At 47.8% G+C, this 61337-nt stretch overlaps 3 protein-coding genes across 6 annotated transcripts; 2 read left to right on the top strand and 1 right to left on the bottom strand.

Moving 5' to 3' along the window:
- Positions 1 to 962: 962 nt before the first annotated feature.
- On the top strand, positions 963 to 12115 carry CLIC3 (chloride intracellular channel 3). Of its 2 annotated transcripts, XM_063144481.1 has the most exons (8): positions 963 to 1021; positions 5091 to 5200; positions 6347 to 6472; positions 7531 to 7637; positions 8478 to 8653; positions 10293 to 10450; positions 11842 to 11975; positions 12031 to 12115. In XM_063144481.1, the coding sequence occupies exons 1-7, from the start codon at positions 983 to 985 to the stop codon at positions 11930 to 11932; spliced, it is 807 nt and encodes a 268-aa protein (XP_063000551.1). In that variant the 5' UTR covers positions 963 to 982; the 3' UTR covers positions 11933 to 11975; positions 12031 to 12115. The 2 variants fall into 2 exon arrangements, with proteins under 2 accessions (XP_063000551.1, XP_063000552.1); XM_063144482.1 differs by lacking the exons at positions 11842 to 11975; positions 12031 to 12115 and having other exon boundaries at positions 10293 to 10766.
- PAXX (PAXX non-homologous end joining factor) lies at positions 11930 to 21035 on the bottom strand. 2 transcript variants are annotated; one of them, XM_063144479.1, is made up of 7 exons: positions 20872 to 21025; positions 18542 to 18602; positions 17977 to 18026; positions 16959 to 17149; positions 14513 to 14587; positions 13032 to 13131; positions 11930 to 12309 (listed from the first exon to the last, which is right to left on the bottom strand). In XM_063144479.1, exons 1-7 carry the CDS (start codon positions 20979 to 20981, stop codon positions 12270 to 12272), a joined length of 627 nt encoding a protein of 208 aa, XP_063000549.1. In that variant the 5' UTR covers positions 20982 to 21025; the 3' UTR covers positions 11930 to 12269. The 2 variants fall into 2 exon arrangements, with proteins under 2 accessions (XP_063000549.1, XP_063000550.1); XM_063144480.1 differs by lacking the exon at positions 13032 to 13131 and having other exon boundaries at positions 20872 to 21035.
- Positions 21036 to 21702: 667 nt separating this feature from the next.
- TMEM141 (transmembrane protein 141) lies at positions 21703 to 26513 on the top strand. 2 transcript variants are annotated; one of them, XM_063144568.1, is made up of 5 exons: positions 21703 to 21793; positions 22825 to 22891; positions 24281 to 24361; positions 25455 to 25565; positions 25757 to 26513. In XM_063144568.1, exons 1-5 carry the CDS (start codon positions 21740 to 21742, stop codon positions 25828 to 25830), a joined length of 387 nt encoding a protein of 128 aa, XP_063000638.1. In that variant the 5' UTR covers positions 21703 to 21739; the 3' UTR covers positions 25831 to 26513. The 2 variants fall into 2 exon arrangements, with proteins under 2 accessions (XP_063000638.1, XP_063000639.1); XM_063144569.1 differs by lacking the exon at positions 24281 to 24361.
- The last annotated feature ends 34824 nt before the right edge of the window (positions 26514 to 61337 follow it).

Raw genomic sequence — 61337 nt, 5'->3', positions numbered from 1 at the left:
AGGGCCAAATGGTCAGAGGCAACGCTTCTCCTTCAAAATATGGAACCAGGGCAGGGCCCTTAGCAGAGAGGTGTGGCTTTCTGCTGGTTTCAGTTGCACCCTGCAGGCTCTCGAGTTAAGATTCTGAGTGCTCCACTTAACAAGCCCCGAATGACCCTAGCATCCCTTCCAGGCATGGCACCTGGATCAAAAAGACACCGCCCCCAGTGTTTATTTGGACAGATGTTTGATGGGTGAAGAAAGTTTTAAGACTGCCATCTCCAACCTGGTGCCCTCCAGATGTGTTGGATTACAAGTCCCACTCTCCCCATTGGCTGTGCTAGTCATTTACTCCATAATCCCCAGTGAACAGAGCGTAGGAGTAAATGTTACCCATTGTGTTCTAATAAAGAAGAAAGACCTGAGGGTTTGAAGATCACCAGAGTTCTTCCAATACCTTAAACATCCTTTTTTAAAATCCCTTTGCTCTTGTGTTTGAACATGTGCGTGTGCTTTCAGGAGCAAAATGATAAATATTTCAGCCCCTCCTTATCCTTGCAAAGTTCCCAACTCTCCCCAGTGGTCGTTCTTCTTGGTTTTCCTCCTGCATTGAGTCCAACGACAGCAGCATCCATTAAGCCAATGTTGCAGAACCAACCTTTCGCCCTTTGCAAGTTGGAATGTTTGTGCACACTCTGTGACATTGCGGATGCTCAGAGTCCTGCAGAGGAGGGCGAGTGAAAGGCAGCACAGATTTATACCTCTTCTTGGAACAAGAGGTATCTCTTGTCAGGGTTACACAGAGCTCTGCATCGGCCCGGCCGTTGCTGCCACAAGTGAGGGATTTCCTCTGGCTGGGTAGCTGCAGCAACAGGGCGTTGAGCAGAAAGCAGAGGAGGAATGCTGCTGGTGAAGCTCTGGAAAGGGTGTGTCTAATGTATAAAACAGATCGGAACTGAGGTGCCAGAGAACTGCTTGTTTTTCTGCCTGGACTGGAGGAAGGATGGCGGCGGAGAACTCCAAACTCCAGCTGTTCGTCAAGGTGAGATTTGATGGTGAGGCGGTGGGGCGGGGGCGGTCCTGGCATTGTAGGGTGCAGGGAGGGGCCAAGGTTGGCTGTGGCTGGTGGCTTTTTTCTTTTTCTTTTAAATGGAGTGTTTATTTTTATTTAATTGGCTGTCCCTTTTTATTGCAGTGTATTTCTAATCGTGCTTTCAAACTGATTTGTTCTTCCGATAGTTTTAACTATGTTTTCAGTTTAAACTATGTTTTCAGTTTATTGTCAGCTGCCTCGGGTGCCATTTTTGGGTGGAGAGGCATAATATAAATCAAACAAGCAAGCAAATCTGGTGGCAGAGAGTGTGTCATTGCGTTGAGAGTGGATTGTAAACATAGCCTAGGGTGACCATATTTGGGAGACCAAAAAAGAGGACACCTAGTGTGTGTGTGGGGAAGCAACTTTCTGAGTCCTGCAGAAAGTACGTTATTCCCCCGCCACCTTAAAGAACCCGATTGGAGTGGAGGAGGGGAAAGGATTTCATTCTGCACCACCACCATCCACTCCAATTGGGGCCTTTTCTATAATGTCCACGAATGACCCACTTTCCCCTTTAAGACCTCAATTGGAGCTCTGGGTGGGGGAATGATGTGCCTCAAGAAAGCATGTCACTCCCTCCTGCCATGCTAATGGCAGCCTTAAAGAGGAAGGTGTGTCATTCCAGGACGTTATTGAAAATTATAGAAAATCCCTCCTGACACCATGGAAAGAACAAAAACCAGGACAAATCCAGGGAAATCCTGACAGTTGGTCACCCTAACATAGCCTCCCCCAGCAAGGGTTTTAATAAGGTCCATCTATCCAGCCCAGCTCCCTGTCTCCGGCAGAGCCTAGGAAGCCTGCAAGCAGGGCATGCACAATTTAGAGTTTTTCTCTGCCCAGTTGCCTGTCTCCGGCATGTGGTATTTGGAGGCAGACTGACTATGAACAGGGAGGTTCCGTTTTGAGCTGCCATTGGCAACAGCTATCTTCCGAGTATTTGGTAGGCAGAATTAGAAAAGGAATTGAGAATAAAACTGCCAGTATCCTACTGCCTTTATAGAAATCTATGCTGCAGGACCACACTTAGAATACTGTGTATAGTTCTGGTCACCACACCTAAAAAAGGATATTATGGAGCTGGAAAAAGTGCAGAAAGGGGCAACTGAAATGATTAAGGGACTTGAGCATCTCCCCTAGGAGGGAAGGTTACAACAGCTGGGATTGTTCAGCTTGGAAATAAGGAGGCGAAGAGGAGACAGGATAGAGGTGTACAGAGCGATGCCTGATGTGGAGAATGTGGATAGGGAGACATTTTTCTCCTTCTCCCAAAATTGTAGAATTGCTCCCTTCCCTTTTTTAATCACGTAATTCATTGAAGAACTGGAGTAGCGTGGGGGCGAAGGGCATGAGCTACTAAGTGCCCTGTTCAAAAGCCACCGTCACCTAGTTTGGGTGCACCAGGTGCCCTACGCAAGTTCCATGTCCACAGACCCCAGTTTGTAATGCAGGGATAATAATGCATGACAATGATGCACTTTGGAATGATGGAGATGAAGTGTGCAAAGCACTTTGACCCACGAAGCACACAGTGTCATGGGGGTTGTTAGGTCTGGATCTATGGGGCCTGAGCCCTATATTTCCCAGGGGCCCTGGGAATCTAACCACAACTCCAGCAGGGATTGCAGCTGGGAAAAGAGGGTTAACTCTCTTTTCCCCACATGCTGCAAACCTAACCCCCCAAAAAATCTCCCCCTGCATAGCAAGCATAGCAAGGAGAGACTTTTCCTAATGGTTCAGGATGAACTAGATGAAGTTGCAAATTAATTGAAAATATATTTCCTTGGGACAATTAGGATGATAAATTTGTGGGTTTGGTTGTCCTCCTGCTAAATTTGAATAAATCCTTGTAATTATTTCTACATGTGCATACATAGATATAAATTAGCACATGCAAATTTCTGCCAATTTCTGCCTCAAATCTCTTAATACAAGAAAAACCCACAGTAAAATGTATTTTTAAGGGGAAGAGGGAAAGAGACCGAGAACTCACAGCAAAGGGGCCGTGGACATCTTAAAAGACAATGATATCTCCATGGTGTTGGCTTTTGTGGCCATCGCGGAAGCTGATGTCATGCTCAAACTGTCAGACTTTACAAGACCACAAAAAGCGCTGTGGTTGATGCTGCAACAGACCAAAACGGCGACTCTTCTGGAATTTCAGCCACCACAATGGATCCCTTCACAGCAACAACCCTGGGCAGTTTAATCACCACCACCACCACCACCACCACCATCATCATCAATGTTTTGGAGGAATGAACAGAGATCGAGATCAGGAAGAGGGAACAGACTTATAGGGAGGGTCCCTCATTGGCCAGGTCTGAGACAGATCCCCAGGTTGCTGTAAGGCTGCCCTGCACCAGAAATTGTACAATGATAACTTTGGGTTTGGGGTGTATGTCTACAATCCCACCACATGTTGTCCTGATGCCTCTGCGTTCGTTCATATGCCATCCATTCCTTCATGTCCCCTTCCCCCAAGCTGAAGCCCTCCAGATGTGTCGGGCTTCAGGGCTTGGTTGCTCAAACAAAGAAGTGCTGCGGCTAAACTGTCCTTGATTGGGAAGCACTTGCCAGGAAGTGGAAAGCACTTTGCGCGTGCCCCGAAGCAGCCTCGGATTCAGTGCCACGGGCTTGAAAACCAGGTGCTGGCACTGCTTTCCTGTTCTGGACGATGCACGCCCACCAGGACGTCGCTCCGTCACCTGCAGCACCCCAACGTGCAATTGCGTGCTGCACCAGAGGGGTCGTTGGCCAAGGGAATGTTTGGCCTGCGAGAGCCCAACCTCATAGCCAGCAACTGCCACCTGTCCACCTCAGGCTCTTCCTCTGCCCACCCCACCGCAGGCCTTTCTTGCTTCTTCTCGCTTTGTTTTCCTTCTCCTAAATACCCTTCCCTGCCTTAACCTGTACCGCCGATTTGCCATTTAGAGGATGCGCCTTGAGGAAGGTGTGTGCCTGTCTCTGTGTAACTTGCTTTCCCGCACTCTCATCTCCCGTTCTCCGTGCCCCCCTGCCTCCCTCCCCCATTTCCAACTCCCCCCCCCCCCCCCGATTTTGGTTGTGAGCCCTCAGACTCGGCTGGGGTGGGTTTTGTTTTCATTTGCTGAGAAGTGCTGAGTAAACTGTGCACGTTCTCTCCCTCCCTCTCCACGGGAATAGCCGTAATGATAACAATTCCCGCCACCCACAGTTTGAGCAGTGAACGTCTTCATCTTCCATTATGTGCAGCCACTTCTGTTTCAATTTGGAGCATGAGTTTTGCGTTCAGCCCAGGCCTCGGGCAAGCCTGCACTAAGACGAGAACAAGCACCTGTGTGCATGCTGAGCGGAGTGCACAAGCTCCTCTCCTCTCCCCCCACACCCCACCCTGCGCTACTCTCTGATGCACACGGAAAAAAGACCTCGCCCAAACTGGTTCTCCCCAGAGGAAGCCCCACCAGGCCTCCAAATGCAGCCAGCCTCTCTGGTAGAACAGGTATCTTTCATCCAGACGTGGAACATTGGGGTGCAATGCTCAGATTCAGCTTCTTCAGTTTTGCACGCATGCACACACACACACACACACAAAATCAAATGCATCTGTAGCGATGCAACTCTCAGGAACACCAATGGGAGGAGTTCAACGCAGTGCCAAATGGTGCCCAAATGGTGTGTTTGTGGCACAGGTGGACTGGCGCATTCCCAGCACACGGCGTCATCCATGTGGCTTAAAATGCACAGATCAGGAAATGAGTGCGAGTCTGAGGTGACAGTGGCGGGGGAGAAGAAAAATGATAACAAAAGTCTTCTGCTCCAAGGAAACACCCTGTGCTACACCCAAAGACGATACTGAATTAACTTACATACCAGGCGTGAAAACAGTTACCACTGAAACTTGGCTAAGACAAAATTCAGATCCGTCAGAGTTTTGATAGGCTGACGCAACATTTAAGACAAGGGTGGGCAAACCTTGTATTTCAGGACTGTTATTAGAAGTGAGCACCTTTGGCGAACCTCTTTGTCCCTGTAGGCGAGCGACGACGGGGAAACCATTGGGCACTGCCCGTTCTGCCAGCGACTGTTCATGACTCTGCTCCTGAAAGGCGTTCCCTTCACTCTGACTACAGTGGATACCAAGAGGTGAGACGCACTCTGAAGGAGGATGGTCGCTCCACCCAGGACATTCTGTGTATATTGAATTAATCTGTCTGGTTTTACCCTGATGTTCCCTACTTTTTACATGGTAGGTCTGTTTTCCTTTGAAATCAGACATCAGGGTGGAACCCCACATGAGTCTTCAGGATATGAAAGGATGCCAACAGTAGAGGCTGGTGTCTCTGATATTGGTGGGCTGGTGAATCCACTCCGGGTTTCAGTCAAGCTCCGCACCTTGGATAGCTCCTTAAGGGTGCTGACTGAAACGCAGAGCAGATTCACCACCCTACCGACACCGGCCTCTCCAGGATGGCCATGTTGCAAAGTAGCTGAGCTACTGTGACGACCCCGCTCACCTGGGAACTCCTTTTTACCTTTTCCTTAAAATGTTCCCCATGATGAACACGACCGGCTTACGGCTGCCCACTCTGTGGATTATCCCCCCCTCCCCAGTGTCCTTTTTCTGTTCCCACCTCTGGGCATCACCCTTTACCCTCGCTCACTGGCACTGTGGCCTCTGACCCGTTTTTGGTCCCACAGCAAACAGCTTGGTGCTTCGTACACAACCAGTGTCGCTTTTCCACCAGTGTCCCTGGATGCAGGGTCTCGCCTGAGCGCCTGGCTCTTGTGGAGCTGTGCTCCCCTGCTGCAACCACTGAAGCACCTTGGAATTCACCCTTCACTTCACCGCTGCCACCATACTACTCAGTACCTTCCCCCTAGTACTAACAAAGAATCCAATCCAGTGTGACACAAAATAACTTTTTATTAACAAGACGTTCACCCATTTTATCAAGCTTAAAGTTATGCTTAATTCAGTGATTGTTATCATAAAGGTGTCATAAATCTCTGCCCCCTAAAATCCTAATCCACCTCCTCCTGCTCCCTCTTATTCCCAAAACAATAAACTGCAGGCCCTACTCCCATCTTTCCTCTTCAGCACTGAATTAAATGTGTTGAATTAAAGGCATTACCTTGATTTTGGAATCTTTCCTAAATTGTCCTCGTCCCAATTCCTCCCAGACTTTGGAATTCCAGAGTTTGGAATGGATGAATTGTTCTGTTGCTGCTGTTTGTTTTCCACATTTTGTACCAAGCCCTGGACACCACTTGCCTCCTTGCCTGTTTCAGGTCCCTGGATGTGCTGAAAGATTTTGCCCCCGGAGCACAGCTGCCCGTGCTGCTATATGACGGAGAACCCAAGACGGACACGATCAAGATAGAAGAATTCCTGGAGGAGACCCTGGGGCCTCCAAAGTAAGGGCCGGGCCCACGAAACGCAAACTGCAGCTTGTGGTGCAATTTGTGAGGTGTGGGGAATGTGTCTGAAAAATGGGCACAACTGATGCACACATTTGGAAAATTTGCACGGATGTGTGTGAAAAAACAAAAACAAATTTGCAATCTTATTTGGACATGAATTGGAAACACTGTCAATACAGAATTCGGAGAAACTCAAGTCAATTGAGTCATGCTGATTCACATGCCACTCGTTTGAAGGGATCTGTCTGTGTACTGTAGTTGATTTTTTCCCGATTCCAGAAATGTTTGTTTTTGGGGGGGTGTGTGTTTTGGGTGCAATTGGGAGGGAATCAGTTATTTGCACAAATGAGATGCAGAGGGTTTCTTCATTTTTGGGGTCCGAAGATTTATGCAAATAGGATTTCCGCCCCCCTTTGGATCTTTAAATTTGCACAAATGGGATCGTAATTTTTTTTCCATTATATTTTTTAATCGGGGCGTCTTGCCCAAGTGAATACTTGCGCAAGTCCGCTTGTCTGTTACGTAGCCCCTCAGAGGCTTGTCACTTGCCCAGCCCACTTCACTCCAGAAGCAACCAAGGGGAGGGTGAAACTGGCACGTATTTTGGCAAGTAGGGAACAGGGCTCTGCTGGGCTAAAGCAGGTAGTGTGTGGAGAGGATGAAACGGACAAGAGGGGAACGTGGCTTCTGCCAGGCTACAGAGCAGCTGGACCTGCGGACTTGCGCAAGCCCCCCACCCCCAATATATATATATATTCTAAAAGTTACAAGCCCATTTGCACAACTTTAATGACACATGGGGGGGGGGGACACACACAATCCCCTTTGTAGAAATTGCTGCCGCCATTTAAAAAATCCAAAATCCATGTATTGGATCGACTTCCTACAGTTCAAGCAGACGCCAGTGGAGGGGGGAATGGAACAAAATCCGCAGGGACTGAACCAGTAAAATCTGTCTGATTTCAACCCCAAAGCGGAATTCTTTCTCACCTTTGGCTATTGGGCGGTATAAAAATGCAATAAATAGATACATAAATAACCTTTCCCCATAGTTTCCCGAGCCTGGTGCCCAGGTATAAAGAGTCTAGCTTAGCTGGAAACGACGTGTTCCACCGGTTCTCTGCCTACGTCAAGAATCCAGTCCCTGCTCAGGATGAAGGTGAGGTGTGGAAGTGGTGGGATGGGGGGGCAGAGGGAGGGGGCAGATGATTCATGTGGGTCCAGGCCAGGAAAATTGACACATTCTAGGACAATTTCCCCAAACTGCTGCCCTACAGCTGTGTTGGACTGCAGCTCCCATCATCCATGCAGGCTGGAGCTGATGGGAGTTGAAGTCCAAAGCATCTGCTCATACACCAAGTCAGGGAAGGCTGCTGCGAGGTCATCTGCTGAGGTTCTTCTTTGTCTACCTCTTCTGTCGGGTGAACGCCTGTTGTCCACAGAGGGCAGGGCCTTCTTCACGGTGCCCCCAACGTTCTGGGATGCCCTCTCCAAAGAGGTTTGCCTGGCACCAACATCGCTGCCCTTTTGGCTCCAGGCAACCACCTATTCATTTATCCAGGCATTTGAACAGATTTTAATCGGGCAAGTTCTAACCCTGGGGTGGGGTTTCCTGGTTTTGTACAGTTTTGTGTTTCTTAAATGTTGAAATCCCTCTCTTAAGGCTTAGTTACTGGCAACAGGTGCTTGAAGCCACAACGTGCCAGTATTATTGTTGTTGTTATTTGAATTTTTGGCCCCATCTTCTTTTTCCTTTGGAACCACCCACCACTGGAATTCTGGCCCCAAGAGCTTCTCTGAAATTGAATTCAGTCCTCTGGTTGGAAAAGCTTCCTCCTGTTCCAGTCTGTTCCTGTTACAACTCCGTTGGCTGTTTTTCTTGATGTTGTTTTGCTTTATTATGCTGTGCACCATCCTGGTTAGCAATCGCTGATGGAGCACCCCAATGGGGTCTCCTCCTCTGCATGGGGAGTGACGTCTTCCCGTATTTCTCTTCCAGTCCTGCAAAAGAACCTCCTCAAAGCTCTCCTGAAACTGGACCGCTACATGAACACTCCTCTGGAGTATGAGCTGGTGCGAGACCCCAAGCTGGCTGTCTCCCGGCGGCGGTTCCTGGACGGCGACCAGCTCACCCTCGCGGATTGCAGCCTCCTACCCAAGCTTAACATCATGAATGTGAGTAGTGTCTCCGATCGAGCACCAAGAATTAGAATCATAGGGTTTGAGATGTCCTCAGAGATCATCTAGTCCAACCCACTCCTCAATGCAGGCTCTTAAATCCCTCCAGAAAATTCTGCCATCCTCCACCTCTTCATGGTCTCTGTTCTTTCCCCCTATTTTCCCTCCCCCATCCCAAATCCTTCCACTTCCCTTCACACTCACAACTAGGGCTGTGCACCCCCCCCCAATCTGCCTCGGAGACCAATTCGGAGCCCCCGAAGCAGCCCCGATCCGCCTCGGGGGTGCCCGACCCGCCTCGGCGCCGAAGCCAAGGTAAGATTCGGGCCCTCCGAGGCGACTCAAGACTTTCCTGGGTGCTGGCTGTGCAGCTGGCACCCAGAAAAGTCTCCTCTTCCCCTCTAACCTGGTGCCTCCGCCGCCCTTGCAAGGAAGGGAGCGGCCTCAGACAGTGGTGGCAGGTATGCCTCCATCCCCCCATCCCCACTTTCCTGCTGCCGTCGCTGTCCACCACCACTGCCGTCCTTGCGTCGGGAGCTTCTACTGCCGCCGACACATAAGCCTGGAAATAGCGCAGCCTACTTCCGGGCTTATGCATTGGCAGCAGTAGAAGCTGCTGGATGCAAGGATGGCGGTGGCGACGGACATCAGCCGCAGGTAAGCCTCCTCTTCCCCCCCCTTCCCTGCTGCCTCCACCACAGCGGAGGCAGCAGTTAAGGGAACTGCCAAGGGCCAGCTCTGAAGTGCCGAGGCAGCCCGAAGCTTCAGAGCCAATTGGCTTCAGCTTCGGGCCACCTTGGCGTTCACCCAAACTGCCTTGGATCAGTGATTTGAAGGTCCGAATCACCCTGATCCACTTCGGAATCAGGGTTCGGATCCAAGGTGGTGCACAGCCCTACTCACAACCTGGATGCACTTCTGCACCAAAACGTATGTACAGACATTTTATTTATTGAAACGTTTTATGAGCCGCCTTTTGAGGGTCAGCCCTTCCAAGGAGGCGTGGAACGAAATGTTAAACTGCGAAAGACAATTTTAAAAAACTAACAATAAGTTCAGAAGGGACAGTTGAAACCAAAGAGCAACATATACACAACCCACCCACCTGCCCACCCAGAAGAGTCCATATTCCCTTACTGGCCAAACAGGTGAGAGGCTTTTGATCTCCTCGCCTCACCTGCATTAAGGTTATACACCATCCACAACTCAGAGTAAATGCAGAAATTTGGAATTTGTTCCAGAACCCAAAGAGCCTTTGCTTTCGTTCCCCCGTTTCCATTTTGCTTTGACATTCAAGTTTGACATTCAACTACAGTCTGTGGTCCAGATCCACAGCAGCCGGAGGGTGAGGTCCGAGCCAGCTGGGCCAATGGCTGGGGATGCAGGCTACAGTGTGAGCCCATCCGCACGTCAGGCAGAAGAATAAGTAGATGGAAATGCCGCTCTTCTCACTGGTAGCTGTTCTGGGGTCACAGACAGCTAGATGTCTACTCTATTATGTTCAGCCGGATCCTTTTAAATAGGGATTAATTCGGGGACCTTCTGCAGGTGCCCTAGACGGGGCCTCCAGCCTCTTTCATTCCTTGCAAGCTAAAGCCTTTGGTACGTGTGGGGGGATCTCCTCTCCTTCCTGCAGGTTGTGTGCCAACACTACCGGCCGTCAGGCATCCCCAAGGAACTGCGGGGTGTGTGGCGATACCTGGACAGCGCCGCTGAGGTGAAGGAGTTCAAGTACACCTGCCCCAACAGCGAGGAGATCATCCAGGCCTACCGCAGTGCGGTTCGGCCGCTCAAGTAGGCGCCCAGCCCTCAGCCTGCCCCACTCTCGGTCTCTCCTCACCCTCAAGCAGAGGAAAAGGACAGGCACAGGCTGAGATGGGAAGGGACTCCCATTTTAATCGGCTGAGAGCCCGGGGCCATTTTACCTCTTGGTAGCATCACGCCTCTGAACCTTCGGCATCTTCGGAACCGAACACTTCTGGCCGTGGAGCTCCAAGCCTGGCCGCTGCCTCTTGTGCCCGCAAACCTCCAGATGACCAAGTCAGGCTCATGGAAGACTTGGGTGATCTTAACCAGGCAAAGCGACGCAGATCCACCACCAGCCTATGCTTTCAGGCACACCCCCCCCCCCCGCAAAGTCGGGCAGAGTGGAGAATCTCACAGATTGCATCCCTTTCTCTGCCTGCTCGCAATGAGCGTGGGCCTCCGTAACAGCACGCTTTGACTATTCCGTTTAAGCAAGGTCACACAGCAAAGAGTTGAATCCAGCTTTCAGAATACCCCTGTTCTGGGGGTTCACAAAAGCCCGAGCCTGAGTTTACACGAGTAATCACACTCTTCTCTGGACTGGTTGGTCTTCAGCGGCCAGGGTACGTTCGGGTGGGTTGGGTTGTACTTTAAAACTTTCACAGTATTCTCCCTTAAGTAACATAATTATTCAAGCTGAACCCTCAGAGAGCAAGGAATGTTATGAATCCCTCCCCCGCAATAGTGTCAGGGGCTCACTCAACAGGAATTAAATTGACAAGGGCTAACAGCCTTCCCCAGCTGTAGGGCCCCAGATGTTTCTGGAGTACAACTTCCATTATCTCTTGTCACTGGATGATGGGAGTTGAACTCCCATCATATCTGCTAGGTTGGGAAGGCAGACTTAGACTAACAGGGACGGAAATGTTCCCTGCATCTCCTCCAGATCCTATTAACCCACTGTGGAATTTATTCCCGACCTGTTGAACAGGAGACACTACCTGTATTCCTATATATCCTTTCTCACAATAAAACATTTTTAAACATATGCTTGTGATGTGGGTGCTTGGAGCTAATTTTCCCCCAGCTGTAGTTTTAAACTGGTGGTCAACGCTGTGAACTGGGAAGCCTCTGGCTCCCATTGGATACAAAATCACTGGAGGGCCTTCAGCAAAAGAAATTTCTATCTCGCTCCTTTACACGTGGTTTTTTTCTTTTCCTTTTTATATGTTTCATTATGCAACCACTAGATGGTGATCCAGCATAACCGAATTGTGCAATCATAATGCCATTCGTGTGGGGGGGGGGGGGTGAGGGAGAGAAATACCACTTTCCTCATTGGGGGGGATCTTGATAATAGTTGCAAAGCCTAGGAATGGCCCTGGAAGATGGGTAAAGACAGGCAGCTCTTTCCTGCTTCCTCTTTCAGGGTAAGGTAGGGTGTGTGTCCGTAGAAACTCAAAACTGGCTGTGCCTCATTCTGAAGACAAGAAGAGCAGCCAAGAATCTGGCCCAGCAGCAGGCAGATGAAAGGGCAGAGAAAACCAACATTTTATTGTTACAGACGTATTTCCTTAAAAGGGATGATAAACAGAATTCCAGCATGGTCTGCGAGAGGCATGGAGCGCAGAAACTCCTCTGCGAGGGTGCAAAGGAAAAGCCGTCCCGTGGCGGCGTCCTCCTCCTCCACTTGCTCATCTTTGTGGACACGGGCAGAGGAGGCCTCCCTCCCTCCCTCCCTCCCTCTCTCTCTCCTACTCCTTCGAAACCATCCGTGGTTTTGTATTAAAACCTTTAAAACACTCACTTCAAAAGAGTTTGTTAAAGTATCCTCTTTGCCGCTTGCTTTGGAAAATGTCGGATGTATTCAGACATCTTCAAAATCTACCCCCGTCGGCGTCTTCTTACTAGAGCAGAAGGGGAGGGGATTGTTAGCAATGGGCGTCACACGTTCAGAGCCCTTCATCTAGAGCACTGCGGCACAACCCTGGAAGGTAGACCAGAACACAATGGGGATATATAGATTCTAAAATTTGGGAAGAGGGGGACAGGCTACCCACTATAGCAATCCCCAAACTAGGGCCTGCCAGATGTTGTGGACTTCAACCCCCATCAGCCCCAGCCTGCATGGCCAGGGGTGAGGAATTTTGGGAGCTGTAGTCCAAAATATTGGGGGTGGGGGGCAGTGTGAGGAACTGTATTTCCTTCATTCATGGATTAAACTCTGTCTCCCCGTAGAGACTCAAAGTTGGAAGTTTGCAAGCACAGGATCCTGCGAGTAGAATTCAAGAATCTCAGCTTTCAAATTTTTTAAAAAATAAAAATAAAAGTTTTATAGTCCTGAAGACTGTGATGAAAGGCTTGAACTTGTATCGGCTGTGGAGAAACTTCTGCAAGAGTAAAAAAAGTTTTCCCCGCACTGCTCAGCAGCCCATTTTATGATGAGCAAAAGTCATTTTTATAAAAATGAGATGCATCGGGTAATTTGCCAAATTCAGAATTTTAGGAATCTCCCCCCTCCCATCCCGTCCCAGCATAGTGTAGGATGGGGGATTCTGTGCCCCCAAAGTTAAGCAGACCAATGCCACAAAGTGAAGGGGACCCCGGAGGTTGGTTGGGATGTGTTTACCTTTTGAATCCAGGGTTAATGAGCGATTCCCCAGGTAGCCTTTTCTTGGTGGCCGCTTGGCCAGCGCCGCCTCCGCCCCTGTACTTTGAGGGACTTATTCCTGCCAGAAGGAGAACAGAAATAGAAGAAAATCATGATGTTCCTACAGCTGTAACTCAGCCCTCGTACATAGATTATGCTGGACCGGGCAGGTAGAGTGCGTGCGTGCGTGCGTGTGTGTGTGAGCGAGTAAGGGCTGCTGTTACTGCTTTTTTGGAACACAAATCCCAAAGCGGTTAATCATGGACATCACTTTTAGTCGTCATGGGCATGTAAAGTGTAAAAGGGAAAAGGAGGGAGTGGGGAGAAAGATGAACTAGGAAAAAAAAGTTGCTCCCTGAAAATGGAGGCATGTCAGAGGATGGAGCTGTCCCTGGTATACGGGCCTGGAAAACGTAATGGTTCTAGTTGAAACAGGGCAACTAGGAAAAAAACGTGATGTATGTCACTGGCGGGGAAACGTGGTCCTTGCTGGCTACATGAATCAGCCAATCAGGGATCCTGCATATTGTTGTCACAACCAATCAGATTTGTGGCCCCCATTTGCTGACATCACCAAGCCAAATCAGAGTGAAGCCACCACTTCCTGCCCCTCACTCTGAATGGGATTAGCATCTCCATCTTCTTTCTCAACCCAGTTTTCACTAATATGGAATCATTTGGCAGGAGACATCGTCCCACCCCTGGGCAACGTACAAGCCCTAAGCAACTTGGGACCAGGATACCTAGCAGGCTGCCTTCCCTGCCCTAGCAGACCCAGTTGACAGCTACGATATGCAGAGGAGGTCCTGCTCATCATTCCAAGACAAACAGACCTTGAGGGCAGGGCCTTCTCTGTAGCAGCACCCACCCTCTGGAAAACCTGCCCTCATGCGGTGCAGGAGGCAGAAAATGTAACAGCCTTCAAACGCCTCCTGAAAACATATCTTTTTAGGCAGTCTTTCCCTGGACTATAACTTGTTATTTGGTTTTAGATGATATTTTTTTAAAAAAAGTTTTGAATTTTGACTTGTATGTTATGTATGTTGTATGTTTGACTTGTATGTTATGTTATTATGACTTGTATGTTACTTGTATGTTGTATGTTATACTGCCTCAGCTATCGGGCAGTATAAAAACATAATAAATAAAATAAAAAATAATAATAAACCAGCTCCTTTGTGGCTTGGCCCTACTACATAACAAGGCAGACATTTAGCCTGACTACTGAACCTGGCTTTTCTTGACTGAGAACGTGAATGTCTTGAACGGGGTGGGTGGGGGTCCGGAGCCCCTCCAGCCCCAGCCTGCCTGTCTTGAAAGCCTCCCACATGCCAGCAGAGAGGAGTTGTGGCGGTGGTTTTGAAGTGGGAGGGGATGAAATTCCACACGAGTGCCAGCGGGAGCGCCCCCCTCGACCGCAGCGCCCAGAAATGCCGTCCTGGCCGGGTGCCACCTCTTACCTGAGGCAAAGAGACTCTGGCTCCGAAAGGGGCTCTTCTCCGGGCTGCCAAGAGGCAACGCAGCAGTGGCGCTCTCTGTCGGGATGGGAAGAAAGAGCTCAGCCTATTTCTGCCCACAAATTCCAACCTGAATTTGGGAACCAGACAGCAGCCACAAGGGAGTGCGTTGCGGCGTCAATAACATCTCCCTCTAGAGGAGACCCACAGATGGGACCTCGCCGCTCCCTTGCGTAATAACAAAACCGGTTTATCAGCCTTCCCCACTGCCACAGCGCTAAAGGAGCACTTCTTTAAAAAGCAGGTGCAACCAATAGGAATGGCTTCCAGGCCTGTGTTTCAGCGTGGCGTGGGTTCTTAACGAAGAAGTCAACACTATTCTGATTGTGTTTCAAACTGGGCTTCTGTGCAATGGAGGACTCTAAAGGAGCTCTCCAGGGTGCGGAGTTCTGACAGAAACCCAGAGCAGATTCACCGTGCCACAGACACCGGAGCCACCGGCCTCCACTGGATGAAACTGTGGTTTAGTCCGTGACGACCTCTGTAATCTCAGCAGTTATTCTGCCACAGCTTGAAAAGAGTTTGGGAAATTACCTATACTGCTGAGGCCACCCGAAAGAGAGGAAACAGCTACCAGGCACCCTCCCACGTGCATTCACCCCTCCCTCGTGTGACCCACTGCCACGGCTGAGGCCACGAGAGGGAAAGAAACCACCAACCCTTCCACTGTTTCCATCCATTTCCATGATCTGATGAACTTTGCAAGCAAGAACCTAGTGCCTGAGTTTGCTTTTTTCCTCCTTCCTCCCAATTCTTTTTCCTTTGGTGTCATGTGAAGCTGCCTGCAGGGCCTGGGCTGTCTTATTTCTTATCGTTGTAAATGCCTCTGGGACAATTTTTTGGCAGAAAGGTGAGATAAAATGCTAGAAAGAAATTCAGAGAACTCTTCCAATTTCCTTATTTGGGCATCATCCCCCTCCCCCCTTGATAGAGGTTCATGTTCTATGGGGAGTGAAAGATACTTATTATATTTATCCATTCGATTTATATCCAACCTTTCTGCCAAAAACAAAAAAATTGGTAAGATTTTGTATTAAATTTATGTGTAGGCTTTTTCCCATCACAGAATTGTCTTCCATCCCGGTAGCACAGTAGCTTCAGCAAGGGGCTGATTTCATGTGCCTCTAGAAGATACACACACAGCTGATGTACTGGCAGGGTCTTATGGGGAAGTTGACAAAAGTGTCAATGCCAAACAGATATTGATCGATATCTCACAGGAACGCAGAGCGGTCAAGATCGCCAGTGCCCAGGCTACAACCCTAATCTCACTTTCCCAAGAGAAAGTCCCATGGAACCCAAGGGGATGTACTTTTGCATAAGCAAGCATAGGATCAGGCCTTTCTTTCAGGCCACAAGATGGCTAATATGTGTATGTGGGCAAACAGGCTGGAAACTCTGTGTGGACTAGTGACTTCCTGGCAAGAATGGGAAGATATGCCTGAGTTAACCATCCTAAAATTCTATTATTTCTTGCAATTTAGAATTTGCATCTTGCCTTTCCATTTAAAATGAGGAACTAACAAGATTTTTAAAAAAACACAACACCCCCCCCCCCCCCAATGCTACAATTAGGGCTATGCTCCGCTCCGATTTGGATTGCGAATCTGGAGTGGAGCGACCCGATCCGCCTCTGCCAAAGGCGGATCAAAATCGGGTCGGGGGAGCTGCGGATCGAGGTGAAGCGTTCGCCTCCATCCGGAGCTCCGAATGCAGGTAAGTGGGAGGAAGGGGCGCTCATCTGGCAGCGGCGCAGTCCATGCGGCGACAACGGAGCCAGGTAAGGGGGGAGGGGAGCTTACCTGTGTCTGTCGCGGCCCATTGCAGGCTTCAACTGAGGCCCAGGCCTCAGTTGAAGCCTGCAATGGAATGCGACAGAGGCAGTTAATTGGGGGGGAGGGGGGCTTACATGGCTCCGCCGCCGCAGTCTGTGCGGTGATGGCGGTGGCGGAACCAGGTAAGGGGGCAGAGGGGCTTATTCGGCCCCCTTTTGCCCCCCTTTCCCCACTTACCTGCCTCCGCCGTCCGCCGTGGAGGCAAGTAAGTAGGGGGGGGGGGAGGAAATCTCGATCCACCCCTCCGGATCTCACTCCGCTCTGAAGCAGATCGGCCTGATCCGAAAGTTGCAGATCAGGCCACAAAGCGTTTCGGAGGGTCCGTGCACAGCCCTAGTCACAATATTTTCCTTAAAATCAGATTTCTGAAAGGGGGGTGGGAAAGAACAATCCAGGTTGCTTCTAAGATACTAAAATTCTGCAGGGAACTACAACGAAGCACCGCTCTTCTTAAAGAAGATATTTTGGACATATTTGCCGCTGGAAACTACAGAAGAGGTGAGGTCCATTTGTCCTGCAACCCAACCCACGGCAAATATATATAAAAACGGAACCTTCCAGGCGTTTCTCCAGCTGATGCACCTGTGCCACCAAGCCAAACGTCAGGTCCTGGAGTCGCATCCTGGCTTCGGAGAGAGGCACTTTGTGAAGGTCAAAGGTCACGCTCTGCCTGCCATCTTGGAACTCCAAGGTGGCCCTGCTGTCACAAACACTCAGGACAGGCGTCTGGCACCCCAGGAACTCCCTGTGGACAAGACACGGCAGTGAGGTGGAGGAAACCCAGCTTATAATGAAGGCTAGAACAAGGGCTTCAAAATTTGGGTCAGCCATCCTCAAGCGAGTTCCCTCAAGATGTGTTCATGTCCAACACACCTGGAAGGCATCTGCTTGAGCAACGCTGCTTTAGTTGGAATCAACCAACGCTTTTAAGTGAATGAACAGTACGGGATCTTAATCATCGCAACTGAGACTTAAGGACAGGTTTTCGAGGGTAGTTTTTGGTTCTGGGAAGTGAATGGTCCATGAAAAAATATTAACTGCAGCCTCTCCTTTCAGCAAGGAGGGGCGAACATCTATTTATTAAACCGTACGTTATCTCACAAATTCTGAGGTTTGGGCAACATATAAATTCATTTAATCCATCAACTGGTTAAAAGGCAAACCGTTATCTAGTAAATTATAGGATTTCAGTTGTTTTGCTTTTGCACTGTGGTACAGCATATGTTACATCTTTTGTGATCTGAGCTTAGCCGGATCTAGGTTTTTAAGAGGGAAACACCACACAGGCACCGTTAATAGCAGCGTGGAAGAGGGGATTTTGGCAGGTATCGCTTGCATGATCTCTGCTGAAATTCCCTCTTCTGCATCACTATTACAGGTGCAAGAGCCCTGGCCACTTTTGCATCTGGGCCACCTTAGGAAGACACTGTCTTATAAACAAAGAATGCTGAACGGACAGGTTAAACCAAACAGCCTTAGCCAAGAGATCTTTAATGATCAATAGACTGGATTTTAACCCATCTTAAGCCCTTGCCATAAGAAAGGGGAAAGAACTGAAATAGAAATGCCCACCTGAGTTTAGAGTTGCAGTCATCAGGGGAAGCCGACTCATTCAGAGACAACTGGTTGACGAGAGAGACAAAGTCAAAGCAAGCAAGCACAGCATGATTTCTCAGGACAGCTAGTCTTGAGTATGCTATATCATCTGGGTAAATGCCTAGGCTGAGAGAATATCCCTATTTTGCCTTTTCTGACATAGTTGATTTTTGAACTTGAAATGTAGAATGGTGCCCTGAATGTGAACACCAACTCTAATTTCTAGTGTCTCAGTGTCTCAAGGCAAGTATCAGACTATTTTGCATTTTCTTCCTGCCCTGCGAAAACAGGTGCAGGCATTGAGTTGGCATTCAGTCTTGAAATGTAGATTAATATCGTGAATGTGAGTCCCAAATTTCATCCCCATATCTTAATGTTCAACGGTGGTATCATGTTACTAATATGTTACAAGGAGAATCAAGCAGGTTAAGTTCAGACCCTCCTACATGCATGAACCTCTGTAGCTCGGGAAAGTCTTCCACCACTAGCGAAAGAGATGGATTTGGAGGGCAGCCCCAAATCAGAGAGCTCACATACTTACGCATCCGTCCAGCTTCTCCGAAGTGACTTCACAGCTCCAGAACTCAGACGCATTAGTGACACTGCAGGAAGAGAAAACAAGGGAGTTACAGGAATGTTGTGGCAGAGAGGGACACAACTATCCCAAATGCCCTTACGGGTGCCCTTAGATCATAGTTCCAGTGGAGGAGTTTGGCAGCTGTTGTCATGTAGGCTCAGGAGTGGCTGGATTCCTCCCCACTCCTGCTATACAATTCACGCTTTCTAGAGACATTCGGCCTGCAAGAACAGCTTGGATCTTTTCTGGAACCCACGAGTAAGTGCAGCAGAACCTATCATCCCTCACCTTTGCACAACACCAGTTTTAGCTTTAAAAAGTCTTTGAACTCAGTTCCTCTACCCTGGAGCATATAAAGAATGACAGAAAACAAGAGCCTCTGAGAACATACAGAGAGTTTTTCCTCTGCCATGGAATACCCACCACCAGGCCCCCAAAATTGCTGTTGCTAGGAGTTGTTTTCCAGCACATCTGAAGGGGCCTAAATTGAAAGAGACCACTCCGCTCAATCACCTCTCCCTGCCCCTGAGTTGCTGTTGATGCTGCAACAGGTTTAAACGATTTTTTCCTGTCCACTCCACCCTGTTTCTCTCTGGTTCCATGATAGTTTCCAACTTCACTGGCTGCCAGTCCAGGTCCGGGCCCAACTCAAAGTGCTGGTATTAACATTTGAAGCCTAAAACGGCTTGGGGCCAGGCTATCTGAAGGAACGCCTCCTCCCATAAGGACCCGAAGGTCATCCTCAAGAGTCCTTCTCTGTGAGCCCCTGCCAAAGGAAGTGAGGCAGGTGGCTACCAGGAGCAGGGCCTTCTCTGCTGTGGCACCCCGACTGTGGAATGAGCTCCCTAAGGAGGTTCACCTGGCACCTATACTATATTCTTTTAGAACCCAGGTAAAGACCTTTTTATTCTCCCAGTATTTTAACAGTCTATAAATTAATTTTAACTTTGCTGTTCTAAATTTGTATTTTAAATTTGTATTTTTGCATTGCTGCTGTTTTTATCTTGGTTGTGCTTTTATACTGTATTTTATATTATGGTTTTATACTGTTGTTTTATACTATGAATTGCCTTAATTTTGTAAACTGCCCAGAGAGCGGTATAGAAATGAAATAAATAAATAAATAAAATTGGGTATCCTTCAGTTGCAAGCCGTTTGGAACACTTTCAACAGGAAAGCAGCTCACAAATTCATACCTAAATAAATCTGCAGTCTTGCGGTTCAAACAGTTTTTAAAAAGTGTTTGCGTATTTTAATCCCTGTTGAGTCTTTTTCTGAGAAAGTTGTCTAATATATTGAAATAATATTTCTTTATCTAATTTACTAGATTTGTATACTGCCCAACTGGCAAACACCCTGGAGGCAGGTATACAATCATTTTAAAACAAACAATACAACAATAAAAATATCAAAGTTAAAAAAATTGTTAAAAAAATAAAGAGCCAGTAGTAAAATTAATAAAGCAACAGATGAAAGATGAAAGCGGTCTTATCCTGGCATCTAGATGTGCACATCATCATCATCATCATCATCATCATCATCCAAAAGTAAATCCCATCGAGATTGATTGTGCAGCCTCCTAGATGAGCAGTGGGTCGAGCATGGCTAAAACTCCCCCTTCCCAATAAAGAGTGATTCATTCCTATGTAACCCACAGAAATTTGAGCTCTTTAAAGAAATTAAGCTCTGTGAGCAGACCTTTCTTTAAAGGGGGTTTAAGGGTTCGATCTGGAATATGGGAAGGAAGCTGTAACAATTACTTGATCAGATTACATCTATTAAGTGCACAATTCCACATACCCCCCAAAAGTCCTACAGTTCCCAGCATGCTGGCTGGGGAATGCTGGGAGTTGTAGGACTCCCCCCCCCCCGTCTAAACATGCGTGGGCACAACCCCAAACCCATTGGGTGATTTTAACTCCTACCGCTGCTGTCAATATTCCCTTGATTTTTGATGTTTCAACGCGAGGGGTCGTTATTTTAAAAGTGTTTGATTCATAGCTGCTCGAGGAAACTTTTTCTAGGGTAGGATCTCCATGAACGAACATTATTACCTTTTATCGGCCCGGCCCGGTTTCTGTTAGCCCTCTGCACACGCTCAGAGGCGGTCTTTTGCGCACTGCTTTCTGCGGACCATCCCCGAAGCTTGCCCTTGAAAAGAGGTGCCGGGGCTCACGTTAGGCGCCTAAAACCGAACAGAAGGGCCAGGTGCGGAAGGGAAGAGTGGGCAGGCGGGGTGTTCAGTTCTTGCAAAGTCTAGCCTGGGGGTGAGGTGGGGGTCTCTTTGCACTCACTAGAGTCGCGGGAAGCTGCTGCTGCTGCTGCTGCTGCTGCCGCCGTCGCAAAAGCACAGGAACCGCTGCCCTTCGTGGCTCACGACTCGGAGGGCTCCGGGCAGCGCCATCTCCACGAAGGTGGGACTCGAACTCGGCGCCGGGGCTTCTGTGCGCAATACGGGCGGGGCTGCCTGGGCGGACCCGGCTCTTAAAGGAGACGACGCGCTCGGCCCTGGGGCACCTTTCCCTCCGATCGCCGTGGACTCCAGGCCCCACCATCCCCAGCCAGTTGATTGCGGAGGATAAAACTTGTAGTCCCAGACGTTTGAAAGGCACAAGATTGGGAAAAGCTGCCCGCTTTGGGTGCCGGTTTTCGGAGGAAGTGTCATGAAACTGACCGATTCGGCAGGTTTGGTTACTCACAAGTAAATCTCACTGCGTTCAAGGAAGTGTTTACTGATGGAAAGAAAGACTCTTGTGGCACCTTATCCTGGTTGTGCTTTTATATTGCATTTTATATCATGCTGTTTGTTTTATACTTTGAATGGTTTTAATTTCTGTGAACCGCCCAGAGAGCTTCGGCTATTGGGCGGTATAGAAATGCAATAAATAAATAAATACAGTCTATCAAAAGACTCACACATTAAAGGTGCAATCCTATGATGGTGACACAGGAGGGGGGGAAATCCTACAACTCCCAGCATGCTCCAGATAGCCATGCTGCATGCTGGGAGTTGTAGGACTTCGGTTGCTTACCTTTTGCATGCTGAGGTGCCCCCCTCCCGCCGGACCTCTAGACGGAGCTGTCGCCGCTTCAGCGTGACCGGGAAGGGGAGGCCGGGCGCTTGGAGAGGGCGGTGCGCGCGCGCGCGCTCGGAGACGTACCATGGTGAACTTGGGGCTGTCGCGCGTGGACGATGCGGTGGCGGCCAAGCACCCGGTGGGTCCCCCGCTTGCGGCCGAGCCAGGGACCGGGCGCCCCCTGCCACGCTGCCCTGCGCGCTTCCCAGGTCTGGAGGAGACTCCGGAGGACGCGCGCAACGGGCCGAGGGCGCACGGGAGTGGCTGGGCAGCGGCCCTTGGAGGCAGGAACTCTGGCGGGTGGGGTGGGGGGTCACCCCGTTAAGCCTTTCCCAAGAAGAGCTGCTGGGGCGGGAGCTTATGCTTGCCGTTGAGAGGGGTTGATCGTTATTATTTTTATAAGTTGAAAGGGGTAGAGAAAGTAGCACTCTATGGACAGCCAGTGTGGTATAGTGATTCGAGCGTTGGACTGGGACTCGGGAGACCTGGGTTCGAGTGCCCACTTGGCTATGAAACTCACCTTGGGTCAGTCCTTGACTCTCAGCCTGAGCTACCTCGCAAGGTTGTTGTGAGGATGAAATAGAGACCAGGAGGGCCATATAAAGTACCTTGGGTTCCTTGGAGGAAAGGTGAGATATGAAAGGAGCAAACCTATAAATAATAAAATGAAATATTAGGCAGGATGGGACCTCCGTGTCCAGAGGCAATGTAAGTTCAGTAGCCAAATGGCAGCTAAATAGAACACCTGACTCCCGGAAGGGTGACAGCATTCAGTGGCAGAGGGCAGCTAAGGGGCACCACCCCAGGCATGTCTAGGCATTAAAAAACTCCTACATCTCCCAGTATTCCCCAGTCAGAAATGATTTCTAAGTGTGTTTGTTGGAAAGGAAGAACGGCCTTTTCATTCCTCTACAGTAAGACAGCTGCTTGAAATTCTGCCCCCTCCTTAACAACAATTATCTAATTGTTACTGATTCTTTCTGATTTATGGAGTCAAACATTACAAACTCGTCTCTTGGTCCAAATGCAGATGCAATCATATCATTCCCGCTGAGATCTGGGACCAGTGTCATTGCATCAACATTTGGAAAACTCAGGCATGAAAAAGGACTAAGCCAACGCCACCATTCCAGGGGAAACCTAACTCTGTCACTGCATCTCCGTTTTCAGGGGCTGCAGGAGTATGCTGCCTGCCAGTCTTTCGCATTCATGAAGGGCATGGCTGCATTTATCACAGGTAAGCCTAGCGACAAATATAACGGGGTGTCTGTAAGAAATTACAGGTGAGTTTAGGAGCCCTCTGACTGAGACCTCGCTGACTATTACCTACACTGGGCAGGACCCAATGCTGCCCAAGTGCCAGCAGAACTCCTCCGCTAGCCCGCGTTAGTGCTCCGTACAGGGACTTGCAGAATCACTTGTTTCTGGAATGGCGCAAGTCAACAGAGCTCACATAAAGGAACTCCGCTGACCTATCCTGATCCGGAAACAAGCAACTCCACTTGTTTCCTGGGGTTCCTTTACTCCCCCTTGCACTAGCGGTGGGTCCTGCTTGAACGACAGAATTGGGAGGAGCGCCCCAGCCCTGTTGGGTACTGCTGACTGACTGGCAACGGCTTTCCAGAGTTTGGAACGGAGCAGGGCCCTTTGCACACGTAACTAGAGGTGCCGGGGATTGAACCTACGCCTTCTGTGTGCAAAACAGGTGCCTTTCACTGCTGCTGTTATTCAGTGGTGAATGAAAAGGCATTTTGCACATGCTCAGAGGCCTTCTTCCATTAAGCCTCGGATCGCCATTTATTCAGCGCACTTGGGGAAAACGCAGTGTTGTGGTTAATAAACCCAGGCACGTGAAGTTATTCTTTCTCTCTCCCTTTCAGCATCCACATGCCATTTTTTCTGCCACGTACGTACCTGGCACTTGAGAGAAATTGCAGCCCTTTAAGTTTATCTTTAAACCGACATAAATGGCAAAAAACAAAGAAACACGAGTGTCCGTAACAAACTGGCCAGTGTCTCCAGGCTGTTGTTAATCCCCACCATCTGGGGTGGTGCTACATGTCCCACCATCTGGAGTGGCCGTGGCTTTTAAAAATGTTACTGCAATTTAAAGAATAATACTAGAACATAATCTCCTTAGGAACTGTCATCGCATAACTACATCTGAGCACTTTACACAAACCCAATATGACGACTTGTGCTGCAGACCCATTAAAGCTGTCAGTTGATGATGTTACAACTCTGAATATTTTTCTGTAGTCTCTGCAATGGCTTTGATAAGCTCTCAGTTTTTTGAAACGAAGCACCTTCCACAGTGTTATTTTTATGTATAAACACACTTTTTATGTTGGTCTTGCTGAAGTCGTTCCAGATATAACGCACTTTCTTTCCTTTTGGGATTGGTCTGCGAAGTTGCTAACAGGTGTATTCTGCCCTCCCCCCAACACACAGAGTTCCCTCTTTCATCCCTGTGTACTGCCTGGGGACCCCAGGAGTTCAACCTCTCCTCTCCTGCCCCTGTCCCCTTAGCCTGCAAGAAGCTGCCTCCGCCTTGTCCCGGAGAGGGGCGTGTGGGTCTGGCGGCAACGGATGCTGGTGGTAATTTCAGGCCTCTCTATCCAAACAGGCTCGGGGGTGGCCTTCGCTCTTCAGAAACTCAACTGGAAGAAGCCCTACTCGTTCCAGTGGAAAATTCTACTCTCGCTAGGTTGGTAGTTAAAGAAATGCATTCTTGAGGAGATGTACTCTTCCACGCCCAGACCATGCCCACATGTTAGCCGACCTCATCTTACTACTTCAAATTTTCACCTTTTTAGCTAACACCAAAACGAGGCGGAGGAGAATATGTACAGCAGCACTGAAACGCTGCTGCATTTCAAAATCCTCTCCGCTCGGTGCCAGTGCGTGATGGCTCCATGTCAGATGGACACGCTGGACTCACTGTGGATCATTTCACCCACAGTGGGCCGCGCCGTGTGCTGGCCGCCATAAACAACCCTCGCGAAGGTCTGGGAGCATTGCTCAAGCCAAGCAGCTGTACGTCTGATCTGTCCCTTGGATGAGAAACAGCTGGATCCCTATGGAACAGCAGGCAAATAATAATTAAAATCTGATAAATGTTGACCGCTTTTCAACGTGTGGGCTTCAGATTTGATTTTTTGATTCGGACTAGGAATTCAGAACATGCCTATTTTGTGAAGACAGCATTCCAGTGGTGTAGGGGGAGCCAGGGTTTGCTGGATCAGGACCCTGGGATGTTTTGATGAGCGTCCTCTCCCCACCCTCACCGCCCTACTCAGAATTCCCTGCTCCCCTCTGAGTTTAGCTGCAATCCTCCCAGGAGCTGGCAGGAAATGGATTTTTTGAGCAAAAATATATTGTTGGGAGTTTTCTCTGTTGTTTACAAAGCAACTGCTCCTGATGGAGGTGACAATGGCCCTGTTAACATGGATCCACCCAAAGTAAAGGCGGCCTGGAAATACCTTTAGGGAGATGGGCAGCGTCTTCATCTGTGGGGACGGTCATGAAGAGCACCCCCCTTCCATATCTACCACGACCCCATTGCTGCATTCTCCCCTGCATGTGCATTTGAGGATAAACCATTTCCGACTCAGTGGGCTGAATTTCTAAGTAAACAGAGGGAGAGAATAGACTCGCAGAAATCAATTTTATTTCATTCCTTTTCTCTGTGTGTGTGTTCATCTTGGATGCTCACCCACCTTGCACTTCTGTATTTCTGAGGATACAGGTTTTTAAAACGTCTCAGTTCCAAATCTTTCCGTATTTGTCTGCATTTGCAGTTGTAGGTTCAGTCGCCAGCTATGCGGTGACCCGGCATGAGACACAGAAGTGTGCGGACTTGTGGATCTTTCTGGAGGACAGACAGCAGCCCCCGCAAAGTGTCGCCCTAGGTGAGCAGCCTGGCCAGAGCGTGTCGCTCCAAGGGCATCGTCCTGTTGACGACGAGACCGGGCGTGTTCATTTGGGGGAAATTAACAACTACAGGGATGCAGAATGGATTGCCGGATTGCCTGCGTGGGCTTTTGGGCTTTAGCACCCTCAGAATGTGTGTGACCTGTTTCTTTATTTCTTCCCTCTGCAGAGAAAGGGCTGGGTTCAGATCCCAAAGGGAAGGCGGCAGAGAAAAGAAACGAGTACGGAGACGTCGTGGAGTAGCCCGGAAATCCCATGGCAGAAACCTCCCCAGGGCCGTCTTCGTTGTGCCCGAACCTGCTTTGCCTTCTGGCATGAGGCTGAGCAAGTCGCTCCGTCTCGTTTAGGGCTTGGGGCGGTGGAGGGAACAAACTGCTGGCAGCTGCAAGACTCCTTGAGCCTGCAGAGACCGGGCAAGCAGGAAGTCACCTTAAGGGAACTGAGAGTTGCCGGAATGGGGAGATCTCCTAAGAACGTCAGAAGAGCCCCTGATGTTGGATCAGACCAAGGGCCTACCTTGTCCAGCGTTCTGTTCGCCCTCTGTTCCCCTCCTTTTGCGCCACCGCGTCCTGCTTTTCCCCACCCCAAGTGCGGCTGCAGCCAACTTTTTTGTGGGGTGCAACTCACAGTCCACATTTCTCTTACGGAATGGTAGGAGGGAGACCCCGGGGTGGGGGAAGTTGCCACTTTTTAATCACCCCCAAAGGCCGCGCCTCGTGTGGTCCTTAAACACACCTGGCTCGGCCGTCCGATTCCGTGACGCTCCAGATACCTCTCTCTTGAGTACCGATCTGGTTTTAACGGCCCCATCGCAGCCCTCTCATGCCTATGAGGGACCAATGAGCAGGGAGTTGGACTCGATGGCCTTAGAGCCCCCTTCCAACTCTACGATTCTATGATTCTAATAAAACGGCCCAGAGATTTGATGCCTGGCTGCATTTGGTCTTTTCTTCTTTGACTTTGGAAGGCTTGTTACCTCTGTGCCGGAAGGGGTACAGAGGCAATGGTGGGTCTGAAGGCCAGTTTGCACGCTTGTGCTTCTTTCCAGCTGTTTCCAGGAGTTTGCGCAGGTTGGGGAGCATATGGCATACAGAGGCTTCCAGGAAGAATCCTTGACACCTCCAGTCCTTTGGCTGAGAAAACACCATCTCTGCCCGAGGCCCTGAAGGGTAGTCAATAGTGAGCTAGATGGACCAGTGGTCTAGTCTCAGAGGTCATCTAGTCCACCCCACTCTTCAGTGCAGGCTCTGAAACTCAGGATGACCCATGGCTGCCCAGCCTCTGCTTCAGTCCCTCCCAGCAAAGGAGAGCCCATCTCCTCTGGAGGCAGAGTTTGCTCCACCGCTCCTAATGTTTAGCCAAAATCCGCCTCCCTGCAATTTCCACCTGTTGGTCCCAGTCCTGCCCTCCAGAGCAGCAGCAAATAAGTTTGCTCCATGATGGCCCATCAGATCTGTGAATGGCTGATTGTAGCTGCAATCTGGTACAGACTTGTTGGTTTCAGGGACCTAGTAAAAACACAATTCTGAGTAGATCCTACAGTTCTGGCCTGCCCACCCACCCCGGTCTAACACTCCCTCTGGAAGGGACGGAGACATAGAGGAGGACTGATGTGCACGTCTCTCCCCCTCTTGCATTCCTCCCCATGTTTAATTTTGAGCCTCTCAAGCTGGCCTGCACATTTCCGCCAATGAAAGATCTCATGGATCTTATCAGGGCCTCAAAAACCTCTGCCATCGCAAAATTTGTATTCTTTAGCGTGCCACCAGACACATTTTGTTTTTGCAAGCTGCAAGAATTGACAGTTTGTTTATGTATTTGTATAGCAGGCTGTTAACAATATCTACAAATCAAAAGCTTTTGACGCTTTGTGAGGAGAGAAGCGAATGCAAGGTGGGGGTACCTGTTGCTTTTGTAATGAGATCGTGATAGCTGGGGTAGGCAGGTAGAAATCATATGAGTCGTTGGGGGCTCCGATGTCAGCAGGCCAGGTTTCAGTGGGAACCAGTCAGAACTCTGAAAGAGCTCTTCAAAGTGCAGAGTGCCTTGGATAGCTCTTTAGAGTTCTGACTGAAACCCAGAGTGGAATCACTGCTCCACTGAGATGTGAGTCGCCAGCTTGCACTGAATGTGTGCTCTACACACACACACACACACACACACACACACACACACCATTTTTGCATTCAGGGGGCAATGAAAGCAACAGCCATTTCTGCCAGCCAAAGGCATCCCGGATGGAAGATGAGTCTCCGTTTGTATTTGTCTTTTGTGTTTTCCAGTGGCCAAGAACTGCTTGCCTGCTAGTTCAGGGTCCAAACCGATTTCACACCTTGTCTCCAGTTCTTTTTAAAGTGGGCATTTTGCTGCAGAGGAACAAAGAAAGAAAAAATGGGAGGGGTTATTACAGAAAGGTATTGACCCCACAGGGCCAATGGAAGCTGGAGCCCAGCAAGATCTGCGGGAGAATTCTCCAGCAGTTTACTTGAAAACATCTTTTAAAATTACCCTTTCCGTTCATGCCATTATTAACTTATGGAACTTACTGCCACTGGATTTCTTGCTAGATAAATAGCTTTTTAAAAATCCCTTCAGAGGTGTTTATAAGCCACAGTTCAGGTAACAGAACTCTCTGCTTGAATTCTGTCTTTTACATTGCATTTCACCACCCCCAGCTGGGACGCAGGCTGTAAATGGGGAGATGTCATGCAAGAGGCCAGATCTACACAACCTTAGATGTGGAGAGGAAAATCTGCTTCTTTAGGTTGTAGCCCATAACAACAGCAGGTGGGTACCCACGTGCATTAATGCTTCTCTAAGCAAAGAGAATTCCCTGCATTTAGGGAGCAGACCAGAAAGAAGGATAGGGGATTAGGTACCCTGAGTTGCTAACTTTCTACATGCAGGAAATGTCTTGGTTTGGAGGAACTTCAGTCACATGAAGCCCTTCTTTTGCAGTCTGAATCAGCCGTGCCCAGATATAGGTTTTCTTCTCATCTGCATGTTTTGCTGTTTATATCCCCCCAGGTGTCAAATAATTTAAAACAAGGTAATATGTAAGGCTACCAATAGAAATTAAAGCAATAAAACAGCATCATAAAACATTGGCAAATGAAAACCCATCATCTAAAGGGTTCTGAATAAAAAAGAATACACATTAGGATATGTTTTGAAACTGATTAAAAGCACAATCCGATGCAAGTTTACACAGAAAAAAAAAGGCCTACAATGTTGCAGGACTTTTTTCCTGTCTAAACCTGCATCAGATTTTGCCCTAAAAGGGGGCAAAACTGAGGCAGGGGCCTTGCATACAACTCCTTTGGGTGACTGTGCTCCATGATGGAGGCATCACAACCTCCATCTCAACCCTGGCAGGCCTCATCTTGCATCCCAGCAGGCTGTTAGGTATTTTGCAACACCCGCTGCCATGTAAGTGTTGACTCCATGGATGTACGCCAGTACACCCTGAACAAGACAGGAGATTTCCCCCGCCCCCAGTCAATGACGGCTGTGTCATAACATGCTCCATGTTTCAGAGCATTCGTTTGGCTTTTCTCTGCCTCTTAGGGGGTGGGGTGGGGGAGTCCAAGGAGTAATGAACCCACAGGACCAGCTGCCCTTACCATCGTTGTCTTGGAACGTGATGCTGTTTTCGGAGAATCCCAAAGACCTCACGTAACCCTTGAATTTTTCGGAGATGGTGTCCAGCACTTCTGCTCCCCTAGCTTTAGACAGAAACAAGGAGCGGAATAAAGCGGAATAGTGCTTTGTTTATGGAAAGGCTCAATTCTTTGTGATCCTCTACCCCCCCCTCCCGCCTGCCCCTAACCAGCCCCTTGGCTCAGAGCATACTCTTCTGGGCCTGCCATATTCCCCCCACCCCCCAGGAGCAGTCCCAAAATATTGCTCCCAGAGAAATTGTGGGGTGGTGGTTTTTTTGACCAAACTGAGCTCCAGAGCTGGGGTGTAGGAATGTATGAGAATTCAGTTCGGGGGTGGGTGCAAAATCGCAACAGATTTTTCCAGTCTGGCCCTGGCGGATTTTGTACCATTTCCCCCTGCTGGTGTCAACTCAATCGGTAGGGAGTCGATCCAACCACGGGTTCCATTTATTTTATATTATTTTATTGTGCAAATTGAATCTTTTTGTGGGGGATGTGGTGTATTTAAATTTGTCAAAGAACTTGCCAATTTCATCCTCCAAAGGGAAGGAAATCAATAAATTCTTCCACAACTAAGGAATATAGCTCTGCTGGAAGTCCTTTATGGAGAGGATGAAACTGACAAGGATATTTACAAGAGGGGGGAAATTCCTCTGCCCGGCTACATAGCAGACAGATGGAATTTCGTGGACACTTGTGCAAGTTTGTCCAGCGACCCCATTCTTTAAAATTTAAAGGCACCCTCCCCAAACTGCACCCACCCCCTTTTGCTGGCTCCAAACAGTAAAGCACCATGGGAGTTGAATGTTGTCTTGGCTGAACGAGTTCTGCCTCCCAGCAGAAGTTGGGATGGCCGCCATCTTGGATGGCTTTAAGAGGGGACTTGGGGGAATTCATGGATGAAAATGCCATCAGTAGCTTCTAGCCATGACAGGTATATTTTACCAGCAGTATAAGTTGGTGGGGACTGTGAGCAGGAGGGTGCTGTTGGGCTCATGTCCTGCTTGTGGGCTTTCCATCGGGGCATCTGGTTGGCCGCTGTGGGGACAGAATGTGGGACTAGAGAGGCCTGGGGTCCAATCCAGCATCAGGGCTCTTCTCATGTTTGGATCATCTAGCTCAGTTCTTTCCTCTTTGTGAGTGGGTCTCCCTGGGGTCTTCCCCAGACCCGCTGCCTGACTCAAGATGCCAAACGGAGGACAGTCTGCATGCCCACAACCCATATGCTTGATTACAGAGCTATGCTTTATCCCTCTCCACTGCTCCATCTCTAAGTCACGTACCAAAGAGATACACAGGCGTCACCTGCGTTCATAACATGCAAAATGAGGTGGCCACCATAATCTGTATCCATGAAATGTATGGTGCTTTGGCCTCCAGACCCATCTGTAACCACAAGGTAATGAGAATCTACCTGTAAATTGATTTAGAACGCAATCCTATGCATGTTTAGACAGAAAAGTCCTGCAATCCTATGCTTGTTTAGACAGAAAAAGTCCTGCAATCCTATGCATATTTAGACAGAAAAAGTCCTGCAATCCTATGCATATTTAGACAGAAAAGTCCTGCAATCCTATGCATGTTTAGGCAGAAAAGTCCTGCAATCCTATGCATGTTTAGACAGAAAAAGTCCTACATTGCTGCTTGGGGCTATCTGAGGTGCTGAACCCTACCCCCAAAATAGGTTCAGCACCTCAGATCGCTCCTTTAGAGTTCTGGCTGGTATGGGCTAAAACCTGGAATGGATGCACACCCCATCAAAATCGGAGCCACCAGCCTCCAATGGTTGAACTGCAACCAGGAGTTGCAGTCAGACCCATTTGGAGAGCACCAGGCTGGGGGCGGCTGCTCACCACTAGAAATATAAGCACGGCCTTGAAATTCCAGAGGTTGGGGCAGTTTTGGAGCTGGAGAAATGGGCGAGCACCGTAGGCTAGGCAGCCGCCGCGTACTTATACCAGGCCTGGCCAATCTGGAGCCTCTGTGCCACCTGCCAACTATAGGGGTTGACGTTGTAGACCCCCCTCTTTTTGTGCCTGAGGCCTGGGGTGTGATACGATCCCTGCCTCTGGCTGTAAGTTTCCCAGTTTAAGCCTCAGTGGGTATTTACGCTATAATATTCCTTCCGACGAAGAGATCCTCTCTCGGCAAGGGTGAAATTTTGATCTCGGATGCGAAGAAAGGCGGTTCCGCTCCGTGGACGGCCATCGCAATGCGCTTCCAGAGCCCTCCCACCTGGAAAGGAGGAATCTCGGTTACCGTTGATGGCGCTTTATAAATAAATAAATAAATACCATCCCAAAGAGACACAAAACCCTTGCATCCTGATCTAGGAGACTTTAAATCCCATCAGTCTACTCTAAGTAGGACTTGAATCTGGATCTGGCCCAAAGTGATCTGGCTCATTGTGCCATATACCTGCTATGGCACCTTTGAGCAATGCATCATGGGAATTTAGCTGGACTTTGGATCAGTCTAACATTTAGCATCCCTTTGGGGCATTTCACAGACTAGCTAGAGTTTACTTCTACAAAACAGCCTGTTTTCCCTGTTGTCTGTTGTTGACCTTTTGATTAATAAATTTAGGTCCCCAGAACAGGCCCTCGGCTTCCCATTTTGGCCTGTCCGCTCCTTTGAAGATCTCTTACCCTTTCATAGTCAAAGTCTGGCTGCAGAGGGATCCCACTGGTCCAGTGAAGTGTGCAGGCAAGGATCAGCGCAAAGGTCAGCATCGCAGCTTTCATCCTGGCGACGGCCCTCTCCTTCTCTTCTCGGCAGTAACCAGGTATCCAAAGGTATGGCTCAACCCTGCAACAACTGCTCTTATTTATTTATTTATTTATTTATTTCATTTATAATCCCACCTTTTTTCCTCCCTAAGGAACCCAAAGCAGGTTACATAATCCTCCTCCTCTCCATTTTAACCTCACAACAACAGCCTCAAAATTTCTTCTGTGTAAATCCACACAATTTTTGAAGAGGGGGAGAAAAAAAATCTCATACAGAGATGACATGACGATCTCTTGTATGTAGGAGAAAAGGTAGATCTACATGGCGCTTACTTCAGGGACAAGATGTTCCAAGAGGGGGAGGAAACCCCATGGTTCTTGCAGCCATCGTACACCTCCACTTTCAGAATAACATGGGATAAGCAGGAAATATAGAGAACGGCAGGAAGTTAAAGCAACAAGTCCACAACAAGCTGGAGTGGTTCACTGATGAAATATTTTAGCCTGCACAGGAATTTATTTATTTCTCCAGGTCCTTTAAAAAAATTCCAGCTATATAACACAACTAGCTCAATTAAGAGGCATTTAGTGGGAGTCGGTGCATCTTGCCAATCTTATCAGTAAGAGCTAGTATTTTATTTTATAACGAGATTTTATGGCTCAAACCTTGCAGCCAAAGGGAGTTTACGTCTTTCACACCGATAGCCAGGAATTGTTTTGTCAAAATAGCAGCCCCACCGATGAAGAGAACGTTGTTTAATTAAAACAATTAAAAGAAAAAAATAAAACAAACAAGAGAGCCGAGCTATCTTGCAGCCTTGATAGTTTATTTGGAAGGTAAGTCCCCTATAAAATGTTTTTAATAAATAATAATAAATAATCATCACTTCATATAGACCCTCTTCAGAAGACATAACAGTGTCTACAGCTTTGGGAAGAGAAATGCAGGAAACCTTATGTCCCTGGGATGCTCCCTGATTTCTGCAAAACCGCTCCAATTGTAATATAGCAGCATTACGAATATCCCTGATCCATGTTCCAATATCAGGAATATATTGGGGGAAATGTTACTGGTGGGCTTCACACAACTGAAGCAACACATCTGGACAACTAAACTGCATTAGACCATTAACTCTGGGGTCAAAAATGAATGTAACATGAGAAGAGCCCTGAGGCTGGATCAGACCAAGGGTCCATCTAGTACAGCGCTCTGTTCCCACACTGGCTGACCAGCTGCTGACCAGGGACCCACAGGCAGGACATGGGTGCAATGGCACCCTCCCACCCATGTTCCCCAGCAACTGAGCTGTGCCACTGTTCCAAGCACCAGAGTCTCAGCAGCCCCAATTAATAAAAACAGAGGAAAGCAAGATTTTAAATAATAAAAATTCGTAAAGGAATGTGATACCTTTGCGTAATTTGACGACTGAGGACCCTTCTTCAAATTCTCCACCCCTTTGGTTGGTCATTGTTCTCTCAGAGGGCCAGACCCCCTCCCCAGCTCCCTCCTGGAAGGTACCAGTGGAGGCTGGTGGCTCTGATGTCAGTGGGGCAGTGAATCCCATCTGGGTTTCATTCAGAACCAGTCAGAAATCTAAAGGAGCTATCTAAGATGCTGAACCCTAGTCCATAATGGATTCACCTCCTTGGATAGCTCTTTTAGCGTTCTGGCTGTTTCTGGCCAAAACCCAGAGTGGATTCAGAGCCCCACTGACATCAAAGCCACCAGCCTCTGCAGGATGTCATCATGCCCACCGGATGCTGCTCTCTTCAGAGAGTTCTGTAGATTCATGTCCAGATAACAGGCAGTTAGAAATGAGAGAGGACCATGCGTGGCTGTATATCTCTCTATATAAAATGTGAGTTGCCTCTCTCCCTCTCGCTGCTTCCGTTGCCGTCCGCTCCTTGGGCCCTCTGAGGAGGACCAGGAGTCCTCCACAGCCTAAACCTATTCACAGCCCTGAGGGCAGAGGGCTTGGTCCACCAGCCTGCCAATCCAATCAATGATTAGGGGCTTGGTGGCACAGTCTGTGTTTGGTTGTTGGACTGGAAAGGCGGCTCAGGTTCAAGCCAGTGAGCAAATGTGAAGCAACGAGCTGACACCTTTGAAGACTCAGCTCAGTGGATCATGTGCACAGAGATTGTTCCTTCTGTGACTGACAAGGGTGGAAAGGCAGCTGTGGAGGCTTGCAGGAGAAAGAAAGAGACCTACCTGTTTTATCTTCTACCAGGAATGTGTTTTTTATTTGCATTCTGGTCCCCTTTCGAAGAAAGCCCCATCTCTCTCGACCCTTGTGTTAGCAGAAGTCTCTCCATTTTTAACAGGAAACTGTAAAGTAGCCATCATATTGCAGGCAAAATGTCATAATGTCATGTATGCGAAATTATCTCCTTGTGTGCATCCTTGCATCTGTCTTATCTAATATAAACAAGAGCTCCGGCTCCAGTATTCCTGTGTCAAAGTTAACTTCTGTAACTTACTGTAAGGCCAAAGGTATTGTTTATAGAACAGAGAGAATTGTTTAGCATAATTAGCTATGCCCCAGTGTTATGTTCTGATTGGTTCATGCTGCAACAGGGCCCTGCCCCTTGCAGACTCAAATACTGTACCGTATTCCCTATGTCTTTTGTCTGATTGCTCCCTTTGAAGAGACCAGGCCTTGATTACTAATCAAAATTCCACAGCCCAGTGCAACTCGACTGGGTCTCTTGGTACGAGAGTAAATGGAAAACAGAACAGTCGGACAATTGGGAATGACAGATGGGCTCAGCGGTTCCCTTTACAGATAAGAAAGAAATCTAGACAGAAATCTAACATATGTAAACCACCCAGAGACCTTTGGCTATGAGGCAGTATAGGAATAATAGGTGCCAGGTTTTGCATATGAGAGAATGATTTCTGGAAATAGAAAACTCCGCATGCCCAATATCTAAAGTGAAGAATTTAATCGTACTCCCAGGTGGTATCTGGTTTATTGAGGACTTTAAATGTGTGTGGTTAAACGGGTAACCCAGGGCTGCCTTCCATATTGGTGACATATTTTAAAAGCTTCCCTAAAGCAGGGCACAGGACAAAACATCAGGAGACCCTGCCTAATTGATTGCAGGGGGAGAAAGCCAAACCCAGTGTTCTATAATCTCAGTGGCCAAAGAGCACACCATCAAGGGGAATGAGATGCTGACCACTAAGGTCAGCAAGGAAAATTCCTTGCTAAGAGGTAGGTAGCCGAAAGCGCTCAGGAACAAATCAGGCCAGAGATAAAGTTATAGACAAAGTGCTTTTCCTTGAGAGGGCTGAATTCTCTTTAGGCTGATTTGTTGTGGTGTGTTAAACCAAACATAAAGACACACACAAGGAAGGTCTCCCCAGAGGAATCATCAAGACCACGAAGACCCAATAATGTAGGGTGACCATGTGAAAAGGAGGACTGGGCTCCTGTATCTTTAACAGTTGTATTGAAAAAGGAATTTCAGCAGGTGCCATTTGTATATATGGGGAATATGGTGAAATTTCCTCTTCATCACACCAGTTCATCTTCATCACACCCTAAGCCAGATTCCAGCTGGACATCAGGAAAAACTTCCAGACTGTTAGAGCAGTGCGACAATGGAACCAGTGACCTAGGGAGGTTGTGGTCTCTCCCACACTAGAGTCAGCTGGACAACCATCTGTCAGGGTTCCTTTAGGGTGGATTCCTGCATTGAGCAGGGGGTTGGACTCGATGGCCTTCTAGTAGGGTGACCCTATGAAAAGGAGGACAGGGCTCCTGTATCTTTAACAGTTGTATTGAAAAAGGAATTTCAGCAGGGGTCATTTGTATACATGGAGAACCTGGGGAAATTTCCTCTTTGTCACAACAGTTAAAGCTACAGGAGCCCTGCCCTCTTTTAAATCTGGTCACTCTAGTATAGCTCCTGCAACTTTAATTGGTATGATGAAGAGGGAATTTCACCAGGTTCTCCATATATACAAATGACCCCTGCTGAAATTCCCTTTTCTATACAACTGTTAAAGATACAGGAGCCCAGCCCTCCTTTTCATAGGGTCACCCTAAATAATAGATAAATAAGAAAGAACGGATATTATGCTAATCAATACAATTAGAAACATACATAGAATAGAATCATAGAATAGCAGAGTTGGAAGGGGCCTACAAGGCCATCTAGTCCAACCCCCTGCTCAATGCAGGAATCCACCCTAAAGCATCCCTGACAGATGGTTGTCCAGCTGCCTCTTGAAGGCCTCTAGTGTGGGAGGAATAAGTTACGGCATGTTCAGAATAAGTTACGGCCCTGTAAGGCAGCTCAGAATTGTGAAGATGGGATGAAGCAGGGAGTAGAATTTGGGCTTAAGGTAAGATTTGAACTGTGGACTTTTCTTACCACACTCTTAGCACCTAGGTAAGAATCTGCTTTGGTCTACTTGAGGAGTGGGCAGACCTTATGCTTGCAAGATGTGTTGCATTATTGATGATGATTTATTGGAGTGCAGAGATATGCCAACCAGAGCCATGTGCAAAATGTTGGGTAAATGCTAAGTCTTATCTTTCAAGAATGCCAGGTGGAATAGAAATCAACGCTTCATATTCTATTTCCAAAGACTCATTTGATTTCTAATTTGTACACCATTTCTTTATTGTTTGAAGAGTGATGCAATCCAGTCAATTTGGTATGTGTGTGTTATTTTTTCTTTTGCAGTGGGCATGGTTAACTTTTTTTTACAAAATGGATGGTGGGTTAAAGAATGACCACTTCTCCACACACCTCCCAGTTTCTTGGACTTTAGCTACGCTGCATCTGATTCTCGGATTCATCCCTTCGTGACACAAGATCCATTCTGGGGAAGCGTCTAGATGGGCCCATTGGGCTGCTGGCCAAGGATAAAGGGAACTGTAGTCCAACACACATGGAGGCCAGCCAAGTTAAGGAAGGCTGCTATGGAGAGATATGGAAACTTCTACGGAAGGATAGCCAAGAACCCCTGGGCTGTACTTCAACTGCTATGGAACGGAGAGCCAGGCTGGTCAATGGTACACCTAGAGGTGACCACATTACACCAGTTTTAAAATCTCTTCACTGGCTGCCAATTAGTTTCTGGGCAAAGTACAAAGTGTTGGTTATCACCGTTAAAGCCCTACATGGTTTGGGTCCAGGCTACCTGCAGGATCGCCTTCTCCCGTACAATCCGCCCCGCACACTCGGGTCCTCTGGGAAGAATTTACTCCAGTCAACAAAAACAAGGCTGACAACCCAGAGGACCTTTCCTTCTGCTGCTCCCAGTTTGTGGAATGGCTTGCCGGGAAAGATTCGTCAACTTCACAGTTTTCCAGAATTTAAGAAAGCCATAAAGACTGATCTCTTCCAGCAGACCTACCCAGTTGAATTTCAAGATGCCTTTTTAATAATGTGCTGCTTTTAATAATGTATTAGTTTTAAATTCTTTAATTGAAATGGCATTTGCATTTATGTTGTGCCCCACCTCGATCCGGAGGGAGAGGTGGGTAACAAATAAATTATTATTATTATTATTATTATTATTATTATTATTATTATTATTATTATTATTCTGGTCTCCTTCACCCCATGGGGTGATGTCCAGGCAGACTAGCAAGCAGACTAGCAAGCGGACTAGCAAGCCCCTTGGATTGGACCCTGAACCGGGGAGGGGGCCGCTGGCCATCTGCTAGGCCACCGTGGCCACTCATCCCTTTCTTTTCAGGAAGCGCAAATGCAGGGGGGAAAGGCACAATTTCCATATGATCCAAAGAGGTGTGTTCGAGACATCGGGTAAGTATAAATAACTCATAGGCGCTCATCCCCTTTGCGTCCCATTTGAATGGGGCGCCAGAGGGCACCCCCCCCACCCCTAGACACACTTGAATGGGGCACAAAAGACATGCCGAAAGCTGTGGACCCTTGTAAACAGGCTTTCAAGCACCACTGCTACAACAGCACAAGGAAAGCAATGGGACGCACCCTAAGGGAAGTGAAACTGGTGTCAATCCAGTGTCAGCACCTTCTAAATCAGCCTTCCTCAACCTAGCTTCTTCCAGATGTGTTGCCATTTTTAATGGCTTTGTATTGCTCAGCTCTATTGACTAAAAACCTTTATTGTAACGTTGTTGTTTTAATTTACTAGTAAACTCTTGTGTTAGGCCACAAGTGTCTGGACACTCACCCCATGTCTACAGCCTAAACTCCACATTATTGGGAGGGGGGAAGTAAAAAAGAAGGAGGGTAGGACTCTTAATTAATTAATTTATTTATTACATTTCTATACCGCCCAATAGCCGGAGCTCTCTGGGTGGTTCACAAAAATTAAAAACATTCAAAGTATAAAACAACAGTATAAAACCATAATATAAAATACAATATAAAAGCTCAACCAGATAAAAACAGCAGCAATGCAAAATTGCAGATTTAAAACACCAAGTTAAAATGTATTTATAGACTGTTAAAATGCTGGGAGAATAAAAAGGTCTTCACCTGGCGTCTAAAAGCATATAATGTAGGAGGCAAAAGATCCTTACAGAGTTGCTCAAGGGGTCCAGGACACAGAAGGAACCTTGACAGCAACATTATTTGAAACCTCTGCATTCTGGGGGAGGGGGCATTGAGTAAAGGATGCATTTAGCAGGATTTTGCAGGCAGTCCTCTGGACTTACTCTCAAGCCACTGTTTGGGGAAATTGGCATGAGAGTCTGGTCGTGGGATGGGGAGAAGTGATGCTAACCCTGTCCAAAATCTTTTGTGGTTCCATCTCAACAGATGCCAAGAACATCATCCACATGGTAGAGACTGACGACAGCTACCACATGATGCTCTATGAAGAACCATTTGATAAGGCCCTGTTTCTCTACGGTACGTGTCACAGTTGGGGACAAGTCCCTCACAGGTGGTGCACCCACGGCAGGAAGTGCTGGCTGGGCCTGCTACGGCACAAGTGGATGATACTTGGAACGTGAAGGGGCCACTGTGAAACCCAGTGATGCTGACCATCTGTTTGTCATAGCCTGTGATGATGAGCTGCACCTTGGGTCTTCCTAAGCAACATTTCCCACGCTTTTTGGCTGTGCAATGGCATTTTTTCAGCTACTGCTCGGTAATTACTAGGGACATTAGAGAAATCCACAATTGATTCAAATGAATTTGGTTTTCTATGAAACCAACAAGCAGATTCCACTGCAGGCCAACTGGCATGACCAGATACAAAAGAGGACAGGGCACCTGCAGCTTTAACTGTTGCGAGGAAGTGCAGATTTCACCAGGTGCTGCATGCGTATGACACCTGCTGAAATTCCCCCTTCTACGCAACTGTTAAAGATACAAGAGCCCAGTCCTCCTTTTCATATGGTCACCCAACAATGTACCACACTAGGAAAAACCAGAGAAAGAGTAGGCAGTGTGTGCATATTGCTTCTCCAAGGATGCTTGTCTTTAAAAAGAGCCAGCTTTAGGGGTGGGGAGGTGTTTATGTGTAGATAGGTATATTTCTGTGTAACACGGGAGTTTGTCCTAAGGGACTTGACCAAGGCCACGGTGTGGCTAATGTCATTCTATAGTTTAGTCTCTAGGAGACACCAGGCTCAGTTGTAACCTGCCTAGTGGAGTCAGCCATTTTCCCTGCCCCATCCTTGTTTCAGAGGGACAGATCCAGTGAAGTTCTTGTCTATCTTCCTGACTGGTGTGTCCTCTTCTAAGCAGCCTTCCGCAACGTGGTAGCATTGGACTACAATTCCATCACCCCCATCCAACATGCCCATTGGGCAGTGGTGAACGTTGGGGCAAAGAATCCCATCTTCACGTATCTACTGGAGGGGTCTAAGCTAGCGGTGACTGGCCAAGGAAGAGATCACGTGGATTCGGTGGACAGCTCCAAGTCCATGCCGTGTTGATGTGGCGCCTTCTTTGTGTCTAAAGGCAGGGGGAAAGAAGTGTCGGAGCAAGTCAAAGAAAAACTGGAGAGGCAGGCCTTAAACTGGGGATTCACACTGGACCAGATTGATCACACAGCCCAAACCAGTAAAAGCAGCTGCCCTCGCTCCACCCACCACCCATCCCCTGCGTGGCAACGTGAAGTTCTTTCTGCCCTGTTGCGGGAAAAGGAGTTTGTTCTTCTGAGTCAAGCTTCCTTGTGCAAAAGAGGGCAAAGTAGGCTTTCACGCTAAGCAAGCATGCTTACCTGGGAGTAAGCCCCACTGCACACAGCAGCATTTGCTTCTGAGTAAGCCTGTATAGAATAGCAGTGCTGCAAAATATTCACGCCCCAGTCTTCTCCAGCCTTTGGGAACGCTATTCTTTTGTCAGCTGGTCAAATATACATTTGTGGGGATTTTGCGCTGAGCTGAATTAGGCTGAGGAATCTTTTTGGCTGCAGGGACCCCTTTTGGAGGGTCCTGGTAGAGGTGGCATTGCACAGCTAGCGTTTTTCAGTTTTACGCAGACGATGCTGCACTACTCTCACAAACTGGGGTTGGCCCCTTGCGTCTATTGGCAGCATTTACCAGCTACTGTGCAATCAACCAATTAACAATTAATTTTGATAAATCTAAAGTGCTGATCTTCTCAAGATGACCTATAGATGGTCCATAAAAGGTAACCATATAGAACAAGTCTCTGGCTATAAATATTATTATTATTATTATTATTATTATTATTATTATTATTATTAATTTATATAGCACCATCAATGTACATGGTGCTGTACAGAGTAAAACAGTAAATAGCAAGACCCTGGGTATATACTTCCATAAAACACTTAATTGGTCCTTGCAGAGAGATAGGGCTAAAGCAACAGCCAATAATACGGCTGCTGCAATTACAAGGTTCTACTATACCAGAGGGGGTCAATTTGTACCAGCTGCACTTAAAGTTTTTAAGGCCTACCCCCTTATGCAATTGACTTATGGAATTACAATCTGGATCAAAGTGGTTAACCCTTCAATTGAATCTGTACAAGCGGTTTTTATACGTTCTATCCTTGGTCTCCCAAAGTGTGTAGCAACACCTGCTCTCTTGTTGGAGACTGGTGTACAATCTATCACCTCGAGAGCTTGGTTGAGTGCACTAAAATTCTGGATTAGTTTGTATGGCCCTGGTTCTTCAGACTACCTCCACAATACTTAACATCCCTAACGATTTAATGTCCTGCCATCTGCTCTGTTACAGGGGAAGTTTCAGAAAATCAGTTCTCTTGATCGCTTATGCCCATGTGGAAGCAATGATATTGAATCGGTTATCCACATTCTACTCTGTTGCTCTTTTTATAGAGAGATTAGAGAGAAATTGTTGCCTGACACCAGATTAGAAATTAACGCACTTCTTCGTTGCTTCAGGGCTACAGAGGAGAGAGACACAATTGAAGCTTTTGCAAAATTCTTTTTGAATGCTATGAGAATTAAGTCTCTCCAGAATTGATTCTGCTGCATACTTCTCAAATTTGCATGTAACTTCGCCCTACTATTTTGTATGTGTAAAGTCTGGTTGGCGACCGTAACAAAGTTGATGATGATTTTTTGGGTTGTTAAGAGATGGGGTTAGGAGTCCTCTGCTTTTTAAATTGATCATATGGTTTTTAAAACATGCCACTCACTGGAAGTCTCCATGAATGTTTTTAAGAGAAAGACAGGATAAAAATATTGAATGAAACAAAACAAAGACATAAAAACAACTTTTCTTTTCTTTTCAAGCCTGTGAAATATCTGCAAACAAGCTAATGGAGGCACAAGAGTAGGGCCATTAAAACAAGAAATTGGTACCCTTATGGATTCCAAGATTCTTCTCGCCTGTAGGAATTGGAAGGAATGCCAATATAGCTGCCACCCTCTCAGATTTCCTGGCAAAAGCATATAATCCCCTGTTGCAGTACAAAGTATTTTAGCCTGGCCTCATCTTGAGCAGTCAATTCACACCCAACGACTTTACCAAAGACCTGCTCCTCGTGGAGGACCACTACACCCCTCTACTGCTGGTGGAAGACTGCTTTCATGCATCCAAAGGATGGAGAGACAATATTTAGATGCTGCTAAAACTGGCTTAAGAGTGGCTTCACTTCCCATGGTGTGCACCCCTCTCTCTCTTCCCATGGCATGCACCCCTCTTTTTCTTCCCGTGTTGTGCACCCCTCTCTTCCCATGCCGTGCACCCCTGGGGGATTCCACACGTCGTACTGAGGCCACTTCTATGCGACCCCAGTGCGACCCCAAAGCGATCGTGTAGCTTGCCTTCGAAAGAGACGAGGAAGAGGCATCCTTGCCGCCGCCGCCACCCACCTACCTCCTCTCCAGCCGGCGAGGAGAGCTCAGCGGAAGAAGGCGGGGTGGAGAGAAGCGGCAACGCCTCTTCCTCGTCTCTTTCGAAGGCAAGCTACACGATCGCTTTGGGGTCGCACTGGGGTCGCATAGAAGCGGCCTCAGTATGACATGTGGAATCCCCCCTCTCTCTCTTCCCATGGCGTGCACCCCTCTCTCTCTTCCCATGGCGTGCACCCTTCTCTCTCTTCCCATGGCATGCACCCCTCTCTTTCTTTCTGTGTTGTGCTGTGTTGTGCCGTGTTGTTTCTCTTTGAAACCCATCAAAGAGAAGGAAAGAGGCATCCAACTTCTTCGTGATTCTTTTGGGTTATTGGAGATTATTCTTGGAGTGGCCCTGGGCAGAATCTCTGGCACTCCTATCTAAATAAAATTACCAGGGCTGTGCTTCCCCCACATCCCCCCTCCCTGATTGCAGGACCATCTGGTTAGACAAGCAGACATGGGCAGTGGAGGCATCTTCACCCAACGGCCACCCATGAAACTTGAGGTGGGCAGGTCTAGAACGTGAAGACCAGTTTTCCATTCCAGTCCCACCAGGAAGCAATATCACTTGGGTCTTCAGGGTAGGGACCACTTTTGAATGTTCTGTGCCCTCATGAAAAAGCTCCTTGCAAGTAGAAACCTTGCACAGCCTCACTTATTGCTTGCTGACCTGGCTCTCTAGTGCCTTAGCCCGAGGCACTAGACAGGGGTGTCCCCTTTCCCCAATACTATTCGCAATAGTTATAGAAGTACTAGCAAATGCAATAAGAGAGGATGAAAGTATAAAAGGGATAGGGACAAGAGAAGAAATTAAGATCAGCTTGTTTGCAGACGATACCTTATTAACGATTCAAAAGCCGCTGGAGAAAATGGAGAAAGTACAAAAGCATTTGAAGGAGTTTGGGGAACTGACAGGGTTACAAATAAATTGGTCCAAATCAGAGCTGATGTTGTTTAATTATAAAGAGGAGGGAGAACAGGAATTAGTTAGGAAGAAATGGAATATGAAAGTTAAAAATAAAATAAAATACCTAGGGATATATATAACAGGGGATGCAGGAAAGTTAGAAGAAGAAAATTATAATAGATTAAGGCAGGATATTAAAATAAAATTAGAGGAGTATCGGAAAATAAGACTGTCATGGTTTGGTAGGATAGCATTAATTAAAATGAAGATATTACCTAAAATTATTTTTTTATTTAGAATGCTGCCAATTAGAATATCGGATACACAGTTAAAGAAGTGGCAAATAATGTTGAATAATTTCTGCAATGGAGATAAAAAGGCTAGGGTAAACAAGAGAGTTTGGTATAAACAACAGAAGACAGGAGATACTAGGTCTCCCAAATCTAAAAGGATATTATATAGCTAATCAAATAAGATATGTGGTGGAGGGTATTCTGGGAGTAGGTGAAAGGACTTGGTTGGAAACTGAAACACAAGAATTAGAAATGGAATTAGAAAATATTTGTTTTAATAAGATTACCAAGGAATTTCTACAAAGAATAGGGAATCCTTTATTAAAGAATATTATGGAAATTTGGGCTAAAAATAGAATAAAATTAATACCTGCCATTTCCCCATTAACTCCAGTGGTAATGATGGAGGATTTTCCAGTAAATTTAAAAAAGATGGTAGGGAAGGTATTAAAGGAACGGAATATAAATAGGTTGGAAAGGGTGGTTAAAATAGAGGAGTTAGATCAAATAAAAGAAATTTTGATGGGGGAAAAGTTGTCATGGTTTAACTATATGCAGTTAGAACAATGGGTAAAGAAATGGATAAAAGAAAATAAACAACTTAGAGAGTATACGAGTTTTGAAAAAATGATAGTACAAAGACAAGAGAAAGAAGGGAATTTGATCACAAAGGGAATAACGAGTGAAATATATAGAATATTGATGGCAAGAGAGGATCAGGAAGATGGTTATAAATTGGTATGGGAAAATGATATTAAATTTCAAGTAAGTAACCAGAGATGGGATAAGATATGGGAAACACGGAATTTGAAAACCTTATCAGTAAGGATAAAAGAAATTTTTTATAAATTGGTATGGCGGTGGTACCTAACACCAGTTAAACTAAATCAAATCGAGAAGAAATATTCAATATTATGTTGGAGAGGATGTCAGGAGGTGGGCACTTATGTTCATATGTGGTGGACATGTAAAGGTGTACAAAAATTCTGGCAATCGGTGTATAAAGAGATAAAAGAGATAACTGGAATAAGTTTAGAGTTATCCCCGAGCGTAGCACTGTTGTCAATATATGATGGGGTGAACTGCACACAACCTATTAAGGATTTGATTACGAATTTATTAACAGCAGCAAGATTAATAATAGCTAGGAAATGGAAGATACAAAGTGAGTATCAGATTGAGGAATGGTATAAGGAACTATGGGACATAGCCATCAATGATAAATTAACATGTAATATTAAAATAGAAAAAGGAAGATGTAATTATAATGAATTTGAGATCATATGGAAACCATTTTTGGAATTTGTTTTGTTAAGAGGGAAAGGATGTACACCTGTACAAGAAATATTACAATTTTGGGAAAAGGGATGAAGGCGTAGTTGGTCCTGGTGATGGTAGCACTGTTGTTTTATTTAATGTAATGTAACTAATAATAATAATAAAAAAAATTAAAAAAAAGACCTCCTTGCACCTACCAGAAATAGAGTCACACCATTCTGATTTCTTTCAACTAGAGCTGAAACAAAACCATTGTGAAAATATTCAAAAACTGCAAAATTTGATATTGCATTTTGCAATCAGACTTCAATATTTCAAAGTCACTATTTATTTATTCAAATAAACTTCTTTTTTTAAAAAAGCAAACATCTGTCAAAGTGAAATGATGCTTGGAACTGCAAAATCATTCAATGGCCCTTTCTACACCTAAGGGTGTATAGAGGGGGAGGGGATACCAGACTTACCTGCTTCCAGGATTGTCCCTGTGTGTCTAAATGTCAAGATGGGAGGAGGGACGTCACGGCCATCATTACTTTTTCTTAAAAAAGGAGCCGGAGTGCACTTGCGCTCCACCGCAAAAGTAAGTAGGAAACAAAAAAAGGCCCCATCACGCTCTCTCCCCTCCCCTCCCCCGATGGCTCCTTCCCTCTGCTGACATTCACAGGGAGGAGGGAAGAAAGCCAGGACGGGCACCTGCGGTCTTCAGGATTGTCCCTGGAACGTGGGTAAAACCAGGATAACTGAAGCCTCCGTTATCCCAGGGAAATGTAGGGATCATCCCTCCCTGCTCCCAGGATCCCCTGTGCGTCATTTGGATGCACAGGGATGATCCAGGGATGATCCCTGGAAAGAAGGCCTGAGTAGAAAGTGCCAATGCCAAATCCCTGCTTTGAAGAACAAGTATTTGCAAACCCAGAAAATATTGCTCTCCAATACAAAGAGAAGTATTCTGAGAAAAAAATGGATTTGTGGGAGTGCACCCATTTCACCATGCTCCATTTTTTGCTCATCTTGCAGAAGACAGTTCTACGGGTGAAGGGAGACGGGTAATCCACACAACAAATGATGCAACATCGGATGAATCTTTCAAGGGGCGTTGTTGGTCGCAGCAACTTGAGAGAACTTACTTAGGACACTCAGGGCTTTGCTAGATGGTGTTCCGTCGTTGAGGAGCGGTGAAAGCGGATTTTCCCGTTCAGCCGTGACGCCTCATGATCCACATCTGCCTTCGATTTGTGGCGGAAGTTTGCGCCGGTTGTGCTGCTGCCGCCGCGAGCACGGTTGCGCAGCCACACCGGCCTGATTGCCGCGGCTTTTTTTTCACTCGCTGCACGGTTTGCGCAAGTCCAAAAGACCGCAAACTTACGCAGCCGTCAGCGATGCCGCCGCCGGCCTCGGCGGCAGCGGCGGCACCAGAGCCAGTGGCGGCAGTGCCAGTGCCAGCTGAAGTGCTGCTGGTGCTGTTGAGGGCATTGATGCGCTCACTTCTTGATGGGGGTCATGGCGGGTGTAATATGACCCAAGGTCAATTGTCTGCATGGGCACTCTGTGCCTACATCTCCCATCATGCCTCTGAAGTGTCGGCGGCGATGACCGCCTCTGTGCCCTGTGCCACATCCCAAGGAGCCAACCCACATCTGGCCATAGCTATGGCAGCAGCCCACAAACAGCTCTGCCCTCTGCCAGCCTGGTACCCACACTAACAGGCAGCGTACAGCACCGCCATTATGCGGCCACGGTAGCTGCCCACCGCAAGGAGTCACCAGCCACTTTTCCGTTCCTCCATTCCTGCGCAAACTGTCACTGGGGGAATAAAAAAAAAAGCCGCTCTGCCGCGCTGCCCCAACTGGCGGACTGGGCACAAATGGCGGAGGCGGCTTGACCGAAGCCGCTGACCACTCCCCCTTAGCACGCCTTTTCCTGCCCAGTGCGGGCCGCAGTGACCTCACATCCTCCCACACGTACTCCAAATTACCACGGGACGGCAGGAAAAGGCGCACTAAAACTCACTTTTTTAAAGTCGGGAGAAAGAGGCTTCACCGCAGGATAACGGCGGATCCTGGTGAACGTCATCTGGAAGCCTCGACGTGACTGCGGAAGGTAACGCGCGCTAGAGCCCCGTCTAGTAACGCCCTCAGTGTGAGCGATCAGCTTTCCCTTCGTTCTGGCTTCAAGTGTAACTGCATAGGCTATTTATTTATTTATTTATTTATTACATTTTTATACCGCCCAATAGCCGAAGCTCTCTGGGCGGTTCACAAAAATTAAAACCATCATAAAACAACCAACAAGTTAAAAATACAAATACAAAATACAATATAAAAAGCACAACCAGGATAAAACCACGCAGCAAAATTGATATAAGGTTAAAATACAGAGTTAAAACAGTATAATTTAAATTTAAGTTAAAATTAAATGTTAAAATACTGAGTGAATAAAAAGGTCTTCAGCTGGCGACGAAAGGAGTACAGTGTAGGCGCCAGGCGGACCTCTCTGGGGAGCTCATTCCACAACCGGGGTGCCACAGCGGAGAACGCCCTCCTCCTAGTAGCCACCTGCCTCACTTCCTTTGGCAGGGGCTCACGGAGAAGGGCCCCTGTAGATGATCTTAAGGTCCGGGTAGGTACATATGGGAGGAGGCGTTCCTTCAAATAACCTGGCCCCAAACCGTTTAGGGCTTTAAATGTCAATACCAGCACTTTGAATCGGGCCCGGACCTGGACTGGCAGCCAATGAAGTTGTAAAAGGACTGGCGTAATGTGATCTCGCCAGCCAGATTACATAGGCTACGTAATCTTTCAGCCGACCACGATCTAATACCACCGCAATGGGATACCATTTCCCAGAAAACTAGAAAAAGAACCGAGTTTGCTACCAAGAAAGGTCATTCAGTATAAAATGCAGCTGCTGAAGGAACTCTCTTTCCACCCACATCAGTCTCGGCAGCATTACCTATTCTACATTGAGCACATGGAGGGTGTGCGTGTAAAATACCAGGCAGACACACGCTGGGCGAGGCCACGTAGCATGAAAGAGGGACAGGAGGGGCCGTGGCTCAGTGAGAGAGCCCTTGCTTGGCGTACAGAAGGTGCCAGGTTCGAAGCCTAGCATTTCTAGGTGGAGCAGGAGAATCACACACAAATCCGTACATCCCAAAATGTGTGTTCTTCCTACTAGTGGTGTGCACGGACCCCCCGCTCCGCCCCACGGGCCGATCCGAAAATTTCGGATTGGCCCGCTCAGCACCGCTCCGCCCATACTCCGCTCCTCTTTCCCACGGAGCTCCAGCTCCGAATCGGAGCTCCACAGTACAGGGGAGTGGCACCAGGTAAGGCTGGGAGAGGAGGGCGGGGGGTGGGTTACCGGGCCCTGCCGCCGTCGCCACCCGTGCGGCAACGGCGGCAGAGCCTGGTAAGGGACCAAGGGGGAGGGGGGTCTTACCTGCCTCCGTCCGTGGTCCGTCGGCTTCTTCAATTGAGCCCGCGGTTCAACCAGGAAGTCCACGGGCTCAATTGAAGAAGCCGATGGACCGCGGACAGACGCAGGTAAGGGAGAGGAGGGGGGGTTACCGGGCCCTGCCGCTGTCGCCGCATGGGCGACAGCTACAGCGGTAGGGCCCAGTAAACCCCACTTACCTTTCCGGCGGAGCTCCGGATCGAGGCGAAGGATCTGCCTTCACCTCGATCCTCTTCGCCACGCTCCGCCAGCCCCCCAATCCTCTTCGCCTCTGCCTTAAGGGGAGGCGAAGCAGCCCGCTCCGCTTCTAATTCGCCGGTCCAATTAGAAGCGGAGCACATCCCTATTTCCTACACTTTTTTCTCCTCTACTGCCATTTGCACTAAAACAAACAACCCCAACAACAAACTGCCATTTGGGCACCCTTGAGCTGTTACCTTTTGGAGGTCAAAGTCTGGCTGTATGGGCATATCAACTTCAACTGAGAGCAAGCCTAAACCGGCCAAGGCAACGCTCAACAGCACGCCTTTCATCTTGCAAGCGCCCTCTTCACTGCAGCTTGGGCAGTTTTGCAAGGCACAATGAAGATTGTTTTTTGTTTGTTTTTCAAGTACGCCTCATTGACAATCTCCCATTTGTGTTGCCCAAGTTTATCCAAGCAAATTCACTTGATGTACAAGGAGCTAATTGGTTTTGAAATTACAAGATCACTGAGTTCTCTTCAGAACTAGTTGTCCCCGTGGTGGGCCTGCTGTGACCATTCTAGGATGCTACGCTTCGCCCAGTGTTCCGCTGAGATGACTTTGATCAGATGTCCCTCCCTCCCTCCTGGGTGCGGTGGCACATGGTGATCTTCAGCTACCTGGACAATGGTCCAATGCTGCTAAGAACCTTGTTGCCAACTAGGGATGGGTCAAATTACCACAAATGAATGAATTATTTCCTCAGGAAGCAACAAATTCACTTGTACTCTCAGATGAGAGCTCTCCTTTAATACGAGATCTCCTTGAAATGTGTCATGACATCTGGCGTCAACACAGTTGCTTTCTATGTGATGTTTACTCTCCATTGCCAATCGGTACATGGAGGAGAGATAAATGGATCATTTGTGGGGTGTATCCCCCCCCTCAATATGGCTATTTCTTGGAACCTGATTGGTTTGTGGAAAGAGTTCAACTGCCAGCTGTTCCCTAAAGGGTTGAAGTGGCATCACCACATTTCCTCCTGAAAGACAATGTTTGTTGTTCCTGAGCATAAACAGGTCACTCCAGACCAGGATACGAAAGATTGCTTTTTACTGAGTGAGTCACAATACAAGCTAACATACAAGCTTCCTGTGACTCCACTGACCTCACCCAGAAGGCCTTGCCTGGCACACCCTTCTCAAGCCAAGCGCCACCACTTGAAAAGCCCGAGGAAAGGGTAAAAACAACACAACCTTTCCCCTATATGTGAGGGAACAAGGTAAAGGGTTTTGAAAAATAGGTTCTATTGTTGAGGTACTGAACTGCAGGTGTATTGGTAGGTGTTTTTACACTGTGTAAAATAGCAGGTAATAAATCCGAGCTGACACATGGTTTGTGGTAACAGGACACAAAGTAAAGTTTAGTGAAATTGAACAGATCTTTGGTATTTCAATTTAAATCAAACCTGCTTATTTTTATATTTAAAACAACAATCCCAAGTCCCTTAAAATCCTCTCTCTTCTCACTCCTCACACACCAAACACTCTGAAGAAGCACAAGCCTCAGACACTCCACAAGAATAAGAATCAGACTCAGACAAGACTAGACTAGACTACAATCCCCTCAGCCAACCTATTTATACTCCTCCCTGCCCCTCTCTCACTGCATCACCAGCCACACCCACTCACTCAATATTCTGCACTCGCTAGACATACAAACTCAGACATACCTAAGGGACAGAAAGGTGGGTATCGCCACACCTTCCTGCGGTATCTGGCGAGACCTTTTATACGAATCAGTGTAACACTCAAATAAGTCCCCTCAAGTAACCCCAACCAAATACAAACATTACACCACCAGCTCGGCGCATGCATAGAAATGCTGTTGTTTCGATGCAGACTGAGCACGCTCACAATCTATTCCCAAATTAATAACACCTTCGTAAGACAATGACCCAACCCCATGAGAAATTTGCACAACGTGAAGGCACGCATTTCGACCAATGAGCTGATGGAAGATGAAGTTTAGTGATATCACTGGTACCAATGTAAACTGCAGAAGCATTGGTCGCTCATTACCGTCTTGAATGAATAAATGCACCAGCTTTTTTGTCGATAGTCTATGGCCCTAGTAAAATTATTGGTCACAATGGCCGTTAAATGACTCGGGATCGCAATACCCAATGGAGCACTGAACCTCCACAGTCCTGCTCTGGGTGCCTACTCTGAGGGAGAAGAAGGCAACAAGGCCTTCTCTGTGGTGGACCCCCAGTTATGGAATGGTTTCCTTGATGAGGCCTGCCTGGTGCCAACATTGCTGTCTTTTTATGGTTTGGATGATTGCGCAAAGTTGTTTTTAGATATATGCTGTCTCTGTGTATACTGTCTGTTGTGTGGGTTTTTTGTTTCTTATGTTTTTAATTTTTGTAAGCCTCCAAGAGAACTTCATCTAAGGGTATAGAAAGGTAATGAACAATAAAATAATAATTATCTGTAACAATAGTCTTTCCTTGAAAAAATATAGGTTTGCATAAAAAAACCCAAAATAGCCAAAATACAGGTGTTCAAAGTGACTGGGGAAAACTCCATAAAGCATTGAAATGATTTTTGGGAGCTCAACTGAAAATGCAAAATCTGGCTGGCCAAACCTCCTTCCTTCTCAGTGCCTCCCTTCGAGGGCTCCTTCCACAACATGAGCAAGTGAGGCCCACTTTTTTTTGCTGCATGAGTAGGGTGACCAACTGTCAGGATTTCCCCGGATTTGTCCTGGTTTTTGTTCTTTCCATGGTGTCAGGGGGGATTTTCTATAATTTTCAATAATGTCCTGGAATGACACACCTTCCCCTTTAAGGCTGCCATTAGCATGGCAGGAGGGAGTGACATGCTTTCTTGAGGCACATCATTCCCCCACCCCGAGCTCCAATTGAGGTCTTAAAGGGGAAAGTGGGTCATTCGTGGACATTATAGAAAAGGCCCCAATGGAGTGGATGGTGGTGGTGCAGAATGAAATCCTTTCCCCTCCTCCATTCCAATCGGGTTCTTTAAGATGGCGGGGGAATAATGTACTTTCTGCAGGACTCAGAAAGCTGCTTCCCCCCCACACACACTAGGTGTCCTCTTTTTTGGTTTCCCAAATATGGTCACCCTATGCATGAGGGAAACAGACAGCTGAGCATCCCAGAGAGATAACCCCAGAATCTGCCACCCCACATGGCCACCTAATTCACCTCTTAAACACACACTTCAGATAGCCCTGCTGAAATCAGTCTTAATAGGATCTGTTGTTCTCAGGACATGAGTAGGTGTGTTCGTTGGGTGTTTTGTTTTTTTAAAAAACCCATCATGTTTTCACTGGTGTTATAAAGATAACTCAACACCAGAGGGGTTGGTGAATAGGTTTGATAGTTTTATTTTTCATATGACTGATGGTGGGACATAATATAGTGGATGGAAAGGCTGCCCCATTGTTTTCAACGGCTCTCAATGGTGTAAATTTAATTGGTTCTGCTTCTGTCCCAGATTGGCTGGATTGTTTTTGGGTTCTACAATCTAGGTTCCACCAAACAAGGCCTTCCAGTTTCTGGGACATTTTCATAAACTTCTTAAGTCGGCACACAGTCTGTGAAAGGAAAGAGATAATGTCACAATAGCAAGATGCAAAATCAGGGCCCAGGGAGCGGACTCACACAAAGTTGCCAATTTCCCCCCTTCTTCTTACTGATCTCCTTTCTTGCCCTTTCACCAGCAATCCCCCAGGAGACAAGTCTCCCTCTGCGTCCACTTCCATCTGGCCTGGCCCAAATCTGGAACCAAAGGGAGCATTCTCCAGCTCCTGTTCCCAAGAGCAGTGGCTTGAAAACCTTCTGGGATAGCTAGAGCCTTACACGCTATATATGCAAGAGGCCTGGTGTTTAAGGCCAGGCCAGGCCAAGCCAGCAACGTTTATTGTCTCTACAGGCGATTAAGCTGTTCTTACAGGCATTGTACCACTTGCATCAGCTTGTGAGCAGCTACAATTATCACTACTAGAAGAGCAGGGTTTTTTTGTTTTTAAATCCTCCTGAATAAAAATGGCACTGCCAATTGTTATTTGCTCCATTCTTAAAATACATTTTCTTAAAAGTCAACTGCTGTTACCTGTTACGGTCAGGTAGTCAATGCTCATGTGAAAACGTAGGCAACTGACTAATTCCACGAATTTTGCTTTCACTGTCGCTGATGGCACACGGTCCCTGGCTTCAAAAGCAAAGAAGGTTTCACATAACTGCAAATTATGGCAGGGAAAGAGAGGGACACATTTCAGACTGAAGGCGGGTATTTCCTCAAAACTCTGGTCCTGGAGAATCATGGATCAGTGAGGGCCAGTGGGATGTCAGAGCTGAAACATCGGACTGGGATAAAACGGGGTCCCAATCCATGCCCAGATTTTGGAGGCACACATTTTTTTAATCCACTTATTTGTTGCCATGCATTTGCATCACAAGGTCAGATATGTGAGGACCTTGTTTTTACTCACAAAACATGGAAATGTGTGTATCCCTCATGCGTCCACTGAAAGTATTCATAAATTGCCAAATATGTGCTCATGTGCTATTTGTACAGCTTCCCCAGTTCAGTTTGCACAAGCATCCCAATTTGCACCCCCTCCCCCATAGCCTGAACCAGAGCTATGTAGTTCTATGGAGAAAGGTTGTGCAAATTAGGAAAGGAAAGGAAAGGAAAGGAAAGGAAAGGAACCTCTTGTGCAAGCACTGAGTCATTACTGACTCTTGGAGGGATGCCAGCTTTTGCTGACATTTTCTTGGCAGGCTTTTTAGCAGGGTGGTTTGCCGTTGCCTTCCCTGGCCGTTATTACCTTTCCCCCAGCTAACTGGGTACTCATTTTACCGACCTCGGGAGGACGGAAGGCTGAGTCGACCTGAGCCGGCTGCCTGAAACCAGCTTCCGCTGGGATCGAACTCAGGCCGTGGGGAGAGTTTCGGCTGCAGAAACTGCTGCTTATTTCACCTTTGATCTCAGGTTGGTTTGCGCAGTTTCCCTTTTCATGTGGAGAAAGCAGCAACCCAAACCGCAAATGGGGAATGGGCATGAGACAAATGAAGAAAAGATGTTCAGAGAATCCTAGCGATTGCAAACATCGCTCCGGGGCTCAGCTCTCCTTTGAATACAGATCGCATTTGTGTCCGTGTTTAGGTCTGGAAGGAGCCAAGTGGGAAAACTCATCAAAACCAAATTCCAGCAATGTTTTCATACAGCTCTATGGCTGAAAAATGGGAAGAAGGGCTTGGAGAAGAAGGACCCTCCCCCTGGGGCCTCCTCTGCCCCCTCCCATGCATGCCCAAGAAGAAGCATCCCCTCGGTTGCCCGTGCGCCTTGCTGCGCCTTCACTGCTAACCCTGCCCGCCACCAGGGAACTTACTTTTCCAAGCTTGGGCATGGCTCTTTCCACTCCCTGCCACTTCACGCAGGAGCTTCCTCCCACTTCAAATAAGGCTGGCTCTGCAGCTATACCAATAGATTTCCATTCCTCCCCATCTATCATAGGGCGTTGCTAGACGAGGCCTTGAGAGCTGGTTTCCCTGCTGTGCTTCCACATGACGCACAGGGGAATCTGGCCCCAGCCCGCACTGAAGCCTCCTCTAACGCGCCATAAGCAAAGTCGCTTCTGGCGCGCCTTTTCCCCAGCCCTGGCCTGAGGCCAGGGCTGGGGAACGTCTAGCTACTTCCGTGGCTTTTTGCGGCTATTCGCTAGCCGCAAAAAGCCGCGGACTGGCCACAGCACTGAGCGCTGTACCCATTGGCCGGGGGAGATCCCGGGAGGGAGAAGGAGGAGAGACGACACAGGACACACACACACACACACGGAGGGAGAAGGAGGAGAGACGACACAGGACACACACACACGGAGGGAAGACGACACAGGACACACACACGCACACGGAGGGAGAAGGAGGAGAGACGACACAGGACACATACACACGGAGGGAAGACGACACAGGATACACACACACACGGAGGGAGAAGGAGGAGAGACGACACACGGGACACGGAGGGAGAGAAAGATCAGGAAGGGATCAGGAGCGGATGGAGGGGTTAACTAAGAAAAAACCCTTACCTTCTCCGCAGACTTCGGGCCGCACATGGCCCCTTTAAACTTAAAAAAAAAATGGCCAACGCTGCAGGGCTTCCGTTGTCCCTGCGCGTCGTGCGTCTAGGAGACTGGGTGGCGCGTGTTAAAGTTAGCGCGCCGTCGCCCCGCCTCCCTGCTGGCTTATCCCGGCAAGTCTAGCAAAGCCCATACTTTCTGTAGAGTTGCAAGATCCTTACATCTTGTAATTCATTGCCAATAACACCGTAACTGGTGTAATCTGTCGAGATGACCCAAATGAGGCTGTTTGCCAAACCTTCTGCTGAACAACAAAAGGAACCTGTCAGTTGTTTAATGCCTTTACACAAATGCATGATGCAACCACATCTGGAGGCCCTGTACATTTCTGGTTGCAACATCTCCAAAAGCACATTGTAGGGCTGGAAAACTGCTGTGGAAAGGATCAAGGACTGGAGCAATGAATCGATCAATAGAGGTTGGGGGCTTCTGAGCAGAGAAAAAGGGATGTTGGTTAGGGGCATGACAGAGGCATATAGAATTGTGCATGGGGTGGAGAAAGTGGATAGGGATAGATTTTCTTGTCTTAATGAAACCAAACGGGGTTATGCAAAGAAAGTGTTGGGAGATTCAGGACAGATAAAGGAAAGACTTCTCACACAGCACAGATTTAAACTATGGAATTTGCTTCCAGAAAATGTAGTGATGGCCACCAACTATGTATGCCAGTTGCTGGAGAACGTGGATGGGAGGGTGCGATTGCACCATGTCCTACTTGCAAGTTCCTGGCTGACAACTGCTCAGCCACTGTGGGAACAGAACGCTGGATTAGATGGACCCTTGATCTGATCCTGCACACTCTTCTTATGATCTTGGGAATGCAGGTTTCACTTCTCCCCATGCAATCTCTACAATTTAGTGCAGCAATTGATGAAATTTGAGCCTGAACTGGAGCTAACGTACAATGTGAGGGGTAGGTGAGGAGGAATTACTATATTCCCTGGAACCGCCACTCAGTGACCCCAGTGATGGTGTGATCTTGAGAAGAAACAGTCCAGTCCTTCCATCAAGGGGCATGCCATCATCCTACCATGCCATACATGAAGTTGGCATGCTTTGGAGGGAGTCATAGATGAATGTTCACCCTTTTCCTACTGGGCTAAGCAGAGGGGAGGAATTGGTAGGCCACTGGACTCTCCAGTTGCTGGCAATATGAATCAATCATTCTGAGTGATGGAAAGTGACATGCGCTCCCAGGAAGGAGTGGTACTTTCCCTCGTTGATATAAGACATTTGGGAAACAGAGCTTTTGTGGATCTGGAAGCTGCAGGAAAAGATTTCTTCATTTTTAAAGAGAGAGAGAGAGAGAGAGGTAAGAGTGGTATGAGAGAGGTTATGTTTTCCAGTAAGAAGGAAAAATCCCACCTGGTCATCTCCCTCCAACCTTAAGAGTGTGGTGAGAGCAGCTCATACTTACATTGCTGGTATTTTCCAGGCTTGTCAATTCCTCTTAAATGAAGCCTTGACTGCTGACACTTTTTTCTGGAAAGAAATGAAAAGATCCTAAGTCTTCCATAGCAATTAGCAAATCCCTTACCCAACGTGGAGCAGGAGCAATCCAGAACCTGGGCTTTAGCTAGACCTAAGGATTATCTCAGGCAAATGGAGGGGTCGTCCCTGCCTGCTCCTGGGATCCTGTGTGTGTCATTTGGATGCACAGGGGGACAATATAGGATATAGGCCTGGTCTAGCCATGCATCTGGGTGCTTCTGCTCAAAGGCTCTTTCCAGTTATTCAAAATATAAAAGTGTAACACAATTCACATCTCAGTGGGTTGGATCCAGATGTTGTCACACTTACAGTAGATCCTTTGAAGGAAGATAATAATCAAAATCATCGAAGAGAACTTACTCCTCCACAGCTTCAGAGATAATCAGGTCACCACTAGTCATAGGGTCGATTGAAATTTCATGGCTTCTGGAATGCCCGATAGTGATATTTTCCAGGACGACTGCCGTTTTGTACCACGTTCCACCAAACTAGGAAGAGGAGAGAGTTTGTTATCTGGAAAGGTGATTTGATAAAATGATGCTGGTGAAAATCCCCTCCCGCCACTCTTGAAATGGGGGGAGGGGCATGAGCCACAGACCCCCTGGAAAAGACTACTCAGCTTGGAAGTGACGAGGAAGGCAAATTGAGCATTCTCTCACAGCATTTTGGACCTGCTTGGATCCTCTGTGCTAAGTGAGGATGGAATCACTGATTTGGCCACGGATCTTTCTCAGGTGTGGGAGGGAGGGGTGCAGCCAACCTCCAATTGCACTGCCCTGCCTCATCTCTTTTCCGGCCTGCACTTCAAGGCACGTGTGCTCCAATGGTCAAGGCCAGAGGAAGGCCCTGCATCGCCATGTCACCTCATTTCCAAACTGCTCCCAGGTGCCCTGACCTGCTTGTATCAGGGGGAGAAGTTCAACAGGTGCCACTTTTCCTGTCGCCACTGACACACAGTAAACACCACTGCTAAGGGACAAGGCAAAAGCTTCCTCCGGCAAAATCTGCAGGTCAGCCCTGTGCTACCTACAGTTATGTCCACTAGAATAAATTCCATTTGGAGAGCCTGCACCTGTTACCTTATCGACTTGAAACTTTGGCTGAACGACAAAGGCAGCTGCAATTTCAAGCAAGCAGAAACTGGCCACCGCAATGCTCAAAGGACCAGCTTTCATCTTTCCAACAATTTTCTTCACACCACAAGGGATGCCTTGCAACAGCTGATGAGGTTCTGCCGATGCCTCGCTTTATATACCTCCATTTGCATCCCTTGCCAGAAATTAGTGACTGTTTGCTGGGCTATGTCCAGAAGGAATGGTTCCTCTGGTGGGCATACTTTGAGAATGCCGGAACAGTACATGTTCTCCAAGAACTGTACGGAGATGACTTTCATCAAAATATCCCACTTTCCTTGCATAGCTTCATGATGAGCCTTAGCACACTTGGAAGCACAAATGCTCAGGTCCAGGGGTGGGCTTGTGTGGGAACAGTATGTCCCAGGTCCTAAATTTCTTTGAGGGCCTGTAATGAACATCCTTAGTGATCCTGTGGAAGTATTTGTCCCCTTAACGTCGCCACTGCATTGGACTCTTACTCAGCATCCTAAATTTGACTCCCAGGGTCTATTTTCTAGTATATGTGCTGCCGAAGCAAGCACCCAGGGTCTATTTTCTAACATGGTTGATGGTCACCAGGCACCACAACCACTGATTCCTCCATAACCTTGCAACCCACCTACACTGATACACCAGCTCTGACCATACCTGGATGGATATAGGTTGCTGTGTTGCCAAGAAGACATGGATCTTTTAGAATTCAGAGACAATGAACACACCAATGGGTAAAGGTTAAAGATTTCATTAATCTCAAACCACCTGCGAAGCACTGAAATACAAAGCAAAAATAATAATAATAATAATTCAAACCAAGAGTACAAGGCTTATGTCCCTTAAGTCATGGGCATCTCCTCAGTGCAACAGCCCCCAAGAGCTTCCCTTTTTTTTATTTATTTATTTATCACATTTTTATACCACCCAATAGCCGAAGCTCTCTGGGCGGTTCACAAAAATTAAAACCATAATAAAACAACCAACAGGTTAAAAGCACAAATACAAAATACAGTATAAAAAGCACAACCAGGATAAAACCATGCAGCAAAATTGATATAAGATTAAAATACAGAGTTAAAACAGTAAAATTTAAATTTAAGTTAAAATTAAGTTAGGCTAACCATATTTTGGAAACCAAAAAGGAGGACAACATGGCCACCCCCATGGGTGTGTGTGTGTGTGTCAAGCCCTAAGGGGGCATGCCCACCCAAACATAACCCCAGAGAGGTCCGCCTGGCGCCTACACTGTACTCCTTTTTTCGCCAGCTGAAGACCTTTTTATTCACTCAGTATTTTAACACTTAATTTTCACTTCTCAGGAAACTTAAACTGTCCCTATGCACTAAGTGGCTGTGCTACGGGAGATCGGTGGACTCCTGTAGTACCACCCGCAATTGGGGAAGTAAATGAACGGAACTGACGGCTTGCTTCTCAAAGAGGGGGTTACAGCGGAAGAGGGGTGGGACAACACTGGGGAGAGGAGCTCAACCAGCTGCTTCTACACATCCTGGCAAACCAGAGCATCCACAGGAGTGGCTGTGGTGAAGTCAATGACTCTCATGAGTTGAAGTGAGAGCTCACTTCTCAGAAGTCCATGACTTGAAGTGAGTGACAGCTTGCTTCTCAAAGAGGGGTTACAGCGGAAGAGGGGTGGGACGAGACCGGGGAGAGAGGCACGGCCAGCTGCGCCTCCACCGTAGGGGCTCTGCTCAAGTGTCTGAACTTGAAGTTGAAGTGAGAGCTCACTTCTCAGATAACTTTAATTGCTCCATATGAGACTGGGGAGAGAAGCTCGACCAGCTGCTGCAACTAATCCTCCTCACCCACATCCTGGAGGACCAGAGCATCCACCGAGAAGTGGCTGTGGTGAAGTCAATGGCTGTCATGAGTTGAAGTGAGAGCTCACTTCTCAGAAAACTTAAACTGTCCGTACGCACTAAGTGGCTGTGCTACGGGAGATCGGTCGACTGCTGGAGCTTGGCTCGCGCACATAGGGGAAGTCCTTGAGTTGAAGTGACAGCTTGCTTCTCAAAATCACCAGACTGGATCACAAATAGTGCATCTGATCCCTGAGCTCTCCAAAGGGTGACCCGTGGACTGCTGGAGTTAACCTCCCTCAATTGGGGAGTGACGGGCAGGCGGGCATGGGCAGGCAGGCATGGGCCGGTGGGCACAAAGGAGCTGGTACCTTGCACAGGTATGCCATAGATCTCTGGGGGAGTGAGTCCCAGCAGATCCAGCTACCTCACAAGGACGGCTCCCGGGCAGGCGGGCATGGGCAGGCAGGTGGGCAGGCAGGCCGGCGGGCAGGCCGGCAGGCTTGGGCCGGTGGGCACAAAGGAGCTGGTACCTTGCACAGGTATGCCATAGATCTCTGGGGGAGTGAGTCCCAGCAGATCCAGCTACCTCACAAGGACGGCTCCCGGGCAGGCGGGCATGGGCAGGCAGGCAGGCAGGCGGGCGGGCGGGCGGGCAGGCGGGCAGGCGGGCAGGCTTGGGCCGGTGGGCACAAAGGAGCTGGTACCTTGCACAGGTATGCCATAGATCTCTGGGGGAGTGAGTCCCAGCAGATCCAGCTACCTCACAAGGACGGCTCCCGGGCAGGCGGGCATGGACAGGCAGGCAGGCAGGCGGGCAGGCAGGCAGGCGGGCAAAAAGGAGCTACTAGTTATTGAAGCAGTTACTTTGAGTATGGAAGATTTGTGTGCATGCTTGGAGGAATAACGTTGCTGCTGAGCCCTCCAAAGGGCGACCCGTGGACTGCTGGAGTTTACCTCCCTCAATTGGGGAAGTGAATGAGTTTAAGTGAAAGCTTGCTTCTCAAAGACGGGTTACAGCAGAAGGGGAAGAGGAAGAGGGGTTGGATGAGACTGAGGAGAGAGAGAGAAGAGAGCATCCACTGTAGTGGCTTTGCTAGTGGCTGTGCTACGGGAGATCGGTGGACTGCTGGAGTACCTCCCGCACATAGGGGAAGTCCATGAGTTGAAGTGAAAGGTTGCTTCTCAAAATCAGCACACAGATCAAGTACTCCATTTGATCCCCGAGCTATCCAAAGGGCGACCTGTGGACTGCTGGAGTTTTCCTCCGGTTCCCGGTGGCTGGGATGGGTCTCGGCTTCTCAAAGCCATGGCACTGCTGCGTATGCACTGCAGCTTCTCCTAAGAGAGCTGTCCCACGGACAAACGGTGCATTACTGGAGCTTAGCTTTTTTCTCAAAGGAGAAGTCAATGAGTTGAAGTGAAAGGTTGCTTTGGAAGTCTATGGCTTTCATGAGTTTCAGTGACAGCTTGCTTCTCAAAGAGGGCGTTACAGCGGAAGAGGGGTGGGACAACACTGGGGAGAGAAGCTCGACCAGCTTCTGCGACTAATCCTCACCCACATCCTGGAGGACCAAAGCATCCACAGTAGTGGCTGTGGTGAAGTCAATGGCTGTCATGAGTTGAAGTGAGAGCTCACTTCTCAGAAAACTTAAACTGTCCATACGCACTAAGTGGCTGTGCTATGGGAGATCGGTCGACTGCTGGAGTACCTCTCTCAATTGGGGAAGTGAATGAGTTTAAGTGAAAGGTTGCTTCTCAAAATCAGCACACTGATCGAGTCACCCACATCCTGGAGGACCACAGCCTCTATGTAGTGGCTGTGCTGAAATCAATGATTTCCAGGAGTTGAAGTTAAAGGTTGCTTCTCAAAGGCGAGGACTCTCCTGTTTCATTTTTGCAGCGAGACAGGCAGCTGCAGTAACACTCACAACCACACACACAATGACAGCTTTTGCACAGAGGCTCATGAGTTCAAGTGACAGCTTGCTTCTCAAAACCATACTTCTGGATCAGGGAGTATGTCTTCCACTGCCAGGGCACTCCAAAGGGCGACCCGTGGACTGCTGGAGAGAGGCAGCCTGGCTAGTGGTGGTGGTGCCAGGCATTGCCTTGCCCCCTGCTTGCACCTCACCCAAACACGTGCAGTCAATCATGGAGTCTTTTGGAACTGGGTGGAAAACTATCCGGATGAGTTGACTAATCTGTACCAGACGCCACAGAAATGAAATGAACTCAAGTGCAGTGCTTTGCCCTCACAGTCACACACACACACACGCACGGTGACAAACTCTGCCTACAGCTTTTGTAGAGGCTCATGAACCCCACCAGGCAGGAAGTATTCTGGGGAAGATTCAGCCTGG

Source organism: Elgaria multicarinata, chromosome 19 (assembly GCF_023053635.1).
Source record: "Elgaria multicarinata webbii isolate HBS135686 ecotype San Diego chromosome 19, rElgMul1.1.pri, whole genome shotgun sequence".
Lineage (NCBI taxonomy): Eukaryota > Metazoa > Chordata > Lepidosauria > Squamata > Anguidae > Elgaria > Elgaria multicarinata.
The sequence above is the reverse complement of the archived record's forward strand: the minus strand, read 5'-3'. Positions and strand labels throughout refer to the sequence as shown.

Excerpts from the sequence above, each read along its gene's own strand:
- CLIC3 (XM_063144481.1), top strand. The coding sequence starts at position 983 with ATGGCGGCGGAGAACTCCAAACTCCAGCTGTTCGTCAAG. Across the intron at positions 7,638-8,477 it reads AGTCCCTGCTCAGGATGAAG|TCCTGCAAAAGAACCTCCTC; the intron begins GTGAGGTGTGGA and ends TTTCTCTTCCAG. Across the intron at positions 10,451-11,841 it reads AGTGCGGTTCGGCCGCTCAA|GGTGTGTGTCCGTAGAAACT; the intron begins GTAGGCGCCCAG and ends AGGGTAAGGTAG.
- PAXX (XM_063144479.1), bottom strand. The coding sequence starts at position 20,981 with ATGGCGCTGCCCGGAGCCCTCCGAGTCGTGAGCCACGAAGGGCAGCGG. Across the intron at positions 14,588-16,958 it reads GCTGGAGAAACGCCTGGAAG|AGAGCGCCACTGCTGCGTTG; the intron begins GTTCCGTTTTTA and ends CCATCCCGACAG. Across the intron at positions 13,132-14,512 it reads CCAGAGTCTCTTTGCCTCAG|GAATAAGTCCCTCAAAGTAC; the intron begins GTAAGAGGTGGC and ends TCCTTCTGGCAG.
- TMEM141 (XM_063144568.1), top strand. The coding sequence starts at position 21,740 with ATGGTGAACTTGGGGCTGTCGCGCGTGGACGATGCGGTGGCGGCCAAG. Across the intron at positions 22,892-24,280 it reads CATGGCTGCATTTATCACAG|GCTCGGGGGTGGCCTTCGCT; the intron begins GTAAGCCTAGCG and ends CTATCCAAACAG. Across the intron at positions 25,566-25,756 it reads CCCGCAAAGTGTCGCCCTAG|AGAAAGGGCTGGGTTCAGAT; the intron begins GTGAGCAGCCTG and ends TTCCCTCTGCAG.